Source organism: Apium graveolens, chromosome 6, assembly GCF_009905375.1.
Source record: "Apium graveolens cultivar Ventura chromosome 6, ASM990537v1, whole genome shotgun sequence".
NCBI lineage: Eukaryota > Viridiplantae > Streptophyta > Magnoliopsida > Apiales > Apiaceae > Apium > Apium graveolens.
In genome coordinates, this window is record NC_133652.1 from 36,771,999 (window position 1) to 36,832,946 (window position 60,948).

The 60,948-nt window shown below is 35.2% G+C and overlaps 2 protein-coding genes and 1 long non-coding RNA gene across 5 annotated transcripts; 1 reads left to right on the plus strand and 2 right to left on the minus strand.

The window, feature by feature from the left end:
- Positions 1 to 8,960: 8,960 nt before the first annotated feature.
- Positions 8,961 to 12,254, plus strand: LOC141668607 (protein DETOXIFICATION 40-like). The gene is made up of 7 exons (XM_074475559.1): positions 8,961 to 9,375; positions 9,760 to 10,391; positions 10,884 to 10,940; positions 11,038 to 11,276; positions 11,404 to 11,522; positions 11,691 to 11,777; positions 11,953 to 12,254. Exons 1-7 carry the CDS (start codon positions 9,052 to 9,054, stop codon positions 12,019 to 12,021), a joined length of 1,527 nt encoding a protein of 508 aa, XP_074331660.1. The 5' UTR covers positions 8,961 to 9,051; the 3' UTR covers positions 12,022 to 12,254.
- Positions 12,255 to 26,920: 14,666 nt separating this feature from the next.
- LOC141666705 (heat shock 70 kDa protein 16-like) lies at positions 26,921 to 37,195 on the minus strand. Of its 3 annotated transcripts, none has more exons than XM_074472858.1 (10): positions 37,043 to 37,195; positions 35,311 to 36,549; positions 33,903 to 34,115; positions 31,598 to 31,699; positions 31,371 to 31,520; positions 29,516 to 29,713; positions 28,815 to 28,961; positions 28,608 to 28,736; positions 27,518 to 27,648; positions 26,921 to 27,377 (listed from the first exon to the last, which is right to left on the minus strand). In XM_074472858.1, the coding sequence occupies exons 2-10, from the start codon at positions 36,472 to 36,474 to the stop codon at positions 27,278 to 27,280; spliced, it is 2,334 nt and encodes a 777-aa protein (XP_074328959.1). In that variant the 5' UTR covers positions 36,475 to 36,549; positions 37,043 to 37,195; the 3' UTR covers positions 26,921 to 27,277. The 3 variants fall into 3 exon arrangements, with proteins under 3 accessions (XP_074328959.1, XP_074328960.1, XP_074328958.1); XM_074472859.1 differs by having other exon boundaries at positions 31,604 to 31,699; positions 35,311 to 36,543; positions 37,043 to 37,169; XM_074472857.1 differs by having other exon boundaries at positions 35,311 to 36,543; positions 37,043 to 37,169.
- A 5,850-nt stretch (positions 37,196 to 43,045) lies between these two features.
- LOC141666696 (uncharacterized) lies at positions 43,046 to 51,188 on the minus strand. The gene is made up of 2 exons (XR_012552327.1): positions 50,968 to 51,188; positions 43,046 to 43,267 (listed from the first exon to the last, which is right to left on the minus strand). It is a non-coding gene; the product is annotated as an uncharacterized LOC141666696 (long non-coding RNA).
- Between the last annotated feature and the right edge of the window lie 9,760 nt (positions 51,189 to 60,948).

Sequence of the window (60,948 nt, forward strand, 5' to 3'; positions counted from 1 at the left end):
TAGTAGGCTTCTTTTGGAATAATTTAAGTTTGTAAAAGTTTGTAATAATGTTTAATACTCAGTTTGAATTTGAAATAGTTGGGATTTGAACGGTTTGTAATATATTAGTGTGTTTGGCTTGTGTGCATACTTTAACCCGTTGCGGTCCGTGGTGGTTGGTAAGTAGGGTCATTGCATATAATATTAGTATCTTTATTATTGTTATAATCAGGTTATAATTAAGGTGCGTGTGTGGACCCCAAACTTCTGACCCGGGTTTGGAGGGCGCCACAATTTTCATCATTCGACGGATAACACTTTTTGTTATCCGACGGATAGTCCTCATCATCCGTCGAGTCTATATCTGTTAGCAGTCCATCTACCAAATTAGGTTCTAGTTTCTCTTTGTTCTTTTTCCAGGCTTCATCACAGAAAGACTCAATTCCTTGAACTTTGGTGATTTGAGCATGGACATCCCTGGATGTTTTCCATGCTTTAATCACCTCTTGTTCACACTCGAGCTGCTTCTTTAAAATTTCTTCCTTTTTCAAAGACTCAGTTAATTCCTCCTTGGCAATCTTACACTCAATTCTTAATTTTTCAAAATCAATAAACTGAGACTCAAGCACATTATTCCTCTCACTTAAAAACAGATTGTTTTCTTTGATTTTAGCATTTTCTTTAGTAAGAGACTTAAGTGTAACACGCAAATGATATAACTCTGTAGACATGTCATTTATGGCATCATTACACTCAGCTTTAGATAAATGTGCAAGGTTTGTGGTAATTACCTGATTGCTTGAGGAGCTTGTCTCTGTCTCATCAGACTTGGCCATTAGGACTAGATTGACATAGCTGACATCTTCAACTTCATCCAGACCATCTGCTGCCCAGTCATTTTCTTGTGTAATGAAAGCCCTTTCCTTTTGCTTGAGTAGATCAAAATATTTTTGCTTATAATCCACAGACTCAAACTTCTTCTTACTGGAATCTGACTTTCTACACTCATTGGCAAAATGCCCTGCCAAGCCACATTTGAAACATTTGAATTTTGACTTATCCACCATGTTTCTATTTGGCTTGGCTGCTCCAAAGTTCTTCTTGAACTTGAGCTTGGAAAACCTCCTGAAAAGAAATGCTAGGTGCTCATCAATGTCCTCCATGCCATCTTGGCTCAATGAATCTTCACTTTCTACTGCAAGCCCCTTGCCCTTGTTCTCACAGACCTTAGAAGTTGATTCAACAGCTTCCATCTTCACTTCCTTCTCCTTTTCCAACTCAGCAACTAGTGCAATGGATCCTCCTTTCTTCTTTCCTCTCTCCATCCTTTCATCCTGCTCTATTTCAAGCTCATAGGTTTTCATGATGCCATACAGGCTCTCCAAAGTAAACTCTTTATAATCTTGTGAGTTTCTTAATGAGACTGTCATTGGTTTCCATTCCTTTGGAAGAGATCTAAGGAATTTCAGATTAGAGTCTTTAGTCTGATAGACTCTCCCATGCAACTTAAGAGCATTTAGTAGTTTTTGAAACCTACTAAAAATGTCAGTGAGAGACTCACTTTCTTTATTGTGAAAATGCTCATATTGCTGAATCAAGAGTTGCATCTTATTTTTTCTAACTTGCTCAGTGCCATCACAGACTATCTGTATAGTATCCCAGACTTCCTTGGCAGTTTTGCAGTTGATAATGTTGTCAAACATGTCTGCATCAACTCCATTAAACAGAATATTCATGGCCTTTTTATCCTTCCTGACTTGTTCAATGTCAGGATCAGACCATTCATGCCTTGGCTTGGGAACTGATGGCTCGTTTCCTGTTGCAGCTCTCACTGGAACATGAGAGTCTCTTTCTATGCAGTCCACATAGGCCTCATCTTGAGAAAGCATATGAAGATGGATCTTTACCTTCCAATGATGGTAATTATCTTTATCTAGAAAATGAATCTTGACTCCAACATCCTTCTTGTTCATCTTGTTGAATTGTTTTGATCTTTAAACTCTTTGTAGATTAAGAGCTTGCACTGATACCAATTGTTAGTCCCTTAACAATATAGCAAGAATTACAGAAGGGGGGTTGAATGGAATTCTTGAACCATTTTCTTAAAATAAAAATGTTCAAACTCGAATACAAATATAAGTGTTTTGATTATCACAATGCGGAATAAAAACTTACGTGAATCAAAACATAAGTATTTAAAAACACGAGTCTTTAAAAACTTTCTGGTGGATTTAAACAATTCCACCAGAGATATATATTATATCGAGAGAACTCTGTGTGCAAGAATGCTCACAGCTGCTTACAAATTTGAACTACTGAGAATACAGAGAAATGCTAATAATTCTGCTTACAAATGTTTCTCACTTTTTGTATCTCAGATCTTAGTTTCTATTTGCTACTTCTTGGTTTATATATATTACCAAGATTACAAAGTCAAAAGATAGAATCATTATAAAAACTATCAGTTCTAATGCTTTGTTACTTTGTTCTCTATTACCCAGTTAATAGGCTTCCTCATTCCATTTGCATACATCCCGACGCATGTGATCAGTTGTCACTGTCAACTGATATTTGAATTTTTTATCCGTTGGGTACATGATCATCCGTCGACTTTATGATCATCCATTGATGGCTTCATTGATCATCCGTCGACTGCTATATTAAACATCCATTGATAGCCATTTGATCATCCGTCGATGGCTTTGTTAATCATCCGTCGGTAGCTATTTTGGCACTTGACTTCATTTCACTTATGCAGAATTACAAGACATCATTTATGTACAATTTTATCAATATATTCCGCATATCTAGTTAAAGTCAACATGACTTATATGCTACTACAGAATCTATACAAAGGTGTATGCAGAAATATGCTATAGACTCATTATTACATAAGCTACTCACTCGATGGATAATAAGTCATCATCCGTCGGGACTATAATGAGTTATCCGTCGGGACTATAATTCTTATCCGTCGAGTGCTACATTATTTCACTAAGTAAAATCTACTTAGGTGTTTTGTTTATGAAATCATCAAGTACACAACATATGCACAACAAGATTCTTTCTCCTGCTCGGAATCTGAGGAGACATGAATTCTACGTGTCTTCTTCTTTTATTTCGCCTCCTCCTCTTGGATCCTTTTCTCAATATTGGCCTTTGCCTTGGCTTCTTCTTCCTCCCGTATGCGGTCCCGGAGTGCAGCTCTCTTGATTTCGTCCCGGGCGTCTTCTGATGGCCTCTTGGTTTTGCCGATCCGGTCTAAGAATGAGCCCCGAGATTCTTCGGGATGCTCCTCCTGGTCTCCGGGGCGAGTTTCAGGAGTCTTGTGGTTCTTTTCCTTCCATAGATCCATAGCCGCTTGGATTTGCTCCAGGGTCATGTTCCCCCAAGGGTTTGTAGAAGTTTCTGCATACTTGTGGGCTGCTTTCTCTATAGTTAGCCTCTGGTCTCCGGGCTAGAGTTGAGATGAAGCACGAGTTATGGGGGGCTCTTCTTCTATCTCCTCCATCTCGCCATCCCTGGGTGGGACAATGGCGGGCTGGATAGTGCCTGAGACCGAAGTTTTGCTCTTTCTTGTGGCCATTTTTTTGGAACAGAATGTGGGAAATAGTAACAGGAGTGCAACAAGGTGTGTGACTATTTTGGAAGGAAAGATACGAAAAATGAGCGGTGAAGAGAGGGTAGTGTTCTTAATTGGGAGGGGGTTTTCTTGACTCTTAGAGCTGTGTAACGTAACTGGAGATGACACCACACCACCGGAGGTTCGACCCCTCTTTCCAGCGCCAATGATAACTCTATTTCTTCCCGGGTCTTCTCCTCTCTCACGTAAGCCAGAGCCCAGTCCACGTGGCAGACGGTGTGAGGTTAACCTGCTTGGTAGAGGACCCTGCAAAACAGAACCGGAGGGGTGGTCGCGTTCCCGCGAAAACTCCGGTGTGAGATTAAGAATAGGGTTTCTTGAAGAAGAAGAAGAGTGAAGAAGGAGCTATTCAAAATATGTAATGTGGTGTGTGTATAGGTGTGTAACAGTCAAATATTTTTCAACCCCTAAAACCCTCTTTTTGGGGCCTTTTATAGGCCCCAAGATTTAGGGTTTTGGGGGTTTGTACCTCTTCATCCTAGCCCTTGATCATTCTTAGTTAGTGAGTGATTGGACGGTTTGGATCGACTGTGGGGTCGGGTGTCCGTCTTCTACCGGTGTTGTCTTGGGATCCTTACATGTGGACGACTGGGATGCAATTGTTCCATTTTGGGTAACATGAGCAGTTGACATTTTTGTCCCGTGCCACGTGGCTCCGGGGACCACCCCAGCTTTGGCCTGGGGTGTTCTCGATCTGGGCTTTTGCTTCTTTATTTGGACTTAATTGTTTATTGCCTATCACTTTGACTGAAATTTCAGAAAGAAAATATAACCAAAAATGTTTATGAGCTCTGCCATGTTAGCCTCAAGGATTTTTCCCTCCAAGGTTAGTCATGTATGATAAAACCACCTCTAGGCAAAATCAGAAAATACATTAATTTCCCATCCTCATTTTTAACACTTGGAGCAAATCCAATACAAAATACAAAATAGTTATAGTTATTGTTATAATTTGGCACCAAAAACTGTCTTTTGATGCTAAAATAAAACTTTAACTCCAATGTTTTATGCATTTTGAAACCAAATATTCCCTAATTTACTTAAATTTTGTCACTTTCTTATAAGTTTCATTTAAAGTATAACAACATTTATCTCATTTATAGTAGTTTGATGATGTGGCTAAATGCATAAATACATCCTTGATTTTTAATTTAGAACGGAGGATGCCAATGATGCATTTTTACATATTTACATCCAAGTATAGAAATCCTTTGGAATTGAAATTTTTGATATTTAATTTTAAATTATAAAAATGACACCACTTATAACATTACATTGGACTTGCTCTAATACATTATGTTTATATGTCAATTTTTTATTTACGTTGATACAACGGGGAAATCAACTTTTGAATGCTCCAGTTGGACCAAAAGGTAACTCCTCTGTCAACAAGTCATTTATATTAGGAATAGAATCATGAAGAGTTTGTCCTTGCAGAGGTGTTGCTGTTGGCCTTTTAGGATGAATCTAAGACTTCTTAACTATATCAACCTGCAACTCTGCAAGTTATTTTTTCATCACAGTTCATTTGTGCCATCATTTTAAGACGAGGAAAAACCTACCATTAACTACCTGTAACATAATTAACCTGCGGGAGAGGAACATACTAGTAAATAGCATCTCCAATGGGTAAGAACCCTAAACTAAAAAGGTGTCAAACATATCAAAAATAATTATTATTATGTTTTCCCATTAGCTATAGTTTTAGCCAACCTATCTATGTTATGTATATTTGTCGAACCTATTATATATAGACGTGCAGTGAAATTACACGTCATCTATTACCATAATAAAATAAGATATTATATTTATAATAACTTCAAAGAACAGCAACAAGGGAGGATCTAGTAACGGATACCGGGGACATGTGTCCCCGGTAAAAACAAATTTTACGTTTTTTCATCATTAATTTTTTTAAAAATATATGAAAGTGCCCATTCAAATTTAAAAAATATGAAGAAATATTTTAAAAATTTGCCCGGTGTACCCCTAAATTCAAATTCCTGGATCCTCCCATGATAGCAACATACTATTTTTAAAAAATAACCAATCGTTATAGCCAACTCTATCGGAGTAAGTCACCTTACATGTTCAGCAAATTTTACATAATTATTATTTTATTTATTTTAGCCAACACCTGCTAGAGATGTTAGAGATGTTGTAAGGAAGGCATTGGGACCAGTTTATCATTGCCTTCTGTTAAAAGATTGAACATGTTTTATTAATCTCATTCCGATGTCCCTTCTGTAGCTAATGTGTCTGCTTCCGTTTCAGAATCAGGAGGCCTTTTACCTAGCATGCCATCTGATGTAGTGTTGGACGAATATTCAGGAATCAGCTTCCTCTGTGATTTAAATGATAACATCCCTGCTCCTTGGCTATCCACTTCGCAGTTGCCAACCCAAACATGCAATGAAAGTCTGTAAATTGGCTTAAATATGAATATCATAATATCTTCACCTGCTGTACAATTTTCAATACATTCAAGCCTCTTTATAGAATAGCATGCATAATCACTTTGACATATGATTTGTTGCACTGCAGCTGTAAAAATTCTGGCACTTCCAGCCGCAGCATCTGGACAAAGAAGTAAGGTTTTCTACTTAATCACTTTTTGTATCCTATGTTCTCATATGTGGTCTCTAAGTTACTTAAAAATGTCCACATTTCACTTAAATGATCCGTCACAAAACCAAATAGTTGGAGTAATGTGGCTCATGATCTAGCGGATAACAGGTAGAGAATTAGACATTGCACAAAGCTCAAGGTCGCATACACAAACAAGTGTACATGAAAATTGCCTAGCTATGTAATAATGGGATGAATCTTCGTCAGAAGGTTTTGCGAGATGAATTCTTTATCGCCTGAATAATTTTTAGCTTTGTCTGGTCTCTCATAATGTTAGTTTTTCATTTAATCTCGCATAACAGACAATAAGGTACATATGAAGTCCTATTTTACAGTTTTACCATCGGACAATGCAAAAATGAAGTTTGATAATTAAGCAGGAAAAGAAATGAAGTTTTATGAACGTTTCAAAAGTTTTCTTGCTATTGTTCTTAGTTTAAATTAGATTATGATATATGGTAATCAGTTTCTTGTTATTGACCTAGCATTTGTTCTTTTATAGTTAAATACAATGAAGATGTAAAATATTTCTTACTCATTGTCACATTGGTGGTCCTCTTGATAATTTTGTGGATTCCAGTCAAGCTACTCTTTCTTTTTCTTATGGTGAGAAGAGATTCCTTCATGTCCTATCAATATCTGAAGTTTTCAAAAGAAAATTAAAGGTAATGACACCGATGAAGGTAGGTTCAATCCATGTTGGAGGGGAATTTAAATTTGAAGCCTTACCATTTATATAGTTCATTATTCCTGCCCTCTGAAGAAGCTTTGAATATACTCCATAAGTTCTGAATTCCAAAGTTTGATAATGATTGAAAAGGGTGCATGTTTCATAATCCTCTCAATTTTTAGCAAAAACAAAAGAGTAGGATAGCTATGTTATTACAACTTAAATTTGCAGAGGAAAAAGGGCCAAGGACAAAAAGTTTGCCCAATGCATTTCCTCAATCTGTAGAATAGTGGATAGATGTAAATTCTTTTGCATCTCACTTATATTTTGGATCTACATTATTATATTATTTTCGACAATTTATGTTGTAAGGGTGAAATTGTGGTGTGGATTGTATGTATGATAACAGATAATACGAGTATTTGTTATCTGTAAACGGTTAGAACTGCCTTTGTACATTTGAAAGAAATTTAAAAAAGATAGATAAATTGTTTCTGTCGGGTAAATATTGCATTACTGGCATCTTTTATGTTGTTTGATTGAAGAATTGAACGATTGGCCTTGCAGTAATGCTGCATCTATGCTCGAAGCATGAACTCTTTCATTGGCTTTCATAGCTGGATCAGCTGCTATTTTGTGTTTATACACATGGAATAAACAGGTACTAATACTGATCTATGACTTGCTGGAGATCACTGAGCTATCACTGGATGCAGTAAAGCTGTGTCGAAGTTCTGCCAATCTTGTTTAAGACCATATTTTCATGCACTTATTATTGTTTGCCTAGCAAATGCAAATCTGACAATTCCTGTAAATAAATGAGAAGATCAGATATGTAGTCTTGATTGATAAGGTTTAATCTTGTCCCGATGCTGTTAACTTCATTCAGATAGCGAATGATTGTTTTTGTTTAGTGATGATGTTACATCAGTTGGTGCTGTAATATCAGAGCATAAATACTTGTCTGTCTCTCTTATTATTGTTTCTTTTTAGGTTTTGTTAAACCAGTAATCTTTCAAGGTATTTATCATTACAACACAAGAAGATTAGTAAAATGAGACCATTGGTTATATAATATTACTCGAAAAAAACTTATTTTTTTTCTAATTTTTTAAGAGATGTAATCAGTTTTATGTAACTTCAACTCTAATTACACTAAACAAAATAGTTACATAACTTAAATATCTTAATTAATGGTACACAAAGCCTCACCTGTCATTAAGATGGGAATTAATATTGCAAAACTGCTAGTTGCTGATGTCTCACATGCTTTGTTTGTCTTAAGTAGCAACTTTCTCTGTGTCCTTGCTATCATTAAGTGCATCATTTCCCAATTCATCCTACTATTCTATTCCAACCGTCGCTCTCTGTCTTCAACAATGTATCAGAATTCGATGAATTAATGTCCGTCTATTTTTTCGGAAATATTGAATTTATGTGTTTTGAAGAGGTGTTAACATGTGCAATGTTTTCTTTCCCTGAAAACGCTTGATATGAGTAGAAAATTAATGTAAATGTAACAAACTCGTGTTTTATAAGCTCTTCGCTGAGGAATTGTTTAAGCTGGAGTTAAGTATACATATCTGTCCGATATATAGTATCGAAAATTGTGGAAGTTTTATAGATTTTCTTATTTGAATTTGAAATCGCTAAATCGAAAAACTGACATACCATGATCAGGCAGAGGCGGATGCAAGATGAAATAATGAGCGGGGGATTTGGACTATGCTGGACTTGGTTCGGGAACCAGGTAAAGCTTTTCGATTTTCCAGAGTGCATGACAACCCAGTATATGAATAAGGATTATGGAGCCTGGGGCTTAAGGCCACCTTTTATGACTCTATCTATATTGTTGGCCACTTGTGCAAAAAAAACACAAGTGGAAGACTTGGACATATGATGCATGCGTTTCAGCAGCAACTACATTTTGATCAAAAAAAGTAAATAAGTTACAAAAATAAAGGCTGTAGATTCTAAAGTAACTTGATGAGTCCGTTGATATTTATTCTACATAATATTAATATTAATACCAAACCGCATCTACACTTACGTAGCAGCTCTGCCACTTGCTTTCCTATAAGAGTTACATTCTTTTGCTTCAGAATAGTAATAGAGATAGCAAAAAACCAACATGGAGTCCTTAGACCAACTCCGTAAGCCCATCTTACAGTCTACTGAGCCTCTGCCATTGCCACTGCAGGTAGCTGGCACAGGCACGGAGCTAGAAAAGGTTTTGTCAGATACAGAATCACCCTTTTTCAATCGTATCCGAAGCGCGACATGGATTGAGCTCAAGCTTTTGTTCAGATTGGCTGCACCAACCGTGCTTGTGTACCTCATCAATAACTCCATGTCTATGTCCACCCGGATCTTTGCTGGCCATATAGGAAACCTGGAGTTTGCAGCTGCCTCTCTCGGTAATCAAGGCATTCAATTGTTTGCCTATGGCCTCTTGGTACTGCTTCATTATTCTTCTTCTGTTCTTCTTACTTTTTGTTTCATTGTACATAGATTCTCCGTTCACTTCACCAAAGCAAAGATATCTCTTGTCTGAGCTTATTAGTTACTTGGAATGAAAGTTTAGAAACATATCTGAAAGAAAAATTTAGAAAAAAATTTAAGATCAAACATGAGTATGGCCAACTCAGCTACTCACTTCAATGCTAGTTTAAGTGAGATTCAGCATGTGACGAGATATCCAGAGATTCATGTGCCCCTGGTCTTATTGTAGCCTGGTTTACTACTTCGACTATCAAACTAATACTGTTTCCCGACATAGTTTCTTTGTGTTTGTAGTTGATAGTCTAGTATATATTAATCAGTTTGTTGGTTGGTGCAGCTTGGAATGGGAAGTGCAGTAGAAACTCTCTGTGGCCAAGCTTATGGAGCACAGAGATACGAAATGCTTGGAGTTTATCTCCAAAGATCAACAATAGTCCTCACTTTGACTGCCCTGCCAATCACCGTTGTGTACATTTTCTCTAAGCAAATCTTAATTTCAATTGGTGAATCAACGGCTGTGGCATCATCTGCAGCCATGTTCGTCTATGGCCTTATTCCCCAGATCTTTGCCTATGCCGTAAATTTTCCCATACAAAAATTCTTGCAATCACAGAGCATTGTGGTCCCAAGTGCATGTATATCAGCAGCCACACTAGTAGTGCACCTGATCTTAAGTTATGTTGCAGTGTACAAGATTGGTATGGGATTGATAGGTGCATCACTGGTGCTGAGCTTGTCGTGGTGGATCATTGTTGTGGGCCAGTTGGTTTACATTTTGATGAGCGACAGGTGCAAGGCCACGTGGACGGGCTTCCGGTGGGAAGCATTTAGTGGGATTTGGGAGTTTGTAAAGTTGTCTTCTGGATCAGCTGTTATGTTGTGCTTAGAGACATGGTATATGCAGATACTAGTGTTGATTTCCGGGTTGCTGGAGAACCCTGAGCTCTCTTTGGATGCACTCTCGGTTTGGTATGATTCCTTGATCTATACAAATTATTACATAAAGATTAGTTTCAAAACTAATCACATGAAATTGGCAAGGGAATATTATCTCTTAGGACTGTATCTTTATTCTCACTGATTAACCAGCACAACATCCTGCAAGTCTGCAACCAATATAGAACAACTAGTATAAAAAATTGCGTCTCACCCAACATGGAAGGATGATTCCAAATTCTAAAAGCTGCTACAAAATACATTATCTCTACTGGTAATTCAGCAGATGGGCACATAGATGGACAAAAACTAGAATGATCGCACTAGTTTTTTTGACTAAAAACAAGTACAAAAATCCAAAATGAGAGGTACTGATCTGCATGATTAAGTCATGGAATAACCAGAATACCCCTTACGGGTTCTGGGACTCGTATTGCTGAAAAGTGATCATATGGTCCGATTTCAGTGGTAATCATGATTCATGTAGGTTTAATCTTTGTTTTGATCTTTCCAAATTTCTTGTAGCTCGGCTATAAATGGGATAATGTTCATGGTTTCTGTTGGATTCAACGCGGCAGCAAGGTCAGAATGTTATTTTAAATCATAGAACCACAAATTATTTAACTAACGCATAAAGTTAAACTAGACGAAAGCTAATAATTAGAAATATAAATTACAGTGTGAGAGTTGGAAACGAGCTTGGAGGTGGAAATCCCAAGTCAGCAGCATTCTCAGTTTTGGTGGTGAATTCTGTATCCTTTAGCATTGCTGTGGTGGAAGCTATAGTCGTGCTTTCATTGCGCAATGTTATAAGCTACGCGTTTACTGGAGGGGAAACTGTGGCTAAAGCTGTGTCTGAGCTCTGCCCACTCTTGGCTGTCTCCCTTATTCTCAATGGCGTTCAACCTGTCTTGTCTGGTAACAAGCTTTCCCTAATTAGTCCTTGACAATTATATCTATGACTCTACCTCTTTCTTTATATAACCACCTGAAACAAATGAAATATCAGTAACAATGATTAGTTGAAATTTATATGTAACTGTAGGTGTGGCGGTTGGATGTGGGTGGCAAGCGTTCGTGGCATATGTAAATGTGGGATGTTACTATGGCGTGGGCATTCCACTTGGCTTTCTTCTCGGATTTAAGTACAATTTTGGTGTAAAGGTATCTCTTTCTGTAAAGATGATCGATCATAGGTTGGACTTATTGAATGTTATAAGAAGGAAATTTGATGATCTTTGTATTGCCTACATGCACTGATGGTATGCGAATATGAAAAACTTCTTGTGCAATGTATGATGAATCAATATTTGAAAGTGGTTATGGGTACAGGGAATATGGAGTGGAATGATTGGAGGAACAATGATGCAGACCTTCATCTTGCTCTGGACGACGTGCAGAACAGACTGGAATAAAGAGGTCAATATTCTTGTTCAACATTTTATTCAGTACTGCCTCACCTTGAATGTGTGATATTCCGAATCCTCAGTAGTATATGTCTGTCAAGCCGTATGTACTGTTGTTATGCATGTGCACTAGACTGGGCAAGTTTGTGTGTAAATTAACAGATGCATTCATAAATGGAGTTTTTCAGGTGGAGAAATCCAGAAAAAGGCTGGACAAGTGGGAAGGAAATGCAGAAGAAGCTCTAGTGAAAAACTGATATCAGAATAGTGGCTAAGCCATCTAATAATTAGTCCTTCATTACAAGAACAAACTTGGAGCAGGCACAATTTAATTAAGTCATCACAAGCCATGACACATTCAGTAGACTTGCCAACACATAGCTACACAGCATGCAAATTCAAAATATCCGAGTTTCTGTATCCAATTTAATAAAGGTGTTATTTGCATATTTAATACTCTTCTCTAACTCTATATATATTGTTACAGTTATATATGTGATGCACAAAACACACATACATCACAGATACAGTGATTATAGTTCAAATTTTTAAAAACCTAATTTGGGGCTTAAACTTCACATAACACCGAGTTGAGGAGGTCCGTAACCTCTACTTCACGTAACACCGAGTTTAAATGTAATATCAACTACTGTGGAATTTGATATCACAAGTTTGCTCTCCCCCTGCTGATTGAATGATGGCTCAGAGTCTTTTCCTGTCGACGTGACCATCTCACATTATTTTGTTCCTTTCCTCGGCTGATATCTCATTTCCCTCTTTCGCACAAGTTTTTAACAAACGCCATTCCCACCTCCTATAGCAGTTCAATAAGACTAAACGAAGCAGTAACTACAATTCAATGTCAAGCAGTAATTAAAGGAATATAAAAAATGGACGAGCCAGTTGACTCAAAAGGCAACAGGCATAGAAAGGGTAAGAAGTTGGAGACGGAATTCTTAATTTACTTTTTTCGTTAAGTCCTCAGCTTTTCATTAAAGAAGTCAAGACTCGAGAGGCAAAAGGAACAAGATGTTAGTTATTATTAGCCTACAAGGTTTGAACTACTGCCTACGTTGAAGGGAAATGTTGGACAACTGGGGCATGAGGATTTCCAAAGATGTTGTACCAATTACCTATGTTGTACTTAGAAAGATGAAATTGTATCAAGCCACTTGTAATCAGTTCCGGAGACAAAACTTTTGAAGAATAATGAAAAGAGTCATTGGTCATCACAGAGTTGCTACAAACACAACACTGAAACCATGAACATGTTTTAAAAGCTGCACAATAAATAGCTCCAACCACTTCCATTTCTATTTTTTTTCTCATTTTCAAATAAAAGGAGCTCAAATTTTTGGAATATAGCACGATACAACACAATCTTGTGCTGCAAACATTCGCAAGGATGTTAGAAAGCAGTAATACTACAACATAAATTTTTCAACTTCATTGTGCTGAGTACCCAACAAAAACAACAAATCGGCCGATACTTGATGCTAGCATCAACTTTGGAAACACAAATAGCCATAAACACAAAATTTCTTTTCACAATCCCGCAATCATTTACACAGGCCCTGAAACTCTGTTACTAAGATAGAGAGACATAACAACCATCATATATGTAAGAGTAAATTGTATTTTGCAACCCCTACCTTTCATTGAATAACAAAACTGTTAACTCCGGTGAGCGGGCGGCTCCGTCCGACGGCGTTCCTGGACCTTCTATGCGTGGATGGGGTGTAGCTGCTGGTTGGGCGCTTGCAAAACAACACCGGAAGGGGGGTTTGCCTCCCACGGCGCCTCCGGTGTGAGAATGAGAACAGACTTTGGAGAAGATGAAGGGATATATGTTTATGTAATTTAGAGGCTGCTGTGTATGTGTGTTTATATGTGATAGCTGCTGTATGTTTTTGAGTGTATGAGAGTGTGTGAGTGTAAGAGTAAAAATATTTTCCAACCCCTAAACCCTTAAGTCTTGGGGGTATATATAGCCCCAAGGTAGGGTTTAGGGGTAGTTATCTCTAAATCTGGGCCGTTGGATCTTGGGACCGGAGGACGCCTGGCTTGGGCGGATTGCTTACACGCGTCCAGGGGAGGACCACCTCCAGAGTGTCCTAACGGCCTCTGACACGCGCCGTGCTTGTCTGGAGTGTCGGTTGTTGATAGCTGTCATAGTCACGTGGCCACGTACCCCTCCTTGGCGGGTTGTAGGATGTGCATGTGTTTGCTGGGACCCCGCTCATGGCGGTCTGAGTCCAGATCCGGATCCGGGTGGGCATTAGGTCTGGGCTCCCTGTTGGATCCGGATCCGGGTCATGGGATGGGCCCGGGCCTGGTCTCTCCATTTGACTGTTCTGGGGGAGGGGGGTCTCGGTCCATCAATCGAGCCTGGTATCCTTTAAATCCGAGTTGAATCATAGCCGGGTCTCTTATACCCTATCATTTGCCCCCCACTCCCTTATGCAGATTTTCTGGATGAGGGAGTAGAGTAGAATTACATAGTTGCCTTGGTAGAAAAATTTGCGCTCCTGGTTGCCCCCAATCCAGATATGGTGTAATGGATGTCAATCCGGATTGAGGTAGAATAGTTGCTTCAGAGAAAATTCTGCTCCGGATCTGGTGTAGTGGAAGCCAATCCGGATTGAGGTAGAATAGTTGCTTCGGAGAAAATTCTGCTCCTGGTTGCCCCCCAGTCCGGATCTGGTGTAGTGGAAGCCAATCCGGATTGAGGTAGAATAGTTGCTTCAGAGAAAATTGTGCTCCTGGTGGCCCCCTAATCCGGATCTGGTGTAATGGATACCAATCCGGATTAAGGTAGAATAGTTGCTTCAAATTTGTATCCGGTTGTGAAGGGTCCGGATCATGGACTTGGGTCCGGATCGTGGGCTGTGGAATTTGAAGAGTTTTTAACTTGTAACGTCTTTCAGTCTTTCCCTCCCACAAATTTGAATTTTTAGGCAGTTATTTCCTAAAAATTCGGCCCATAATGATTATGGGTTTTAAATGTGTCATTATTTGTATTTGTTTAAATAAACAAATATTTATGTATGCGTTTTTTTTTGTAACTGTTCCCCCTGGCCAATTGTCCTCTGCCACGTGGTCGGGGCTCTTTAATTCTCCTTGCCTATAAAAGGCTGCACCTCCTCTTTCAACTTACTCTCTATTCACATCAAGAAAGAAAAAGAAAACCAAAAGTCGCCATTTTCTTCTCCTGTTCGAAGTAATTTTTAAGAATTTGGAGGCTTGGGCTTTGTTCTTTGCTTTCTCTGTTCTCCGATCTCTGCCGTGCTACAAATCTGTAAGTCCTTATTTTCTTTTCTCCTCCTTTTCTTTTCGATTTTTGTAGTTTTCTCCAAGTTCTTGCATGCTTTGGATTAATGGTAGATTTGTGTGTTTTTTGGTTTGTTTTGTATTGGGTTTGCTCGTTTTTGTTTATGTATGTATAGATCTGTGGTTGTTTGGGTATTTTGGTGCGTTTTTGGTTTGATTTTTGTTGCTTTTGTTCGGGATTTTCTGGGTTTTCTTGGCTGTTCTTCTTGTTCTTGGAAGAAAATTTATGTATGTATATGAAAAGTGTGTGTGTTTTGCTCTTTGATTCTCAAAATAACTGTTTGTGGGTTAGGGTTTTGATTTTGATCCGGGCTGGAGTGTAGGATCCGGATTTGGGGGAGGTTTATGATAGGACTGTATGACTTAGGTTTTATCTGTTTTTTGGTTGCTTTTGATCCGTGTATGGGTGTTTGCCATGAGGATCCGGGTATATGGGTTTTGTTTTAAGTTTTTTGTTGCTATGGATCCGGATCTGGGTATTTGCCATCAAGATCCGGGTCCATGGTGGTTTGCTTTTGTGGATTGTAGTTAACATGATCCGGATCGTTGATGTTTTTCCGGGTTAGACTTGCATTGGTGGTCCGGATCATTAGGTTATGCTAATACTAACGTAACACACTTGATCCGGACCTCTTAGTGAAATAATTAAAATATGTAGGGACAAGGCTAACTGACCTTCATTTTAATAGGTATATGGTCCGGATCAAGGAGCGGGCTAGAAAAGTCTATAACTGCTACCCTAACTTTTCTGGAGAGGAGAGTGACCCGGATTCATCTGGTAGAGAACAGATCCGGGTAGTGATGGCTAAGAAAGCTTCTGTTTCCGCCAAGATAATCTCAAAGTTCAGGTATAAGAAAATGTCTGGGGGCTCAGTTCCCTTCACGCCCGAGGGGTACTGGATAGATGTCAAGTATCACTTTGTTGAGAAGCCGACCGAGATCGAGAACGAGGTATATTATAGCCGGGTTAGATACGATAGACAGCCCGACGGTCACCCCGGGGTATATAACCAGGAAGCTCTTGAGAGGATGTTCTCTGCTTTCCATATAAGCCGGGATCACTACCAGTTGAAGGACTCGTTTTCTGATGCGGATCCGGGTGAGATGAATGAGGCGGTCCGGGCTGCTTTCCAGTTGACTCCGGATATTGAGTGGAGATAGCCAGAACCCAATGAGAGGATCTATCATCGGCCAGAAGATGGTTTTGTCCCGGTTTGGATGGAACATCTCAGATCCGGGTGGAGCCCCCGGTGCCATATGTTTATCAAACATCTCTGCAAGCACGTGTACAGGATTTCCCCGATGCAAATCACCCCGAATGGGATAAAGTCGATGACATGGTTCATCGCTTGCTGTAACAAATCCGGATTCTTGCCCACCTTGAAGCTTTTTCATCAGATTTTTTATCTCTCCAAATCGAGTCAGAAACCTTTTTATGAGATCAGGTTCCGGGCCTCGGAGTGTGGTTACGGCTCGTGTAGAGCCAAGCCAATAATGCACCAGTCTTCTTTGAAGTATTGGAATGGTGAGATAATCCTTCTGAAGGGATATGACTTGGCCTATCTCCCTTACTTTACTACTGAAGGGGTTCAAACCAAGTTTAACCCGGCTGTGCTCGAAGGCCGGGCTATCACCCAGATTAGATGTTTCTGTGATTCTCTCGAGTTTCAGCCGACTCGGGACACATTCATGAACCATAAGCTTCTTTTCAATCTTGGCTGTAAGTTTTCCTTTAATTGTGAATAAGATGCTTGCCCTTGATCCGGATCTCTTTCACTTAACTTGATAATCCGGATCAAGGTCCAGTTTGCGTTTAACCTGTTTTTATATGTTCTTTTTTTTTACTTTGATCCGGATCTCTTTCTTCCAGCTTGATGATCCGGATTAATGTATAGTTTGCTTTTAGAATATAGTTTGTTGTCTCTGATCCGGATCTCTTTCACCCGTCTTGATGATCCGGATCATGCTTCAGTTTGCTTTTAACATGTTTGGCTAAATTTGTTGCCCCTGATCCGGAATCTAACCTTGGGTTTTTTCTTTTGTTCCAACAGGTCTTCCTCATTTCAACCGGGATTGTCTGAGAATCATGTCTTCTTCCGCATATGCTGCTGCTTTCAACACTCTCGGGTTGGCCTTTAAGACAAGCAAGGGTGCCCCTAGTCCCGGATCTGGCTCCGCAGATATTGAGGGAGGGGCCGAGTCCTCCGTCCCTCAGAACATCCTGAATCCGGGCCATGAGTCTGAGCCCGAGGTTCAGGAGATTCCGGGCGGTGATGGCCCTCCGAGTAAGAAAAGAAAGTTTGTTCCGAACAAGCCACCCCGGGGCAAAACTGTGGTTTCCAACCGGGTTATATGTGATTCGGAAGGCCGAGGGCCCGATGGAGAGGCCGTGAAGATAGGCACCAAAACTCTAATCGACCTAGCCGGGTTCATGTCCAGTATCCCCTCCGAAGAAGATTGGGAGGAGGTTGAGGGTTATAATATGACTGCTGCCTTGAAGAGGGTCACAGGTCAATGAGGGCAGGTAACTTCTGAATTTTTATGCTCGTAGTTCCGGATTATGCCCCCCAATCCACTTTTTGCTTGTAATAATGTTCTTTTTTTTTGTTTCTCAGCTCGGGAGTGCGATATCTATCTGCTCCGATGTTGCCTTCACTGAGCTCAAGGAGGCTAACAACCGGACTAAAGCTGAGAAGATGCTTTCTGATTCCCTGAGGGGTGAGCTGGAGGAGGCCCGGGAGGGGTTCCGGGTTGTGGAGGCCGGGTTGAACGAGAAACTGAAGAATTCGGAGGCCCGGGCTGAGGGGCTTGCCAAGGAAGTGGAGAGGCTCAAGGCCGAGCTTGCTGCTAAAGAGAATTTGAACAAGGAGGTTATCATTGCTGAGTTCAAGGCCAGCGATGTTTATGACTTCGAGGTTGCTCAGGCCGGGGTTCCCGAGGTGCGCAGGTCCTGGGTAGTTGCCGAGCACCATATCAAAACTGACCTCTTTACTTCCTGGGAGAGCTTTATTCAGGAGTTCCTTGCTGCAAAGGCTGCGGTTGAGCAGGGTCAAGGTGAACCGGAACCCTACGATGGTCCGAGCCCCAGCTTCCTATAGATCCGGACCAGCTTTGCAAAGCTTCTCGGGCCCAGCCCATGTAATTTCGTTTCTAGGATTTCTTGATTTCGTACTTCGATTTGAACTATATGTAATATTTGGATTTGTTCCGGGTTGATGTCAATCCGGATCCTTCTTTAAAATTTTCTTTCGTCGTAAAATGTTTGATTTTCTTTTATCTGTTGTTTTTCCTTTTTGAGCAATCCGGATCCTTGTTATTGTCCCTAAGCCGGACTGGATTCATATCGGGTTTGGTCCGGGTATGGGACAGTGTCCGGGTTGATTCTTACTTTTTTTATGTACTTGCTTTTAATTTTGCTTTCAATCCGGGTATGTTGAACCCGGATTGATGTTTGCTTTTTTGCTTTATTTTCTTAGAGAATTTAAGTACATAATGTTTGTTTGCATCCCGGATTTGAATGATAATCCGGGTTGTTTTTTGCTTTTAAATTTGCTTTCAATCCGGGTATAAGACCCACCCGGGTTGATGTTTGCTTTTTTGCTTTATGTACTTGGAAAATGTAAGTACATAATGGTTGTTTGTAACCCGGATTTGAATGCTAATCCGGGCTGTTTTTTGCTTTTAAATTTGTTTTCAATCCGGGTATAAGGCCCACCCGGGTTGATGTTTGCCTTTTTGCTTTATGTACTTGGAAAATGTAAGTACATAATGGTTGTTTGTAACCCGGATTTGAAAGCTAATCCGGGTTATTTTTTGCTTTAAAATTTGCTTTCAATCCGGGTAGAAGACCCACCCGGGTTGATATTTGTTTTTTTGCTTTATGTACTTGGAAAATGTAAGTACATAATGGTTGTTTGTAACCCGGATTTGAATGCTAATCCGGGATGTTTTTTGCTTTTAAATTTGTTTTCAATCCGGGTTTAAGACCCACCCGGGTTGATGTTTGCTTTTTTGCTTTATGTACTAGGAAAATTTAAGTACATAATGGTTGTTTGTAACCCGGATTTGAATGCTAATCCGGGTTATTTGTTGCTTTTAAATTTGCTTTCAATCCGGGTATGTCTAACCCGGATTGGTGATTGCTCCATTTACTTAGAATTTTTCTAAGCAAATAGTGGTAGCTTTTGTTGTTTGCTTCTAACCCGGGTATGAGAACGTGCCCGGGTTATTTTTTGCTTCCATAACTGGTAATTTAAAAGTGATAACTTTCTAGGAAAGGAAAACTCTTTTCATTGATTTGCAAATTTTTTCATACAAGATATAGGATCATAGATTGGTTGCTTTTCATAGGCTACAAGTTCTGGTTGCTTTTGGTTGCTTTTTCTACTGGTAAAACTTTCTGAGCCTGAGTCCATGCCATGTATTCGGTACCTCAGACTCATCCATGTTCATGAGCTTGTATGTTCCTGGCCTTAGAACTTCCTTGACTTTGTATGGGCCTTCCCACTTTGGCATTAGCTTTCCAGTGTTGGTGGGGTCTGAAGCTTCCGTGTCTCGAAGTACCAGGTCTCCAACTTGAAAGTTTTTGACCCGGGACTTCTTGCTGAAGTGCTCTCTTGTTTTCTGCTTATATTTTTCCATTCTTGCCACTGCCTGGTCTCGGACTTCATCAATTAGCTCAATATTCGTTCTGAGCCCCTGCTCATTTGCTATCTCATCAAAGTTGATTGCTCGATGGGAGGGGGATCCTACTTCAATTGGTAGCATGGCTTCAGTTCCATAAGCCAGCTTGAAGGGGGTTTCTCCTGTGCTTGTTCTGGGGCTTGTTCTGTATGCCCAAAGTACATTAGGCAATTCTTCTGGCCATTTGGTTTTGCTTTCCCTTAGTCTCTTCTCTGTCCCCCTGAGAAGTATTCGGTTTGTTACTTCAACTTGGCCATTTCCTTGAGGGTAGGCTACTGATGACTTCTTGTGCCGGATGCCCCTTTCTTGAAGGTAGGATTCGAATTCTGAAACCAACGAACTGTGGACCATTATCTGAGACCAGTACCCTCGGGATCCCAAACCTCATCAATATGTTGTCCATGAACTTGGTGCAGTCTTGTTGGTTTATTGTTCTCATTGCCTTTGCCTCTACCCATTTTGTCATATAGTCAATTGAGACTAGTAAGTATCTGAGGTCTCCTCTGGCTCTGGGAAAGGGTCCCATGATATCAATTCCCCATACAGCAAATGGGATTGGTGACAAGACTGAGGAGGGTAGGACTGGGCTCATCCGTGTCACATTGCTGAAGAGTTGGCATTCCTTATATTTTTTCACAAAGTCTATTGAATCCTGGTGGATAGTAGGCCAGTAGTACCCCTGCCTTATGATTTTGTGAGCTAGTGCTTTTGCGGACATGTGGTCCCCGCAGATTCCTTCGTGAACTTCCATGAGGCAGTATTGTGCCTCTCCTGGGCCTATGCACTTGAGTGTTGGGGAAGGAGAAGGTCCGGCGATAGAGTATTCCCTCTTCCATGAAGAATTTCGAAGCTTTTGCTTTTAACCTTTGAGCCTTCCCTTTATCCTCCGGGAGCTCTCCCTTCTCCAAGTAGTTAATGAATGGGGTCATCCAATTTGGACTATTGTCTATTTCCATGACTTCCTCAGAATCTGTGCTTGGTTTCTGCAATTCTTCGAAGTAGACGGAGCAATCCAGGTCTGATGAATTTTGAACAAGCTTAGATAGTGTATCGGCTTCTGAATTTTCCTCTCTGCAAATTTGGATGACTTGTATTCTTGGTATCAAGGCGAGGTAGCTTTGCTGTAGATTTTGAGATTCTGGATCCTGAGTGTTCTTGCTAGCTTCAATCCTGCAATCAAGGCCTCGTACTCTGCTTGGTTGTTTGTTGCTAAGAATGCAAAGGAGATCGTTGTTTGGATTGTGAACCCTTCTGGGCTCTTTAGGATGAGCCCGGCTCCCGATCTTTCATTGGTTGAAGAACCATCAACTTTGAGAGCCCAGGCTTTTGTTTCTTGATCTGTGTTTCTCTCAGGGTCAATGCACATGGGCAAGGGCTCTTCTTCTGGGAAATTGCATTCTATGATGAAATCAGCTAGAGCCTGGGCTTTGATTGCTGTTCTAGGAATGAAGCTTAGGTTGAACTGACTTAGCTCGACTGCCCAATTTACCAACCTCCCTGAGACATCTGGCTTGTGTATTATCTTCCTTAATGGTTGATTTGTTACAACTCGTATCTCCCTTCCCTGGAAGTAGTGTCTGAGTTTCCTGGATGCTGTGACTAAGGCAAAAGCAAACTTTTCTAGCCTCGGGTACCGGGTCTCTGCATCTTTTAGCACTTGGCTCACATAATAAACTGGTTGCTGTTTTCCATTCTCTTCCCTGATCAAGGCTGCTCCAACTGCCAGGGCCCCTGCTGACAGGTAAAGGGATAGGGGTTCCCCGGGTTGAGCTTCTGTTAACACAGGGGGTTGAGAAAGGTACCTTTTGATTTCTTCAAATGCGCTTTGGCATTCCGGGCTCCAATTAACTTCTTTCTTATTGGTTGCTCCTTTTAACAGGTCAAAAAAGGGTAGGCATCTCTCAGCTAGCTTGGAGATGAATCTTCTGAGTGCTGCTAGTGATCCTGCTAGCTTCTGCACATCTTTCTGTGTTCTGGGGGCCTTCGTCTCTTGGATTGCCTTTATCTTTTCTGGGTTGGCCTCAATCCCTCGGTTGCTTATCATGAATCCGAGGAATTTTCCTGCCCCTACTCCGAATGTACATTTTTCTGGATTGAGTCTGAGAGAGTATTTTCTCAAGTTTTCGAAGCATTCTCTCAGGTCTCCTATGTGCCCGGGGATGCTTGTGGATTTTGCAATCATGTCGTCCACATAGGATTCCAGGTTCCTTCCAATCTGGTCCTTGAAGATTTTGTTCATTGCCCTTTGATATGTTGTTCCCGCATTAGTCAATCCGAACGGCAGCATTACATAGGCATAGACCGCCCTGTGGGTGATGAAGGCTGTCTTTAGAATGTCTCTGGGATTCATCTTGATCTGGTTGTACCCCGAGTAGGCGTCCATGAAACTTAGCATCACATGCCCAGAGGTTGCATCGATCAATTGATCAATATTTGGCAAGGGGTAGGGGTCTTTGGGGTATGCACTGTTCAAGTCTGTGTAATCGATACACATTCTCCACTTTCCGTTTGCTTTTTTCACCATCACTACATTTGCCAGCCATTCTGGGTACTTGACTTCGCATATTATTCCAGCTTTCAGTAGTTTCTCAATTTCTTCATCGATTGCTTTCTGCCTTTCCGGGGCAAAATTTCTTCTCTTTTGCTTGACTGGCTTCCTCTCTGGGTTGACGTCCAAGCTATGCATTGCTATGGATTCATCCAACCCGGGCATTTCTTTCGGGGTCCAAGCGAATATATCAGAGTACCCTTGGAGTAGTGACCCCAGGTCTTTTCTGAAATTAGCCTCGAGCCCAGATCCTATCTTTATCTTTTTTGAAGGATCGCTTGTGCTGATCAGAATTGTTTCTGTTTCAACAGCGGCCTCTATCTTGGATTGATCCGTATCTGATACCATCTTTTGGATCCGAGCCTCTGTGTTCTTTTTCATATAAATCTGAGCTAAGGCTTTCATCTCTTTATTGTTTCTTTCTTCAGTCATTTCTGGGTTGGTTGCTTGCACAGTAGGGTTGGTTTGGTCAATGCCTAGGCCCAATTCATTCCCTTCTGTGACTTGGTTGCTTTTTTGCTCTTCTGAGCCTTGTTTGGTTGCTTTTGGATCTGAGAGGGTCTCTATGACCTGAACTTCTTTTCTCCCATCATCCCTTGATTGTTGGCGATGTTTCTTAATACTTTGCTATTTTCGGAGCACGACAGCCTTTCTCTTGTTGTCTTGATGGGTCTCAGCCATTACCAGAGCCTGGCTATAACATCTTTCAGCTACCTCATAGTCTCCCTTGATTTCTCCTACCCCGGTTGGGGTTGGGAACTTGATTTTCAAATGTGATATGGAGGTGATTGCTTGGATCCTGGTCAAGGCTGAGCGTCCGATTATGCCGTTGTAAGATGAGGGAGTATTGATCACGTAGAACTTAATCACATGGGTAACTTGGTTTGGGGCCGATCCAAATATCACTGGCAAGTACAAAGTTCCTTGGATCGGGACCAAGTTGTTCACGAACCCATACAAAGGGTCCTCTCGGCATTCATTTGAGCGCACGCTCCCTAGCTTCATCCGGTCCACAGTATGCTTGAAGAGTATGTTTACTGAAGATCCATTATCAATCAGCATCCTTCTCACTTCGTTGTCAAAGATATCAAGTGTTACCACCAAGGCTTCGTTGTGATCTGGGTTGACCCCTTCATAATCCTTGCTGCTGAATGAGATCATCATCTTCGGGTAGGATTGAATTGAGAATACCTCATCTCCTGAGCCCGGGCTCCTAGGGGGAGAGTGTGAGCCTCCCAGGACCACATTTACCACATTCTTACCTTTTCTTTGCCTTTCCTCTCTCTGATTTTTCTCCCTTGAGATGTATTGATTCAGGTTGCCTTTCTTGACTTGATCTTCAATGAAGTATTTTAAAGAGAGACAATTCTCAGTCTTGTGCCCATGGGTTTCATGATAGTCGCACTGCCTGTTGTAAGGCCTGCTCTCTGGGGGAGTCTGCATTGGCTTTGGAGGATAGTAGAATGGCTTTGCCTTGATCTCCTTCAGTATCTCTTCCCGGGTCCTGTTTAGTTGTGTCCACTCTGGCTCTTGCCTAGGCTCCCTTTGCTGCCTAGAGGGACCGGGATCACTTTTGGACTCTGTTTCAGGGCCCAATCTTTGAAATATTGGGGTATTTTGTACAACATTTGTTTGTTGGGTTTGGTTGCTTTGTTTGAACTTTTTCTCCTGATGGTAACCCCCTTTCGGTCGGTCATCAGAAGATTTGTTCCTGTTTCGTCCATTCCGAGTCATTCTCATTGCCTGAAGAACGTCCGTTTCTTTTATGAACCGGGCTGCCATAGAATAAGCAGCGGCCAGGCTTTGGGGTTCCTTGTTTATCAATTCCAAAATATATCTCTCGTTGTGTTCTGGATCCAGGTTTCTTCGAAATATGCTTAGAGCCTCCCTTTCATCGAGATTCGAAACTTTGTTGATGGCTTCCTGGAACCTCCGCATGTAAGCTGAGAGTGCTTCGTTATCGTATTGGCGGATTGTCTCCAGGTGGCACATGTGCATTTCATGTGTTTTATTGGCTCTGAATCTTCTAAGGAAGGCTTCTCTGAATTCTTTCCAGGAGTGGATGCTTCTTGATGGGATTCTGCTGAACCATCTTTGAGCCCCCCTTTGAGGGTCGAGGCGAAGAATCTGGATTTCGTCAAGTCATTGTAATAGTATATCTGAGCTATCTGTTCGAAATAGTTGAGGTGCTCTTCCGGATACCCCAGCCCATCGAAAGAATCGAAGTTGTAGTGTTTGAGATTTTTCTGTCGGGGGATGGCTTCTAGGGAGTGGCTGAAGAGCGTGAGGGTTTCCCCAACTTCCACCCCGGATTCTTTCTCCATTTTTCTCTGGAGCTCGTAGATCATTTTCTTGAGGTCTTTCTGACCCTCCTCTTCGTCATCGGAAATGAGTTCGGGGGTAGGGTCCCTCCGGGTTCTTTTTCCTTTTGTTTTAGTTAGGAGTCTTTCCTCCTCCATCTGCATTCTTTTCTGAATTTTTTGCTCCAGCTTTTCCTCCTCCTCTTTTCTTATCTTTTCTCTGATTCTTTCTATCTTTTTCTTTCTGGTTGCTTCTGTCTCCTTCTTGCTAGGCTCCTTTTGATTCTTTTTTGCCTTAGCCCCAATTCGGTCGAAGACAGATCTCCTGGATTGCTGAGAGTCCCCGGACTCTTCTTGCTCATCATCTTGCTCAAATTCCATCTGAGCCCGGGCTTGTTCATCTCTGTAGAGCCTGATTGCTTCAGCGATTCATGGCTTGTTAAGTTAGCCATATGCTCCTCTGCAACTGGAACATTGGTGTACTTGTACTGATTTAGCTCTATGACATTTCTAGCATCCCTGATTGGAGTATGCTGTGTCAGTGGTTGCTACTGGAAGGTCTCCATGTCTCCCCCAGGTTCTTGAACTTGAGAGGGGTCTTGATCCTGAATGTGGGTACTGGCGGAGGGCCTACCAGCTGTACTTTTTCCTGCTCTTGCCATTACCACAATTGTACAAACAACTGACCAAGATTTGAGGCTACAAATGTTGATCTGAGGTTGCTTTTTTGAATATTACAAAAATTTTCCAGAATAACAGCAACCAAACTTTCTGGGTTTTGCTAAAAATAATACTAAACAAGAACAGCAGGCTCTTGAACACAAAAGGAAATACGCAAGCTAAAACAGTTCTGGGTTTTAAACCACCAAGACTATTAAACCCCAGGCTTCAAGATTATCAAGATTATCAAACCCTACACAACGAAAACTTAACAAACAAGAGCGGGCTCACACAGACGTGGCCTAAAGCAACAAGCTCACACAAACGCGGCTAAAATGAACATTCATATTCAAGAAAGGGTTTGGTTGTTTATGTTCTTACAGGTTTGAAAGTGGACTCTCTCAAGAGTTTGCTGATGAAGATGAATCCAGGGGCACCGAGACCCAAGGATGGAGCGCCCTCCTTCTAGCGCCAAATGATAACTCCGGTGAGCGGGCGGCTCCGTCCGACGGCGTTCCTGGACCTTCTATGCGTGGATGAGGTGTAGCTGCTGGTTGGGCGCCTGCAAAACAACACCGGAAGAGGGGTTTGGCTCCCACGGCGCCTCCGGTGTGAGAATGAGAACAGGCTTTGGAGAAGATGAAGGGATATATGTTTATGTAATTTAGAGGCTGCTGTGTATGTGTGTTTATATGTGATGGCTGCTGTATGTTTTTGAGTGTATGAGAGTGTGTGAGTGTAAGAGAAAATATTTTCCAACCCCTAAACCCTTAAGTCTTGGGGGTATATATATCCCCAAGGTAGGGTTTAGGGGTAGTTACCTCTAAATCTGGGCCGTTGGATCTTGGGACCGGAGGACGCCTGGCTTGGGCGGATTGCTTACACGCGTCCAGGGGAGGACCACCTCCAGAGTGTCCTAACGGCCTCTGACACGCGTCGTGCTTGTCTGGAGTGTCGGTTGTTGATAGTTGTCATAGTCACGTGCTCACGTACCCCTCCTTGGCGGGTTGTAGGATGTGCATGTGTTTGCTGGGACCCCGCTCACGGCGGTCTGAGTCCAGATCCGGATCCGGGTGGGCATTAGGTCTGGGCTCCCTGTTGGATCCGGATCCGGGTCATGGGATGGGCCCGGGCCTGGTCTCTCCATTTGACTGTTCTGGGGGAGGGGGTCTCGGTCCATCGATCGAGCCTGGTATTCTTTAGATCCAAGTTGAATCCTAGCCGGGTCTCTTATACCCTATCAAAAACTATATACTTACTTTCAAAAATACAGTTTGCAACCCCTAACTTTAGACATCAAATACAATATGCATCCCTTTAATCATTTTGTTAAAAATATCTATATTGTGGATGGTAAAATTGAAATTCAGCAAAATATTTAAATAATAATTTATATATTTTTAAATTAAACTAAAATTTAGAATTTCAAATTATAAAAACAATATTAATGTCAACTATTATATTACACAGTATAATTTTTAAAATTTTAAAATATAGATATATTTAGAAACTTTATGATTATATATATAAACATATATTTTGCTTAATAAATATATTTTAAGTATTTAGCATTATGATTAATTTAGAGTATTACTAATAGAAAATAGCTATAATTTTTTTCATGTAAAAAATGTATTAAAATAAATATTTTTAATTAAGAAATTTTAATTATTAATATTAACATCTCAATTTCAATTTTATAACCGCAAGGAATGCATGTTGTAGTTGATATTGAAAGTTAAGAGTTGCAAACTGTATTTTGCAAAGTATACCATCTTAAATGAAAGTTGGGGGTTGCAAAGTGCAATTAACTCTATATGCAAACACGTGGTATCATAATGTCAACCAAGCCTTTAATAACATCAACAAAGTATAATTTATGTGCCAAGTCAAAACAGCATATCTTCATGGGTTGATCTGCACGGTACTGGTAGCCCAATTTGTGTTAAGTTTGCATATTTCTGTGGCTTCACATCTCTGAATGTATGTACATCAATCTACTGACATGTTATCATCCTCTTCGTTTCTATCATCCATTATTTCGTCTGGCTCTGTAGCTGAAGCCTTCGACTTCAATATATGATTGCACATCCTAATTTACAAAAGGGAAATTACATCATTATAACTACTAAAAGCGTAATCAGCCAGATTTTTGCAACAGAAAATTTTGACATTGTATTCCTAATGCATAATGCAACATTTTTGTAAAAGCTGGTAATATAAGATACATACGCATCAAGTGTATTGGCTTTCTTCTCTATTTCACTTGACCACAAAACTGGATCAGCATTTTTGGGCATAGACTCCTGCTGCTGGTTCTTTACCGACAGCCACTCTGCTGCCTTGTTACATTCAACCACAACCTACAAAACATAACTCACATCAATTTTAATTCAGCCACAACACCAACATCATTTCCATGTTGTAGATCTTAAATACTTCTTTCAGTGAAGTGCTATTTTAAACTTTGTTTCATTTTATAAAGCCCATACTTTCTTATATAAAATTAATCAAAAATCATACACTTAGGAGGTTCTGCAAAGATAATTCTGGATTGATACTCGGTAAGTCTTAATTCAAACTCAGACAGATAAATAAAGTTCTTGCTTAAATTTGCATTTGTAGCAGGACAGTCCATTTTTGACTGAATAGTGAAACATATGACTAAATACAAATTATGTGAAGCCACACGCACAAAAAAAGTTCGGTTTTATCCTATAAAAATTCAATATATGCCACGGAAATGTCATCCACAAAGGTTTCATTGCAAAATTATCTATCGGGCTCCAATCGCATTTGCAGATTTTTCGCTTGTCCTTTATCTTTATAAGCATTTGGAAGATGTCTTGCAAAATATCTCCAGCACGATTAAACCTCAATCCTATGAATTACACATGCAACACTCAAGACCTGAGTTACCTGGACTCGGGTGAGGGCTTCGGATATGGGTGCGGATCCAGCTGTAGATCTATGTGTCATATTCTTAGTTTTAAAAAAAAATAGGTAACAAGGATATGGATCTGAAATTGGACATGGGTTCGGGGATTCAGCATATAACCTTAAAACATATCATTTTATATGTGAAATATATATCAAAAATCAAAATAATACTATGGTAGATATGCACTTAACTTTTAAAAAAAAAAGTTGTGAGCACTTCCAGTTTCCATATGAAGGATCCGACACAGATCTCGTACCCACACACATGTCATGTCCAATCGACAACGGGTATGTGGGTAAAAACAAAGAGTACGAGAAACGGAACTGAAGACTTTTTATTCTGAAAGTTATTGTCAATAAATGTTATCAACTAGAACCATACCGCATCTTTCTGATCGGAGGGAAGTGACCCTACAGTCTTCAGGTAGCCTTCAATGCAATTTAACAACCTTCTCGCTGCTCGATGTCGGGCCTCTTCATCTCTATATCGGCATTCAATCGGATCCACTAGCTGGTAAAAGAAAGATAATTGGCTGGTAACACTTGCAAATGAGGGGGAATATATATATCCAAAAAACTGAAGACAGACCTGTTTCAGATGTGCTAGTTTCTCTGAATAGACAACTTCAGATTCATCATCTCCGTCTTCATACAGCCAATCCTCTGTTTGTTGCAAATTTTGAGAGATCCCCTCCCTCTCAGATTCAGTGGCAAAGCTCCGGTATGTGTTAAAAAGCTATTTATAAACATCAATTACAGTCACATTCAGTAGATCCTTGCATAAAAGAAGAGAGTATGAAACACAAATTTACACATATACACATTAAGCAAGTCTTTTGGTCAATTATCCAGGTCAAGATTAGGGGGACACTAAAAACATAACTTTCAAACTCCTCGGCTTTGAAAAGAAAAATAAGATTTCAAGGTCATTAGATCTTCAACTATAAGTTGACAACCACATGTTGATTAAGATCAGACTGGAATGAACTTTTCCTTGCAAGCCCGTAAGATGTGTCCTAATATATCACCAACTCCAAATTCATAGGGACGGGTAAAGCCTTTAAAAAGATACAGAAATTATCGCACACGATGAAGAGAATTCTTCCTTGTGCACAGGAACAAATTCTAAGCAAGCCAATTACATTAATAACTTCAGGTAATAACAGATTTTCAGATGTTTAAAAAAACATCTAAAAAAATGATGGCCAAGCAGGGTACTCCAGAAATATCAGAATCCAAAAACTGATTCTTGAAATGAAAGTCAAAGACAAAGTGTTGTCTAGAGTATACCTTAGTACGCGTCTCATAGACGTAAGACTCAAGCAAATTTTTCTTTTCCTGAGTTTGCTCCATCTTTATGTCTTGCTGGGTCAGCTGGAGTTCCTTCTGTTGAGCATCTGAGAGTTCAGCCCTCGTCATTCCACCATAGACACTCTCACTAACTGGTATATTTAGCCTCCGACTTTTTCCCTCTCTCATATCATCAGCCTGAACAAATATATTGTATTATTTTATATTTTATTAAATTTCAACATTGAGAAAGTTATCATGGTTTAAACTTAAGTGTACCTCATCAATATAATATGCATATGCCACTAATTATGCAAAAAGTATTATCAACAAAAAGCCCAGCGTTAAATAACAAAGTAATATTATATATATAACAAATTGAACTAACAAAGCAATTCAGGTCCAAAAACATTTTCATGGAGAACTCTTAGTGACAATTCGTCAGATACAGCTAAGCAATACTTATCAGAACAGTCCAACATGCCACTACTCTTAGATTTTTATGAATAAATGATAACTGATAAAAAGTAAACTAAAAAGTACTCTAAAACAAAACTTAATTTTATTATCAGATGCCATACATTAAAATACTATGTAAGCCTTCTTTATATAGGCTACATATTTAACAAAAACACCTAACAAATAGCTAACCTTATCCCACTAACATCTCCCACTAACATCTAATCTATAATTTCAAATAATACATTATCTAATAATTATTCAAACACTATTTCTAAAAACTTCATCAAAATTAATCCAAAAAACAATTCAAATAATTTTGAATTATTATTTACAACACTCCCTTTTAATTCAAAATTTTTCTTCCCTGTGATGTACTTGTCATCACCACCACCATTGTTGATTACTTCTCTTCACAATTTTTTCAAGTAGCACTTTTTTCCTATTGACCAGTGATGTACTTCTCATCACCATTGGAGCCCTTCTCTCCACTTTTCTTCAAGCACTTGTCTCCTATTGACCAGTGATGTACTTCCCATCACCATTGGAGCTCTTCTCTCCACTTTTTTCAAGGAGCACTTGTCTCCTATTGACCAGTGATGTATTTCCCATCACCATTGGAGCCCTTCTCTCCACACATAATCACCAATAACTCAAAACAAATATGTATTTTTTTTTACGCCTTGAGACACATTCTTCATGAATCTCTAGCAGCACTACCATCTATTGTCTTCCATTTCTTCATTTAGTCGCAGCAATTTTTGACGCCCAATTACTCAATTGAACATAGCTCGGATACCATGTTAGATTTTTATGAATAAATGATAATTAATAAAAAGTAAACTAAAAAGTACTCTAAAACAAAACTTAATTTTATTATCAAATGCCATACATTAAAATACTATGTAAGCCTTCTTTATATAGGCTACACATTTAACAAAAACACCTAACAAATAGCTAACCTTATCCCACTAACATCTCCCACTAACATCTAATCTAGAATTTCAAATAATACATTATCTAATAATTACCCAAACACTATTTCTAAAAACCTCATCAAAATTAATCCAAAAAACAATTCAAATAATTTTGAATTATTATTTCCAACAACTACATAGTCAAGAAGATGGCCTCTGTAGGCCATCGCTTCATTAATGAAGTTTTACAGACCCAGGGTTGCCATATAGGATAAGCACTAGTCACGCAGACATAAATTTTAGGTCTCATTTACTCTGAACTCTGAAGTGTGTTTCCTGTCCTGCTAGTTTTTGGAAAAGACTTTTCGTGTCATTCCCATTTAATTTCATGGAGTTGGTAACAATAATATGTCCATTGGCAAACCTAAACCTGACGAAATGACATGAAAAAAAATGAACTTTAAGCAAAAAAAACATACAGTGCGCTTTGTTGAGAGGTTGGAGTCATTGTTAGAATCACTTGCACCGTTTGCCACATCAGATGCCACATGATTGTCACCTTCTCTGTGTTCTGAAGTCGAATGAGCCTTACTCCTTGCACTAGAATTATCCCAGCAACTTTCTATAAGCTGAAGGAGCCATGAAATTTCATTCAAAATTTGTTATCAACAAAGATAAGGAGCCCCATAGACAGAACATAACCTACACTTACAGAAGCTGACTCTATCTTAACAATGCCATGGAGGTCTAGCTGAACTTTGACTTTAACCTTAACTTTTTCTGTATCAGAAACTTGGAATGGACCAATCTACAAAATCATATAACAGAACCTCAGTTTCAGATACAATAAATAAAAAAATATAAAAAAGAATACAGAGTATAACATATATAATTCCTATACGCGGAAGGTGGATTACATTTTTTTGGTATTTCTTTGTTCTTCCCCTGGTTGTACATTAAAAATCTCCCACTGTTAAAAAAATGTGTAAATCTAGGTGACAAATCCTATAGAAATGATGAATACCAGGGATGCAACTATATTTAACAAAGGTAAACATAGAATGCACACTATATTGTGATCATGAAACAAATTATAATACTTCAACTCAATTACAAACCAGACCCTAGTGGATGTACATTACCTAAGTCAAGGCAATAATCTTTAGTTACACACACTCCAAAGGAAAAACGTTCACGCAGGCTAACAAGGCTCGTTGAGGAAGACTACATGTGTAAAACCATTATCCCTTCTAGTTATAACCCAACAAGCAACCAGCAAAGTGGCATATTTAGGATTAGTAAAACTCAATCAATGTTAATGTTGTGACTCCAGGGAATGAAAGCGCAAGCTCTCGGATAAACAAACATCGCTTTATCAACTTTAATTTTACTACCAACATTTACAATCCATAACCAGCTTCCTTTTTTAATGTTGTTATGTGTTTCTATATGTTAACATCAAGAATGCCATGACCCAATTTTCTTATATACTATCTTAATTTCCATTCATCTTCTATGTGGAAATCTATTAAAACTAAACGTTTGACTCAATACATCATTTTTATAACTTGGTTCATCATGTTTTGTCAACCCTATTTTAAAATTTTACTCATAATAAAATTCTCGTTTTTTAGACATACTATATTTCTCCTATAATCTGTATAAATATATATATATATATATTATATATATATATAATATTATGCCATATTTTTATTTATCTAACAACCTTTAATATGCTTTCAATTTTTTAGTTATCAACTCATTCCAATTTGCCTATTTATTTTGTTGTGAGGTCCAAAATTGATAAATAATGTAATACATCTAGAAATACAAAAATCGGAATATATTTAGTTTATATCAATTATCATAAATACAGTATTTAAAATGTCAATTCTACATTATTAGCATTAACTTCAGATTTAGAGAAATAATCAAATATTCAATAACTTGAATTATTGTTAGACCAAATCATAATATAATACCAAGGAAAAAAAAACATCTAAAGGTCAGAATAGATATGGTTTCTATTAGCGCGGCTTATAATGTTATTCAATAATCATTTTTTAACATTCTAATCGTACGAATGTGAAGATCATGTCAAAGTATTAGTGTAGAATGATTTTTTTATGTAAATCTATGTTATAGCTTATTGATTTTATAACGATATTATTTTCTATTATAATGTTAATAGTAGAGATTAATTGTATATTTTTTAATTAAAAATTGGTTGATGCAATTATGCAAATCACTAAATTATTTACATATTTCTTTATTTTTATGTGATATTCACACCGAACAGTTAGATTTTCCACTTCATTCTCGAACATTGCATAAATGTCCACCAACTACGACGACCACCAAGTTTCTCAATGATATTCCTAAAACAAAATATACATAAAGTCGCATGTATAATGGACAAAGAGACTACTGGAACAAGTACTAATGGTTAGCTACTTGTAAAGGACATATTTAATATAATCTTTATAGTACACTAGGTTAATAAAATAAGTTCTTCCATATATATAACAGATGTAAAATATATAGCATATAATGAATTCACTTGTACATACTACATAGGACTATGGTTAATAAAACAATACCATATTAATATGAACTTCTTTTTATGTTTTAAATATAACCATCTTCCTACCCATTATCTGGATATGCATTTCGATTGAGGTACTTAAAAAATTAATTTGAGTATCCTATTTCAGCTTTCAGTCATTATATGCTTCCCTATTATTACAAACATTGTCCTGCTTTATTTCAGATGTCAAGTACTCCCAGATTTTCCCCCAACCGCTATTAAAGTGTAAATTACAATTAGATAATGTTGAGATCACAATTTGGAATTAAAACCAGCTTAACTCACCATGCTAAGTGACTAAAGTTTGATTATTGCAAAAAAAACTCACTTCCATATTTTAGAAAAACTCAAGCATTCAAACCATAAGATAATTTTTTTTAAGTTTGAGAAATGATAAAAGAGGAATTAACGGGACACATACAGTAAAATTGCTGATTTTGGGTGATAAACCAGAAGGCAATTCATTTTGATTGGCGTAAAAGGCCTCCATATGGAATGTATTACTTCTATGCAGTCGAAGGATCTTAACACTTGGAAATAGATGGCCTTTTGGGAACAGAATCCCATTTGACAAAGTGTTGATTGGACCTTCATCTGACGAAATTCCTATAGAGAATGGAAATGAGTCTTGGACCTGTTTGTCACGAGACAAATATAATCTGTAAACTTCAAAAATACAAGAGAACTGTCAATTTGTTCATAATTTCTCAGTTAAGTTAAAAAAAAAACGTTTGACCCTGTTATCAAATCTAGCTCCATAAATCTTTAGGTGAAGGAACGAGTTCCATCACAGTAATTACAATCTACATCAAAAGACTTGAGATTCAGAATTTAGTAACTTTGTCATGTCAAGCAACAATCCGTAGTTTGATTCCGGGACTATTAGTGACAGTTGCATGTCAATATTACAGCTATATAAGATAGACATGCATCAAATGTATAAAAAAATCATGTGCACTGCAATGATTTCAGTTTTTATAGACATGACGCTAGTTGAGGAAAAGATACTAGTACACCAATTCATTAACCACCTTTTTCTGACGAAAAATGTTCCACAAATATTGTCTCTAATATAAAGTTCAGAAAAACCAAATAAAAAAGACAATTATTAAGCTGAACCTAATCAACCCAAAATGAATAGATTGTATAAAAATGTTTAAAGTTTTAAACTACAATCCCAAGCAATTAAAAAGCAAATTTTGTGATCAGTTATGATTATTAAGAATGAATTTATTTCAGAACTATAATTGCAAAACATACAAAGCCCAAGTTCTATCATGCTGTGTTCCAAGAGATTGTAAGGCTATGTTGAAGTTGAATCTTTATCTATGTTTTTTTAATCATTACAAATTATAAGTTGACTTACTTTAATTTGACAAAGGTGTGCTACAAACTAAGACAGTGTGTATCAGAGACACTAGACACACCACTCCATCCAAAATAGTACAATGCTTATATATTGGATGGCAATAGGCCCAGACGAGCACAGTTGAACGAGGCTGATAGCCAATCAAATGAAAGCTATCCTATATCTGAGTTGATTACTTAATTAGTCAGTATCAATTAAAAAAAAGGAAAACTGAAGACTGGGTTAAGGTCATTAGGTGTATCCTTTAAAGGGTAGATTGCAGTTTTACTGTTTCTGGTAAAATTGATCCAAAATTAGACATGAAGGGTAGGGCCCTAAAAACTTCAGGCATTGGTAAAACTGGCACATGCCAAAATTAATTAATCAGAGCTTAAAATAGTTGCTTATACAAAATATATAGCATGCACATGCAACAGGAATAATTTTTTTATAATAAAGAACTGTAGCAAGTAAAACGAACCTCATACTCTTTAACACGGTATATTGGACTAAGCATTGCACACTGAAGGGCACAGCCACGAGCCACACACTCACTTGCATTAAGAGTCCGCCTAGGTTCTGTTTTAAATATAGAAGCTAAGATCTTCTTAACAGCTGGTATCCTAGATCCAGAACCGATGAGCTCCACAGAATGAATCTTATCCACAGACAGACAAGAGTCAAGCAAAGCCTTGTGACAAGGATAGCTAATCCTTTTGAACAAGTCTGAAGAGAGCTTCTCAAAATCCTCTCTCTTTATGAACCCCTTGACGTCTTTTTCATCCATCAGGCATTCAATATTAAGCGGAGCTTCTGGATTTGCACTCAATACTTTTTTTAGTTTCTCACATGCCACCCTCAGCCTTACAGCAGCCCTAGTATTTGAGTAAACATCTATATTATAGTGCTCTTTAAACTCTGTAGCAAAATGCTTGAACAAAACCTCATCAAAATTTCGCCCTCCCAGATCTTTATCAAAAGAATGAGACAATATCTTCATATGTCCAGGTCTAAAAGCTGCAACAGTAACCTGAGTATCGCAATGACCAATATCAACAAAAACAACATTGCTAGGGCCTTTGCTGGGGAAATCAGTCCTGTATATACCATAACCCAGAGCAATAGCAGTACAGTCATGCATCAACCTTAACGGATTCAATCCGGCAATCCCTGCTGCATCCAAATATGCACGCCTTTGCAAATCTGTGAAATACGAAGGTATCCCAATAACACAATCCGATATAGGCATCTCAAGACTTTTCTCCGACATTTGCTTTAAATGCGCAAACAGCATTGCCAGTATCTGAACAGGGGTAAAACTATGTTTCTCATTCAAGTACTGTACATGAATCAGAATTCCACCATCGGGACCCTCACTAGTCCCAAAAGGCAACAACCTAAGATCCTCCTCTAACTCCCTAAATTTCACACCAATCATTCTCTTAACCTGAGAAATAGTCGATTTAGGGTTCATTGTCGCAGAAGCAGCTCCCGCCAAACCTAAGAACCTTTGCTTCTCACCAAAAGACACCACAGCCGGTGTTTCCCTATTAGATTCCTCATTCAACAAAACATCAATGCCACGTTGCTTAGCAACGCCGATAACACAATTCTCATTCCCGATATCTAATCCAATAACACTCATTTCTGTTTAATCCTTGTATACCGAGATCACAAGTATAAACCAAGTGTTTCTTGGTAAACAATCTAGCACCTAAAACTTAGTCATCAGAATAAATATTTAGCTCAAGGAACTCAATAAATGATAAAAAAAAATCATAACTGTAGCAAAATTGAAAAAGGCTAATCGAATTGCTTAGAATTAAACCGATAAAATAACACTAAACAAAAAACAAGATACATATATGGATAGATTGCGACTGTGTGTGTCGGAGTAAAAACAGGAATTACGCAATTCACATTCTCGATATAAAACCCTACCACACTCATCTCTATTATATAACCTACATATTACAATTCAAATGTTGCTTGATAAACAACTAAGTAGCAATCAAAATAAGCACGCTCAACTCACACAATTTAGTTAAAAAACCAATTAATAGCATAATCATTAAACTAAAATGTAAAAAGCTAATTGAATTGCTTAAACCAAAGCAGATTAGATCATACTAAACAAAACAAAAGATATAATACACACATATATACATACAATGTTAGTTGCGGCTGAGAATGAATTGAAAGTTGAAACGTACCTGAGAAGATGACTTTAATAAACCCTAGAAAATGGGAGGTGCCAAAAGCCGAGAACTCAAAAAATTGAAACGTCTCCAATGAATGCCACTTTCAAATATCTTTCTCGATCACTAATTATGTTTTTTTTATTTTAATTAAAAACATATTAATGATTATCTTTCTCGAACACTAATTATGTTTTTTTATTTTAATTAAAAACATATTAATGAAACTTTATCAAGAGTAGAGACCACTGTATATTTAACTTTGGGTGGTGTAAAATATAGTAAAAAAATGTTTCATACTTAATTAGAAATTACAATAATATCTTTCACTTATTTTTTATGGAGAGTTGATAACATGTTAACATAATAAATAGCAAGGGAGGAACCGGGGGGACCGGGCTCCCTTCGGTCCCCGCCAACTGCGGAATTACCCCCAAATTTTAGTATAAAATTTTAAAATTTACTATCAAAAATTTTTTTGGTCCCCCTAGATTTAAAAAAAAATTGAAATTGAGAATTGATTATACAAAATTTTATTGATTTTGTTAATTATTTCATTCAAAATAATATTGATTAGATGGAAATCATGGAATTTGTTCATTAATCTTAATAATTAATAAATAAACATATAAGATAAAGATTGTACAATTTGAAACAAAAAAAAAGATGCTTAAAATTAAAGTCTAAAAACAGAACATATTTGTTCAGTTGTTCTGCTCCGGTCTCAAAACCCCCAATACACACTATACATACAATGCGATTACTAGTTCACACTTTCTTTCAAAATATGGTCTTTATTATCAATGCGGTTACTAGTTCTTCTAAGCGGCATGATGAGTTGCAAGCTAATCAAATTGCTGAAATTGAACATTTAAAGGAAATAGAATAGATTTAAACAGGTAAAGGTCTCAATCAAATTGGAACATTACAACGTGCCGGAGATACTAGATGGAGTTCACATTTCACTGCTATATGTAGTTTGATAAGAATGTATGGTGCTACTCGCTCGGTTTTAATTGACGTTGCTGCTCAAGGGACAACTTTTTATCAACGATGTGATGCTTTAAGTGTTATTAAAATGTTAATGTCTTATGAAATTGTGTTTATTTTACATGTGGTTAAGGAGATAATGGCTATTACTGATCTACTTTGTCGAGCATTACATGGGTTAGATGTTCCGGTTCATCCAGATTTGAAGAATATGTCTACTCTTGGTGATTTATGTCATGGATTGGTAACCACGGGAAAAGCTGACATGTATCCATTAGTTGATAGACTATTAAGGCTTGTCTTGACTCTTCCAGCATCTACTGCAACATCTGAACGAGCTTTTTCTGCTATGAAAATTGTGAAAACAAGTCTTCGCAATCGAATGGAAGATGAATTTCTTAGGGATTATTTGATAGTGTATATTGAAAAGGAGATTGCGGAGACCATTTCTGCCGAGGAGATCATTGATTCTTTTTATTTGATCAAAGAAAGGCGTGCACATCTCAAATAAATCGGTATGTTTTCTACTTTTATTTATTTTGGCCCCCATATTAGATTTCTGGTTCCGCCCCTGATAAATAGATAACACATTAAACATTTACACATGCATGTATGCAGTAAATAAATGACTTATCAACTCAACTTCATTTTATATAAATACAAGTGAATGAGTAAATAAATGACTTATCAACTCATCTTTCATTTTATATAAAGTGAGTGAGTGACTCCTAATTTTTTTCATCAGCTTAAGAATAAAACTTTTTAAATTTTCTTATTATACTTTCATTAGTATATATAATCTAGTGAGTGAATAACAAATGTACGGGGTAACTTGAGTTAAAAAATTTCATATCCTTAAATATAAGGTAATTGAATCCTTTTTCTCATAATTTTTTTCTAACTTTTTTTGCCATATATGACCATATGTGAACAATATGTATTTAATTTTTTTTTTCTATTTGCATGTTATTTACCCACGTTTTTACATCTTTAAGTATCTTTCACGTGTGCATGGGGCTCTAGGTCATTTATATTAGGCATACATGTATTCGAATAATATAATTATTCTTGTAAAATAAATTTTTTAGTGATGGCAGTAATACATCTAGGTTAAAATAAAAAAAATTACATGTTGATATATAATGTATATACTCATAAATTTTCAAAAATAATTTTTTAATGAATTATATTTTATTCTATATATTTTTGAAAGAATTTTATTCCCCTAATTAATACATTGTTATGAATTAAATATGAAGATTATTTTGAAGAAAAGTTATTACTTTGAATTAAGTATAAATATATTTTTATCTTTATTTTGTTAACAGGTGTTAGTACTGGTAAGGTTACTTGCAGTGATATAAAGTTTAAAATATAAATTTTTGTTTTATCTTTTCTTTTCTAAAAGTTGTTTATAAAATTTTTTATTTTTTTCAAAGTTATTTTATGTTATTTTTTTTTTTGTAATGGTAATTTGTTTACTTTAGGTTGACACTAGTTAAAAGATTTGCATTTTATAAAATGAGCAGTTTTGAATTATGTATGAATATTTTTTTAAAAATAGTTTGTAATTTATCTTTTTTTGCTAATAGGTGTTAGTACTGCTAGGCTTAGTTGTAGTGGTATGAATTTTAAAACATAAACTTTTTATTATATTCTCATTTCTAAAAACTCTTAATAAAAAATTTCATCTTTTTTCAAAATTATTTTGTGTTAACTTTTTTTTGTAATGTTAATTTGTTTATTTTAGGTTGACACTAGTTAAAAAATTTATAATGCACTTTATAAAATGAGCAAATCATGTTTCACCTTTAAATATGTATTTTAATATTTTTATATAATAATATTTTATTTAAGGGCGTTTAGATTACTGGATGAAAAATGGTCGACGCGGTAAACATTTGTGAATTTTTTTGTGAATATTGGATGTCTATTCGGTGATTGCAACTATTTATAATATGACATTAGTTGTTGGTACTTTGACATATTTGACCTCCGAAGGCATTACAAGTCCAAATAAACTCATTGACTTTAAAATATATATATAATAATTTTATTCCGATATGTATTTATTATTATCTACAATTGTTATACTTTAATTATTATTCCGATATGTACTTATTATTATCTATAGTTGTCATACTTTAATTATTAACTCATTACACTATATTAATTATTTACGTTACAAATAATATTTTTCAGGTTACCCTGGTGGATAATTGTTGTGTTCCAGAGATTTATGAATTTTGATTTAAGTTCGTGAAGCTTTTGTACATGGGAGACATCTTTGAAAGTTAGAATCGAGAATTGGAAGTTGATATGCGGTTAAATAATATTTTGTAATTTTAAACAATTATATATATTTAATTTTTTATTAATGATTTGAAGGTGATTGTTTGAAATTCTAGTATATTAAATAAATTATTAAATTTTCTAAAATTTTTAATTTAGAAGAATTAAAATTAAAAAGTTAAAAATAATAACAAGTTATGTTAAATATGTTATCACATTATATGTACACTTAAATAGCATGATTAGTAAAGAATTAAGATTAAAAAGTTAAAAATAATAACAAATTATATTAAATAAGTTATTACATAAAAAAATTATTTGTTTAAGAACAATTAATAATATAGTGGCATTAAATAACCTAGATGTTTACACTAACTTACACATATTGATTAAATCAAACTCCATTAATAAGTTATGATATTATTTAATATTGGAAGGGGTTAATGTGTAATTGCTAATTACATCACAAATTTTTACTGTATTTAGCATGTTAACTTTTATGTGGGAGCATGAGGTTAATTATTCAATTACGATCTTTGTGATATCTTTCACTTTTAGCTAAATTCGTTGACTCTATCAATTTGAGGTAATGACATGTTGAAATGTAGTAAGTTAAAATATTTTGTAACTCCGACAATTTTGGCTATAAATATTGTTTATAGTTTTTACCATCAGATCAATTTTTTTTTGGTCAATGACGAAATTAAGTCAAAAAATTCCAACAAGTTTAAGTTGAGTATTGAGTATTGACTATCCATATCCGTACATAAACAACACATTACAATTTTATTTCCGAACAATGGAGTTTTACAAATTATGAAATTGGGCAGTCAATAATATTAAAATGATAAATATATAGAAAAATATTATTTTCAGGGCCTTTTTTATTTTCATTGAAAAACATGTGAAATTACCAAATTACCCATGCCTTAATATTTTTCAAGAGCTTTTTGTTATGAAATAAGAAAGTTGTTATGCAAATAACATTTTCTAACATATATATAGAAGTGCTTAAATACAAAATAATATTTGAATACAAACTACAAACCAATAATAATCATTTGTTTAATTATCTTCTCTCTCCTCCATGTGCTTTTTGTATTCATGTATATATTCCCCCTTCGTTTTTAATTTGACTTTTCCCGTTAGTCGATTAATTTTTTTTAAAAAATAACTTCACTGTATTTTTCTACTTCTCTCACTCATCGATTTACATAGCATATTTGTTGTATTTTGACGACAAATCAGTAATTAAACTTACCCGAATCGCTAAGCTGAAATCAGTACTATTTCAGGAACTAGATTATTTTAATGATTCTCGTAGGCATAATTAGTGATTTATCGCCGAAATATATAAAATATGGTATTCATACTGATTATTGGAGGATGTAGAAAAAATATAGTGACGTTAAATTTTAAAAATAGATCACCAATTGGCTGGAAAATTTCAATTAAAAATAGAGGGAATTAGGTGGAGTTGTGTGTGGGAGAGTATATTTAAATAGGGTGGGGTGTAGTTTGTAGTTTGTATTTTAATTTAGTTTCTATTAGAGTAAGATTATATATATATCAATGATCGACGGATATAAAAAAAAATGTGGACTGGACCTATCACTCTTCTGACCAGAAGTTCAGACGGGCAGTACAGACAATGAATTAAAAACCAATGCTAGGACTCGATAGAATATATATTTGTGTATATTTTAGATGATATTTGTTCCCATATTGATTATGTTTTGTATTTAATTGGACATTTATTAATTAGTTTATAATATTTTATTGTAGGAGGCAAAAAATTCTAAATTGGAAAGGATTGTCGCTAAATTAGAAGAAAATTCGGATTTAGTGGGCTACACGAGCAAGACTTATTGTTTGGGCCGTATCTTGAGTTCCGTACATCGGATTTGGGCGATTCAACAGCTCACGCGAAGATAACGAGATTCTCTTTAATTAGAGAATGATCCAGATTTTAGAATCCATCCGGATCAGCCCAGTAACAACAGAGAAAAGTCAACTACGAATTTTGACCATAAAATCCCATTCAATTTTGGAAACTCTTGTTTATTCCTAGAAAGAATAAAAATACTTTTTATATTGGATTTATATTATTAGAGATAGAAGGTTTGTATCTAGAGCCACCAAGAGAAGAAGCTAAGAGGAGAAGGAGGAGAATTTTATTCTTAGAGATTTGATATCAACAACATATGGATAATTCTTTTTAACTCTACACTTTGTGTTTTATTTTAATATTCTCATGTATCCTATCACTTTTACTATGATTATGGTTGGCTAGTTTATTATTGTTGGATGGTTGTTTTGAAGCCTTAAACTTTATGAAAATTATACAGTTTTGATTTTCTAAGATGTGTTCTTGATTGTGTCTGTATATACATCAATGCTTATAGAGATGCATGAATTAACTATGATATGTGGTCATCCAGTTATGTTTTGTGTTGTAAAATCAATTAATCTTTCTATGTAGTTATGGGATTAGTTGTATAAGTGTGTAATTCATGTAAACCTTTCTATGTGGTAATGGGGTTGTACGAGTAGCAGAACTTGTTTCTATGTGGTCATGACGGTTTCTCTATAGGTATCTTTCGGAACATATTAGACGAATTTCAGAATTGGGTCATGAGTTTGAGTTTAGGGTGGATCTACATGCTTTCCAACATGTTTCTTTAATTGTTTACAAACAAACCTTCTTCTTGCTTATTAGTTAATTCAGCTGTTAGATAAACAAAACAAATTCATTCTTGATACCATTAGCAAAATAGAAGAGAAGTAAGCCCTTGATCCTCGGCGTAAATCGATACCCTATTTACTCTACATTACAAACGACACAAAAAGGGTTTAAGATCATCTTGCACAACATTCTCTCTTTTACTCTCCAATAAACATAGTTATGCATCCATGTGATTTTTATTCTTCACCTCATCCACTTTGATTTGAACAAACCTATATGGAAAATGGACATAATCGAAGCGACTATCAATACCAACCGAATAAGAAAGAGTAAGAGACTATCAATAGCAACACGACACATATTCATATTCTCGTTTCTTATCAATAAATGTTAGACAAAATTTAGGGGGCTTAACAGATTACATTTTAAACCATAAACTTCCATCCTAGAGAAGTTTTTTGGGCTTTGCTTGCAAATATTTTAACTTAAAGTTTAGTTTTCAAAAATTCAACAAAATAGTTACAGATAATACGATTTTGACCCTTTTTATTACTTACAAAATAATCAAAAAGATAAAATCGGAATTTTTTAAGAAAATAAAAGTTAATGCAAAGTAAAAGGTAAATTAAAGAGAAGATGGTAATGGCAGAGGAGTGCAGGTGTTCCCAAGATGAAATAAGATTGACGAGCAGATACGATGGTAGAGGAGTGCAGGTGGTGATGGTACATGGTACAGAGGAGTAAAGATATAGTAAATTGAAAACATAAACCAGAAAACAAGTAAAGCTTAATTTTACAAAAAAAATGTTAAAAACAACTGTATAATATACAATTTTCCTTTATTTGGCAGGGATGTGGATTCAAAAAAGTTTAGGATTTAAAAAAAAGCGAGTTTATAATAAATATCTTGTAAGTAAGAAACTAGAGACTTCAAAATTAGGAATTAGAAACTCTATTATAAAATAAGAAATTATAAGTGCATCCTTTCGAAAATGATATTAGAATTAACACTTAAGGTTACAATGGCTATAAACGATAAGAGTAAAGAACCTGTTACTTACATATACGACATGAGTTCATAAATTAATTTTATTAGGTACTTAAAATTATAGGTTCTGAAAACAAATAACACTTATTAAAAAAGTTGTTGATTTAAATGTTAGGAGATTTGAAGTTAGAATATTTAATAACTATACTAAAACATATAATGAATGCATTTTAAAAAACTAATATTGATAAATGCATTTTAAAAAACTAATACTGATAAATGCAAAGATGTTACACATTCAATTAATCCATAATAACATAGCTAAGATTGACTTACCTTATTAAGGGATGCATACTTTAGCATATTACAGTTTGTTATATACGATAATTAGTGTTTTAAATATAAAACATATCATATATAGTTTTTATGCAATACTACTTAAAAATGCAGTCCCAAGATGGACTGGTAAAGCAAAATCATTTTACCAGAATCACAAAAATCTAAACATCTAAACTGGAAAAAACAAGGGTTCAGAGTTATGGTATTTGAAGATTATAATGGGATGAGACTAGGGCTAAATAAGTTAAATATAAACGAATACGACTTCTAGTATTCCAAGACAAGTGTTTTATTAAGGGTTCTCACATTTAAGAAAATTGAGATTTGAAAAAAGTATGGTTGAAAAATGAGGGGATGAAGGATCAAATAAATAGCATACTCGTTGACAAGGGTATAAATTTTCAAAAACTCTAATAGAGATAAACACTAAGGCTCAAAGTTTAATCAAAATCATCCTCGGCAAGAGTCCATGAATTGATACAAGGTTTTGGTAGCTGAAAACTTAGAGGACTTCAAACTAAGATATCGGAAAACTAAACTGAGAAAAGAAAGGACATTAGTTTAAAACTATATTAGTTGATAAATCTAGGGGTTCCAGAGTCCAGTATACAATATTTACAAAATGATTCTAATTTCATTGCTAAAAACAGAAGTTCGAATATAACATGCAGTAAAATCAAGAAAAAAAAAGTGTTAAGATGACTTAAAATTATAGAAAAATGAGGGTTTTGACACAGAATTTAAAAAGAAAATTGAGAAAACCAAAGTTAAAAGTATGATTTTTCAAAAATCATATATTAGGGAAAAATACGAATTTTCTTAACACACAAGAAATAACTATGGTGATAGGATAACACTGAGAAGGAAAAAAAACCATTATAACGGAATCAGCAGACACGGTGATTGTGGTTAGAAAGCTATTATCCAGGCATAATTAAGTCATGTAAATAGATAATTAGAAAAAATAGTTGGGATTCAAAGTTTTATATACATATATATATAATATAATAGGGATGAAAACTAGTAACTTGATTTCTGGTCAGTGTTTATGAATTAAAAATAAATAAATTAGATTTCAAGTGAACTATGGCTGAAATTAAGGTGGTTAAAAATTTAAGACTTGAAAATAGGATATTAAAAAACTAAATTAAGCAAAGACGGGATGGGTTTTTAAAATCTATACTAGTATAAATATAAGGCTTGCCGAGTTGAGTAAAAAAATCAACGATTCAGTAATTTCATCGGTACACAATAAAAGTTTTTAAAATAACCTGTAGGACTTTAAAGAAAAACATAGCTTCAAATAAATTTAAAATTTGGGAAAACAAGGATTTCGTATACGGTAAATAAGGAATTAGAGACTTAAAACCAGAGTATTTAAGTATGTTTCAAGAAAAAAAAATAGTTCAAGAGAACTTGACATTATGAAAAACAAGGGGTTTGACATAAGAATTTAAAAAATAAATTCTGAAAACCAGAGATTAGAAGTATGTTTTTTCGAAAATCATATATTAGGGGAAAAAATGCACTTGTTCTCATCACAGACAAGAAATAACGATGGTGATAAAATAACATTGAGAAGGAAAAAAACCAACATGACGGGATTATGGTTAGAAAGCAATTAGAGCAGGCAGAAAAAACTGGTGTAAAAAAATTATAAAAATAATAGTTGGGGTTCAAAGGTTTATATATGTTATAATAGAAATGGAAACTAGTAACTTGATTGCTGGTAAGAGTTTATAAATTATAAAAAAATAGATATCAATTGAACTATAGTCGGAAGAGAATTAACAATTGTGAAATCTAAGGTTTTGATAGTCAAAAGAGTTAAAAGACTTGAGACTAAACATTGAAAGACTAAATCAAGCAAAGTAAGGATGGGTTCTTAAAAACTATATTAGTGATGAATATAAGGGATTAAGAGTTCAGTAGAGACTAACAATATCTATATAATGATTCGATAAAATCATTGGTATGAAATAAAAGTTTGAAAAGTAACCGGTAGGAAATCGAATAAAAACATAGCTTCATGAGAATTTGAACTTTAAAAAAAAAGAGGATTTTGTAAATGGTAACCAAGTAATCAGAGACTTAAAAATCAGAGTATGCTACGCTTTCTCCAAAATTATAATAGGGAAAGTATAAAGTTGTTCTTAACAAAAAGACAATAAATTTACATCATAATAGAGAAAAAAACATTAAAATGAAAAAAGTAGAGAACAGTGAGTATGAAGAGAAAATAGTTAGAACATGCAGAATTAACTCATCTTGGGACCACTGAAAAAACAGTTAGAACAGGCAGAAATCATTCATCTTGCGACTACATTTTTTTAATGTAGTAAAAATGTAGACCCAAGACCAAGATGGACTAATAGAGCAAAATCATTTTACCAGAAACACAAAATTTAAACAGGAAAAAACAAAGGTGTAGAATTAAGGTATTTGAAAAATTATTATATTAATAGGATGAGACTAAGGGCTAAAAAAGGTAAGACATTAGGGTTTTAGAAAGATGAACTTTTAATATAAAATTAAGGTTTTCACATTTAACAAAATTGAGACTTCAAAAAAGTACAATTTCAGAACTGAATTGGAGAAAAGGGTGGAGTCCAATAGAAAATGAAGAAGAAAAATGAGGGGTTTGAGGGTAAAATTAATAGTATATTCGTTGACAAGAGTATAAAATTTCAAAAACTATTATAGAGATGAAAACTACGGGTCAAGTCTAATCAAACCATCCCTGGTGAGAGTCTATGAATTGATTTTCATATGTATTAAATAAAAGATGGTTTAAAGAATAACAAAATGAAAGTTAATGTTTTGGTAGTTGAAAACTTAGAGTACCTGGAACTAAGATATGAGAGAAATAAACTGAGAAAAGAAAGGATGTCATTTTAAAACTATACTAGTTGATAAATGCAAGGGGTTACAGAATCCAGTACACAACATTTACATAACGATTCAGTAATTTCATTGCTACAAAACAAAAGTTTCTAATATAAGATGCGGTAATATCAAGACAAAAAAAATGTCAAGAGAACTTAAAATTATGAAAAACAAGGGTTTTGACACAAAGATATTTAGAAGTAAATTGTGAAAACAAGAGTTAGAAGTATGATTTCTCCAAAAATCATATGTTATGGAAAAATACGGTTTTTCTTAACACACACAAGAAATGAGTATGGTGATAGAATAACACTGAGAAGGAAAAAACATTAAGACGGAATCAGCAGACACAATGATTATGGTTAGAAAGCAATTAGACCAGGCAGAATTAACACATGTAAATAGATAATTAGATAAAATAGTTGGGGTTCAAAGTTTTATATAAATATATGAAGGATGAAAACTAGTAACTTGATTTCTGGTAAGAGTTAAAAAAGATTTCAAGAGAACTATGGTTAGAATTAAGGTAGTTAAAAAGTTAAAAGACTTGAAACTAGGGTATTAAAAAACTAAATTGAGCAAAGACGGGATGAGTTTTAAAAGCTATACCAGTTATATATATAAGGGGTTACAGAGTTGAGTAAAAAATAACAATAATTCAGTAAATTCATCGGTACAAAATAAAAGTTTCTAAAATATACTGCAGAAATTTAAAGAAAAACATAGGTGCAAGAGAATTTTAACTCAGAAAAAACAAGAATTTTGTAAATGGTACTGAGGAATTAGAGACTTAAAACTAGAGTATTAAAGTATGTTTCAAGAAAAAATAGTGTCAAGAGAACTTGACATTATGACAAACAAGGGCTTTGACATGAAGAACTTAAAAAATAAACTGTGAAACCAGAGTTTAGAAGCATGTTTTTTCGAAAATCATATATTAGGGAAAAAATATAGTTGTTTTTACCAGACACACACAAGAAATAACGATGGTGAAAAAATAACATTGAGAAATAAAAAAAACCACCACAACGGAATCAGCAGATAGAGAGCGATTATGGTTAGAAAGCAATTAGAGGAGGCAGAATTAACTCTTGTAAAAGATGTAAAAGATAATAGAGATAATAGTTGCGGTTCAAAGGTTTATATATATAATAATAATAGGAATGGAATCTAGTAAGTTGATTCCCGGTAAGAGTTTATGAATTAAAAAAATATAAATCAAGTGAACTATAGTCGGAAGAGAATTAACTGAATACTAAGGTTTTGGTAGTTAAAGAGTGAAAGACTCGAGACTACGGTATTAAAAGACTAAATCAAGCAAAGTAGAGATGGATTTTTAAAAACTATATTAGTGATGAATATAAGGGATTACAGAGTTCAATATACAATTACAATCTTTATATAATGATTCAGTAAATACATTGGTATGAAATAGAAGTTTGTAAAATAACATGTAGATTTTTGAAGAAAAACGTAGCTTCATGAGAATATAAACTTTAAAAAGAAAGGATTTTGTAAATGGTAACTAAGGAATTAAAGACTCAAAAATTATATCAGGGCAAGTATAAAGTTGTTCTTGACAAAAATACAAGAATCGTCATAGAGAAAAAACATTATAATGAAAAAAGTGGAGAACATTGATTAAGATGAGAAAGCAGTTAGAACAGTTAGAAAAAGCGGGCTACATAAATGTAGTCCCAAGACCAAGATGGACTACTTGAGCAAAATCATTTCACCAGAAACACAAACAAGGGTTTAGAATTATGGTATTTGAAAAATTATAATAGGATGAGACCAAGGGCTTAAAAGTTAAACATAGCGAATATGACTTCCAGTATTCCAAGACATTAGGGGTCTAGTAAGATGATTTTTTAAAAAATAAAATTTAAGGTTTTCACATTTAACAAAACTGAGACTTCAAAAGAGTATGGTTTCAGAACTGAATTAGAGAAAAAGGTAGGATTTTTATAGAAATTGAAGAAGAAAAATGAGGGGTTCAAGTGTCAAATGAATACAAAAATAAAAAATAAAACCATCAACTCGAAATCTACTGAACAAATGCTGTTGAATAGAATATTTTTTTTTTTAATTTTAAAAAATTAGTGTTTCAAGGAAATATAGCTACATGAAAGGTAATAAGTGTCAAATATTTAAAAGAAAGTTTTTTTATTTTTTAAAAAAAAAGACTTGGAATAATTAGGAATATCTATACTAAACTCCAAATTGAAGTTTTTAATGTGATTTTTTTTAAAATAGTACTAGGACAAAAATCAGTGGTTTTAAAGTGCAAATTGATGACTAAATTCCTAACTCGGAAACTTCATGTATAAAAGTTAGAGTTTCTTATTATGGAGTACTTTTTAAGGATATATAGAAATTGGAGTCGCAAAAATCAATATATATACAAACTCACAGGAATGAAATATAGGAAGGACAGAGACTTGAATAACAAGGGACTCAAAAACTAAATTAAAAAAGTATACTCGCTAACAAGGGTATAATTTTTTTTTAAAAATTATAATAGTGATGAAAACTATAAAGATCAAAAGTTCAATCCAAATCATCCCTGGTAAGAGTCTATGAATTAATTTCCTAAGGTAATAAATAAAAAATGGTTTAAAAATAACAAACAACTACAGAAAATAAGGTTTGGGTAGTAGAAAACTCAAACTTTAAAGTAAAATATTAGAAAATTAAACCGAGAAAAAAGGGATTTTTTTAGAACAACATTAGTGATGAATACATGGGGTTACAGTATAGAGTTCAGTATACCATACTTGCATGATGATTCAGTAATTTCATTCCTACAAAACTAAAGTTTCTAATATAACATGCAATAATATTAAGAAAAGAAAAAGTGTCAAGAGAACATAAAATCATGAAAAACAAGGGGTTTGACACAACGAATTTGAAAAGTAAATTGTGAAAAACAAAGTTTAGAAATATGATTTCTCAAAAATCAAACATTAGGGAAAAAATGGTGTTCTTCACACACACATACGCAAGAAATAATGATGGTGATAGAATAACATTGAGAAGGTAAAAAAACACTATTAAGGAACCAGCAGACGCAGCATTATGGTTCGAAAGCAATTAAAACACGCAAAATGAATTCATGTAAATAGATAAATAGAAAGTAGTTGGGGTTCAAAGATTTATAAATATAATAGCGATGAAAACTAGTAACATAACTTCTGGTAAGAGTTTATGAATTAAATAAAAAATTAGATATGAAGTGAACTGGTTGGAAGAGAATTAAGAATTATAAAAAGTAAGGCTATGGTAGTTAAAGAGTTAAAAGTCTCGGAGCTAAGGTATTAAAAAACAAAATTGATCAAAGGCATGGGTTTTTAAAAACTATACTAGTGATGAATATCAATCAATGATTCAGTAATTTCAAATAAAAAATTGTAAAGTAACCTGCAGGAATTCCAAGAAATACATAGCTTCAAGATAATTTAAACTTTGGAAACAGATAATTAAGGAATTAAAGGCTTAAAAAATGTATGTTTTCTCAAAAACTATATTAAGGAAAGCATGAAGTTGTTCTTAACACACACGCACAAGAAATTAACATGGTGAGAGGGAAAAAAACATTATAATTAAATAAGCATAGAACAGTTATTATGTTTAAAAAGCAGTTACAACACGAAGAACTAATTCATGTAGCAATAAGCATCACTAAAGTGAGAAATTAGAGGTTAATTAAAAATTTGAAAACCTATAAACACAATAAGGCAAATAAGATAGATGACATACATATAAAAAAAGGGGCAATTGAGCGGAATCGGTGATTGCAACCCTCGACTAGCGGCAAAGAAGAATGAGAGAGAGAGAGACGAGGGAGAGAGTTATAACACCCTGTCTCTGATTGTTTGATCCAATTTTGGTGCATTTATAGTTTTTGCAGCAGTTGTGTATTGACCAGCTTGGTCAACAGAGCGAGTCAACAACCGCGTGTTATATGTCAGCTTACTTTTCAAGCCATCATTCCAGTTTGCCTCTTTTAAATTTTACAACTAATTTTTAATATTCATTTATTATTTTTTCCAATGTAAAAGTTGTTTTCGTAATCTTATTTCAATTAATTTGCTGACAACATTTTTTTGAAATAAAGAATCCTAAATCTTTCATACTATGGTATCATTATTTGGAATATACCATATTAGTATATTATAAATCTCACTCTTTATATATTATAGAAAAATAAGGGGATAGTATTATGAGATTAAAAAGTCTCATTAAAATAACTAAACTATCCATTATCCATATTTTTAATATTTATATAAAAAATGTGTTTTAAGGGGAATCAAACGCAAACTCAAGATATTTCATTCATCTATACAACCTCATACCACTTCCCAATATTGTCACATGTGTTTTTATCATACACATAATATATAAGTGTGCTAAATTAATATTTTATTTAATTTTAAAGTTAGTCATTTGAATTCCGCAAAAAAAAATAGTTACTTAAATATTTGTACAATTAATTTTAAAGAAGTGAATTTCAGATATAAAGTTAGGCATAGTGCATAAATGGATTATTATATTATTTATTATTATTTTTTAGTTTTAAAATATATCTCATATATTTTTAACATATTTTTTATAATAAAAAGTAATTAAAATGTACATATATAATTTTAAAGAAAATATTGAAAATAGAATCGCTTATATATAAATAATCTAGATTGATATTAAATATTTAGATAAGTTCGAACTATAATGAATCATAAATTTTGGTTTATTTTGAATCTGAAATCAGGTCCGCAACCGCAATGGTTGACTCAGTTGGTTAAAGAGTGGATAACTATCATCTGGGTCACATGTTCGAATCTCATGGAAGCAGAATTTATAATTATGTCTCATGAGCCAGAGCTTGTCGCTTAAATGCGGTTTACCTTGGTTCACGTGGTTTGCAGACTATTAAATGGGCCCGTAGGGTTTACCCGTTGCGCACCAGAACGGTAGCGGCTGCGGGTTACCTACGATAAAAAAAACATAACTTGGTACATTGTTCAAAAAATACTAGAAATTTGACTACATGACCAGCCGAAAAACATTGTTACATTCTACGTTTAGTAAATTTAAATTACAAGTTCGGCGAGAATATCTTATCAATAATATGAAATATTTTAATATCTTATATTAATATAAATTAATGTGTTTGAGAAATTTATAGGATCAATTGAATTGATTATTTGTATTTAAATTATTAAATTCACTGGTAGCGCATTAGTGTTTTTAAACTTGTCCCGACTTTAAAATTATTTGAAATTTGATATGAGATCTCACGAGATTTGTTAAAACTAGGATGATATATTAAATCGATTTATTTTTTATTTTTTACTTTAAAAAAACTAGCATTTTAAAAAGCATTATTTTGGATAAATAATATTCATTGATCAAGATAATATTATAAACATATTTTGAATTATTTTAATATTTTGAATTATTTAAATACAAGTTATATCTATACTATATTGTACCATTCAATGCATTTTATACAATTTAAAGAAAATGTATATATATATATTGTTCAATAATTTGAAGTAATTAACGAGTTCAACTGATATTTATAAAATTTTATCCAATTGAAAAATATTTAATTTTAGGAGAATAGTATACAATATTATCAAATCATTATATGAAGAAATATTAGAGTTGTAATGAAAGAAACTTAAAAATAGTTTAAATAACAATATAATTACAATTTTTCCTTCGAATTCTTGAAAAAAAAGCATGAACATCAATAATAAGTCTTATAATATATAATTTATTTTTATGTTACAATCATGATTGATACTCGGTTGCGTAAAAAATACATATGGATTGTTTGTGAGTTATAATATGAATACCACAAATTTATTTATTTCATAATTTTATTTTTTGAATAATTATAAATACATGTCATTTAAGTAATCAATTGTATAACTAGATGTTAATAATGATTATACATGTACATAAATCATATATTTATCATAAAAATAATTGAAACCATCGAAGTTTCTTAAGAAATGTAACATACGATAATTTACATGCTAATAGAGACACATATAACTTAAGCTTATTTTGCTAACAATGGTATAAAAAAACCAAACATTTTTCCATAAATACATAAGTTGAATTTCAAAAACTAACATTTTTCATTAAAATCAACTTTTATATTAACAGTAGTGTAAATTTTACATTATTGTATATTATGATTGCAAGTAATTATGAATTTAGTTATTCAGTTTTTATCTTTTTAAATTGAGTAAGTTAGTTATAAATAAAAAAAACAAAAAAAATATAGACCAGTACATATAATTTATTTAAATAAAATTCAAAATTTTTGTCAACCCTGTATTTAACATATATGTTAATTTTTAGTTTTTTCTTTGTAAACATACCAACGACATTTTACTTATTAAGTTTAATTGTTTCATTTTGAACGTACATTGACTATCCTGTTTATATTCATTCATTAAATATAAATTATACAACTCAAATAAGAATATATATATATATACATATATATATATATTGCTTAATGAGCTATATTGGAAACGTTGTGTAATTTAGTAATGTCGTGTATGAAAATGATACACATTGATAAATAATCAACTTGTATTTCATGTACGTTAGACATTATATACAAAATTTACAAATAAGAAAATAACTAAAAAAATTTATAATTGCATGCATAAAAAAACTCTAGAAAATGATTGTGCCTCGCACGGGTTATTATGTTAGTTATGACTTATGAGTAACATAGGAAATGAACAATGTTTTGAAATTATACAATATTGATATTTTATTTTACGCAAAATTGATAATTTGATAACCAAAAAGTTAAATTGGAATATTAATATCTAAATTTTGCGTATTCAATCAAAAATATTAATTATATTTCCGAAAACGGTTGAATTCGATTTTGATTAAAATCGACTAATATTAACTATTATGTTTCGGTTGTTTAGAGTAAATGTCCATTTAGTATTTTTGTTTCGGATAATATAAACCGGTCTTTTTTTAAAAGTATTTTTGGCAAAATATGTTTTTAGAGAAAGCTTGTATTTAAACTTTTCAAATTAATTACTTTAATTTTTTTTTTTAAAAGCTCTAGCTGTTTTCAGCGTAAAAACTTACCAAAAAAATTATTTTATTTATATTATAATAAAGTATTGGAAAATGAAAAATATCAAATATTTTTTTATTTTACAAGGACATTTTTTGACTAGCAATTTTTTTAGTGGCACAAGAATTATATTTTATATATAATTAGTGTAAAACACTTAAAATGGCAAGGTTAATGGTTTGTTCGTCACTTTTAATAAGGAACTAAAACTAGCTATTCACTTCACACTCCAAATGAACTCACATAATAAATATAATTTGTTCAATTAAACTCATTCTAATCATTTACAATATGTAATTATTTTAGATAAAAACCTTACACAAATATCAAAAAACTATAGAATCAAATGAATAAATGAAAAATAAATACATAAACAAAAAACAAAAAAATATAACAAAATTGTTAGGAATATGTGTATTAGTTTGATGATAAGTTAAACAAAACACTTAAGTAGAAATCTAGTGTCTGTAGCCTCAACGGATAAGACCATTCTGGCTATCCGTTGATGGAGTAGCTTTACTTAGAAATAAATTTAGTATTGTAGCATATTTCAGTTTCTGTATTTAAGTTATAATTCTTAGATGATTGTGGGAAATTATAAGTCATGTTGACTACTAGTGGATATGCAAATAGGAGGGCTAATTGTAAATATTTCATGCCTTGTAATTTTGTATAAGTGAAGTAGTATCAACTGATAAGCTAAAGGCCTTCAACGGATGAGAAACAAAAATTCAACGGATGTCTCTAAAGCTTTAACGGATAACATCCATCAACGGATGAGTGCATCAACGGATAAAGCTTCAACTGCTAATGCATCAACGGATGAAAGCTTCAACGGATGCTCAGTTCAATAGCAGTTGACAGTGACAATTCATAAGCTGACAGAGGCACATAGGTTGACAAAGACAATTGGAATGTGGCAGCCTCTTGGAGGAGTCAAGAAAATGCAGCATTTCCATTCTGGTGCAAACAAGGAAGTATTCAAAGATTCACATATAATCTTAGATTGCATTGGACAGAGAAATGAAGAAGAAACATGTGAAGAATCTTTTTCTTCTCTCTCTCTCTCCCAAAAACTCTATTTTATAAAAGCTTAGTTTTATAAAAGGTTCATCGAAGCGGATCGTTCTTGGTGGATACCGGTAGAGTGCTTCACACACTGAGGAGCAACTGCTAGCACTCCAATTTTATAAAGCTTCGATTCACGTGGTATGGTTTCGATTCCTCAGTTTTTACCTTTTATATATTTTTCTATATGTGCGGTATATGGTTTTTACGGAATAATTGTTATTTCACGCTTCCGCTCATCCGTAAATTCCTTCACAAACTACCTGAGAACAATGCCATGACACCACACACTGATAATGATGTATCTAGCATGTTAGATTCCATAGGCTATTCTTTTGATTCTGCTAGTTTAGGGAGCATTAGAAGAAAAGGCCTTAAGAAAGAATGGAGTTTTTTTGGTGATGTCTTTATCAAGGTTTTCTCTGGGAAAATTAGTAATTTTGATGCAATAACTTCATCTCTAGTTAATATGCTCTATATGCTAGTTTCTGATAGGTATTTTAATTTTAGCAACTATGTCATGCTAGAATTGAGTACCAGGTTAGGTAACAAAGCTAATAGACCTCATAACATCTGCTATGCTAGATTCTTTATGTTATTGGCTAACCATGTTGCTGAAGGTTTGGTCATAACCAATGAAAGTAATAAACTCAAATGTTGGGCACAAGAGAAAAGGGTCCTTGCAGACCTTTTGAGAATTAACCTTAACAATCAGGTGTCATTGGTATATTTGCCAATAATGAATGCACCTCAGGTAAGTGAGGTAAATGCTTCTTCAACTCCTACTACTTTCAACCCCATTATTTCTTTGCTTTCAAGTGTGGCCATGAAATCTGTGTCTTTGACCCAACAGATTCCTACCAAGGCCACCAAACCTAAAGTTTCAAGACCAAAGTCAAAGAAAGTCACCTCTGTTGTTTCTCAAAAGACAACAGTTGTAACAACTACCATAAACCCTGAGGGGAGTGAACAGGGTATGAGTGGTGAGGGGAGGGGCGGACATCAAGAAACCTCCAGAATAAGGTAGGAGAGGTGAGTGGTACCCCAGCTAGCCAAGCCACGGTTTCTCAAAAGACTGTGGTGGTTGAAAATGATTCAAACTCATCCCTAGTTGCATCCTCCCAAAAGGGTGTAGCTATTGAAAATAGTCCCCAACCAGGGACACAGAACAAAAGAGGGAGGGACACTGAAGCCACACACTCTCCTGTAAAAGCTTTTACAAGAAGAAAGAGGATCGAAACCTGTTAGGAATATATGTGCATTAGTTTGATGATATGTTTAACAAAACACTTAAGTAGAAGTTTAGTATTTGTAGCCTCAACGGATAAGACCACTTTGGCTATCCGTTGATGGTGCAGCTTTACTTAGAAATAAGTCTAGTGTTGTAGCACATTTCAGTCTCTGTATTTAAGATATAATTCTTAGAAGTTGAGAGAAAATATAAGTCATGTTGACTACTAGAAGATATGCAAATAGGAAGGCCAATTGTAAATATTTCATGCCTTGTAATTTTGTATAAATGAAGTGGTATCAACGGATGTCTTAAAGACCTTCAACGGATGAGAAACAAAGCTTCAACGGATGTCTCTAAAGCTTCAACGGATAGAGCTTCAACTGCTAACACATCAACGGATAAAGCCATCAACGGATGAAGGCTTCAACGGATGTTCTGTTAAATAGCAGTTGATAAGTGGTAGTTGTAACAGCAGACAGAGGCACATGGGTTGACAGAGATAACTGAAATATGGAAGCCTAATTTCAGGAACATCAGAAAAAGCAGCCGTTCCACTCTAGTACAAAGAGGCAATAGTCAACAAAGTACTTGAGTGATATGGAGAAAAAATAAGTGGAGAACTTATTTTATTATTGTATTTTTATCTTTGTCTTCACTTGTACACTTGGTGATATATAAACCAAGTAGCAGCTAGTAATTAGAAAAGAATTTTTCCAGTGCTGTTTAGAAAAATCTTGAGAGAAAAATTATCTAGTTTGTACTAGGATGCAGCTGTAATCAACATCTTGAATCACAGATTTTCTGAAATACCATCTCTGGTGGAACAATAATCCACCAGAAAAATTTTTAAGGTCTGTTGTGTTCTTTACATTAGTGCTTGAATATATATCTGTCTGTATTAGCTTAAAGCAATTCACACACTTGTTTATCTTGAACACAAAGCCTTTAAAATTGCTCAAAACTTGAAAAAGTTTTGAGATTTACATTCAACCCCCTTCTGTAAATCTCATTGTCAGTCCACTAGGAATAACAATTGGTATCAGAGCAAGCTCTTGACACACAAAGAGTTTAAAGGTCTTGGAAACTAACAAAGATGAGTAAGAAGGATATTGGAGTAAAAATCCCAGTTCTTGACAAAGACAGTTATCACCATTGGAAGGTGAAAATGCACCTTCATCTACTCTCCCAAGATGAAGGTTATGTAAACTGCATTGAGAATGGTCCTCACATTCCCCACAAAGTAGTCACAGTTGCTACGACCATAATTGCTGTTGGTCAATCCATTCCAAAACCTAGAGCAGAATGGACAATGGAAGACACAGAAGAAGTCCACAAGGATAAGAAGGCTATGAACATTTTGTTTAATGGTCTTGACAAGGATATGTTTGATAATGTGATAAATTGCACAACTGCCAAAGAGGTTTGGGCCACAGTTCAGCTACTGTGTGAAGGTACAGAACAAGTAAAAGAAAACAAAATGCAGCTTCTCATTCAACAGTATGAGTATTTTCATTTTGAAGAAAATGAATCTTTAAATGACACATTCAATAGATTCCAAAAGCTGTTGAATGGACTGAAGCTGTATGGTAGAGTGTACCAGGTGAAGGATTCAAATCTTAAATTTTTAAGATCCTTGCCAAAGGAATGGAAACCCATGACTGTCTCCTTGAGAAACTCTCAAGATTATAAGGACTTCACTCTTGAAAGATTATATGGAATCTTGAAGACTTATGAACTAGAGCTGGAACAGGATGAGGTATTGGAGAAGGGAAGAAAGAAAGGAGGTTCAGTTGCCTTGGTAGCTGAAAACGAGAAAGAATGCAGATAAGAAACTGTGAGATCTACATCAAACTCCAAAGATGGCACAAGCAAATCAGAATCAAGCAAGGGTAAGGAGCAAGTTGCTGAAAATGAAGACAACTCCAGCCAAGATGACTCTGATGGTATTGATGAGCATCTTGCATTTCTGTCCAGGAGATTTGCAAAGATGAAATTTAAGAAAAACACTAGAGCCACTAAACCTCATAAGAACATGGTGGACAAATCCAAGTTCAAGTGTTTCAATTGTGGTATAAGTGGACACTTTGCAAGTGAGTGCAGAAAGCCAACTTCTGAAAAGAAGAAATTTGACCAAGTAGATTACAAAAAGAAATATTTTGATCTGCTCAAGCAAAAGGAGAGGGCTTTCATTACTCAAGAAAAAGACTGGGCAGCTGATGGAGAAGAAGAGCATGAAGATGTGGAATATGTCAACTTGGCTCTCATGGCTGATTCTGAGGAAAATGAAGTTAGTTTATCAAGCAACCAGGTAATCACTACTGATTTAACACAGCTTACTAAAGAAGAGTGCAATGATGCTTTTAATGACATGTCTACTGAATTGTATCATTTGCGTGTGTCTCTTAAATCTCTTGCTAAAGAAAATAGTAGGATTAAAGAGAACAATCTGTTTTTAAGTAATAGAAATGCTGTGTTAGAAGATAAGTTGATTGACCTAGAGAAAACTAAGCTACATTGTATATCTGTTGAAAATGAACTAGCTGAATCTGTTAAGAAAGTAGAAATACTTTCCAATCAATTAGAGAGAGAGCAAGAGGTGATTAAAGCCTGGAAGACATCTAGGGATGTTAGTGCTCAAATTTTCAAGGTCCAAGGAATTGAATCATTCTGTGAGACTGCCTGGGATAAAAACAAAAAGAAACTGGAATTAATTGATGGGTTGTCAACGGATGTGGAATCAACGGATGATGAAAGTTATCCGTTGAAGGAAGAAAAGGAGCATCCGTTGAAGGTTCCTCAATTAAAACAGGCAGATGTTTCTAAAAGTGAAAATCTAAAGAAACTCAACAAAAAGTTTGGTTCAACTTCCAAGAACTTTGTCAAAGGAGAAGCAAGCACATCCAAAGAATTCAGTAAGGTGAATATAGGACACATGACCTTAGAACAGTTAAAGAATAGGCTCAAAGTGGTTGAGGATAAAAAGGAAACTAAAAGAAAATCTAAATAGAAATGGGAAGGTAGGGGTTAACAAACATAACAATTACACACCTGACAAGTATGCTCCTAGAAAAAGCTGTGTGCATTGTAGTAGTGTTAATCATCTATCTTCTAATTGCAAATCTATTAAGAAAACTCCCATACCTGTACCCTCTTCCATGTCTAATATGTCTGCATCACCTCTGCATGCTATGCCTGTTATGTCTCAACAGAATCCTTATGCACATTTTGCAAACATGCCATATTTTAACAATCCTTATCTTGCTGCATTTAGTATGCCTCAAATGCCATACAATATGCCAATATGGAATAACATGCTTGCACAATCCATGCCTTATCAAATTCCAAATGTGCTAAATGATTCTGTGACTAACCCTACACCTCAACCAACTACATCTAAGATCAAGGTTGACTCAAAGTTACCCAAGTCTAAAGATGCAGGAGGAATGAAGTCTAGGAGAAAGGCTAACAAGAATGGACCCAAGGAAACTTGGGTACCAAAATCAACTTGATTGATTTTATGGTGTGCAGGGAAAAAGAAGAAATCTATGGTACTTGGACAGTGGCTGTTCAAGACACATGACAGGAGATTTCTCCCTGCTCACTGAGTTTAAGGAGAGAGGTGGCCCTAGCATAACCTTTGGAGATGACATTAAAGGGTTTACTATGGGATATGGCTTGATTTCAACAGGGAATGTCATCATTGATGAAGTTGCATTAGTTGATGGTCTCAAGCACAACTTACTGAGCATCAGTCAACTATGTGATAGAGGGAATACAATTTCCTTCAATTCAGAAGCCTGTGTTGTCACCAGCAAGAAAGACAACAAAGTGGTTCTAACTGGAGTTAGAAAAGGGAATGTGTACTTAGCTGACTTCAACTCTACAGATGCAGAATCTATTACTTGTCTCTTCAGCAAAGCAAGTTCAGTTGAGAGTTGGCTATGGCACAAGAAGCTATCCCATTTGAATTTCAAAACAATGAATGATCTAGTCAAAAAGGACTTAGTTAGAGGAATTCCTCTAGTTGAATTCTCAAGGGATGGTTTGTGTGATGCTTGTCAGAAAGGTAAACAAAGGAAAGCATCATTCAAAAAGAAGCTTGAAACAACAATTGATGAACCATTACAGCTGCTGCTAGCTGGATTTGTTTGGACCAGTCAATGTATTGTCAATTGCAAGAAAAAGATATTGCTTAGTGATTGTAGATGATTTCTCAAAGTTTTCATGGGTCTATTTTCTTGGATCAAAGGATGAATCAAGTGAAATCATTATCAATCACATCAGGCAAGTCAATAATCATCCTGACTTGAAGGTT

Bases quoted from the DNA above. Each gene is read 5' to 3' on its own strand.
- LOC141668607 (XM_074475559.1), top strand. From the start codon at position 9,052: ATGGAGTCCTTAGACCAACTCCGTAAGCCCATCTTACAGTCTACTGAG. The intron at 9,376-9,759 runs GTACTGCTTCAT...TGGTTGGTGCAG, and splicing joins TGTTTGCCTATGGCCTCTTG to CTTGGAATGGGAAGTGCAGT. The intron at 11,523-11,690 runs GTATCTCTTTCT...TTATGGGTACAG, and splicing joins AGTACAATTTTGGTGTAAAG to GGAATATGGAGTGGAATGAT.
- LOC141666705 (XM_074472858.1), bottom strand. From the start codon at position 36,474: ATGAGTGTTATTGGATTAGATATCGGGAATGAGAATTGTGTTATCGGC. The intron at 28,962-29,515 runs GTATACTCTAGA...GTTTATAAATAG, and splicing joins TCTATGAGACGCGTACTAAG to CTTTTTAACACATACCGGAG. The intron at 27,649-28,607 runs GTATGGTTCTAG...TATGTTTTGTAG, and splicing joins CCTCCGATCAGAAAGATGCG to GTTGTGGTTGAATGTAACAA.